The sequence below is a fragment of the Chlorocebus sabaeus genome, chromosome 12 (genome assembly GCF_047675955.1).
Source record: "Chlorocebus sabaeus isolate Y175 chromosome 12, mChlSab1.0.hap1, whole genome shotgun sequence".
Taxonomy (NCBI): Eukaryota; Metazoa; Chordata; class Mammalia; order Primates; family Cercopithecidae; genus Chlorocebus; species Chlorocebus sabaeus.
In genome coordinates this window covers 42,139,932-42,212,020 of record NC_132915.1, presented here as the reverse complement: position 1 = coordinate 42,212,020, position 72,089 = coordinate 42,139,932, and the positions used below count along the sequence as shown (strand labels likewise).

General features: G+C 36.0%; 1 protein-coding gene and 1 pseudogene across 1 annotated transcript; one reads left to right on the top strand and one right to left on the bottom strand.

The window, feature by feature from the left end:
- The first annotated feature begins 14,804 nt into the window (after positions 1–14,804).
- Positions 14,805–16,146, top strand: LOC140713046 (histone-lysine N-methyltransferase SETMAR-like; annotated as a pseudogene).
- Positions 16,147–23,671: 7,525 nt separating this feature from the next.
- LURAP1L (leucine rich adaptor protein 1 like) lies at positions 23,672–71,306 on the bottom strand. The gene is made up of 2 exons (XM_007969242.3): positions 70,266–71,306; positions 23,672–24,419 (listed from the first exon to the last, which is right to left on the bottom strand). The coding sequence occupies exons 1-2, from the start codon at positions 70,572–70,574 to the stop codon at positions 24,045–24,047; spliced, it is 684 nt and encodes a 227-aa protein (XP_007967433.2). The 5' UTR covers positions 70,575–71,306; the 3' UTR covers positions 23,672–24,044.
- Between the last annotated feature and the right edge of the window lie 783 nt (positions 71,307–72,089).

Here is a 72,089-nt window from a genome sequence, read left to right as displayed (position 1 = left end):
TCTCTATCTGACTGCTCACCTTTACAATGTAGGTGATAATCAAGGGTACTGAGAATAAAAAGGCAGGCACAAGAGGGGAACTTAATTCGGGAAAAGATTGCTGGACCAAATAACAGGTTTATTTTTGTTTGTTTTCTACTTACTTCATTAAGTGCATTTCTCAGTCTACGTGTAGGTCAAGTGGTAGATAGCTGAAGCTGTGCAAATTTGAGATGTCAAAGCACAGAGGCCAAGACTGGCTGAGAAGCTAAAAATATGAAAAAGATTTCTCAGAAAAAAATCCATAGAGAAGGTGAGCCCCCAAATCTAGGGTAAAATTTGCCCAAATACTTGACTGAGTGCTAGATTATGCAGACACAGGAGAAACCACCAGAGAACTAACATGAAAAGCAAACAGAAATTGAGGCAATTATGTCAGCTAGAGCTACAGTGCACAACAGAAGAGATAACATTTGAGTCTAGGCAAGTTAATTGCTTACTAGAAAAAAAAACAAAAAAAACAAACAAAAAAAAAAACGCCCAAAAAAGGCAAAAGATTCCGCAGTTGCTACAAAGCATTATCTAAATATCACTGAATACAGAAAGATACAGAAAATTGTGATCCAGACTCAGGAGAATTAAACAGCAGTGAATAGGAATAAAGTCAGAGTGGTAACAAATATTGTATTTAACAGAAAAAAATTTCAAAGCAGCTACTTTCAACACATCCAAAAAATTTGGACTATATTGAGAGAATTTTAAAGAAATTATGTTTAATTTTAAATAAGACTATGTTGAGAGAATTTAAAAAATAATCTTAATGAATACAATGTTAGAAAATCCCTCTGCGACACATTTAAAGCAGTGTGTAGAGGGAAATTTATAGCACTAAATGCCCACAAGAGAAAGCAGGAAAGATCTAAAATTGACACCCTAACATCACAATTAAAACAACTAGAAAAGCAAGAGCAAACACATTCAAAAGCTAGCAGAAAGCAAGAAATAACTAAGATCAGAGCAGAACTGAAGGAGATAGAGACACAAAAAACCCTCCAAAAAATCAATGAATCCAGGAGCTGGTTTTTTGAGAAGATCAGCAAAATTGATAGACCGCTACCAAGACTAATAAAGAAGAAAAGAGAGAAGAATCAAATAGACACAATAAAAATGATAAAGGGGATATTACCACTGACCCCACAGAAATACAAGCTACCATCAGAGAATACTATAAACACCTTTACGCAAATAAACTAGAAAACCTAGAAGAAATGGATAATTTCCTGGATACTTACACTCTCCCAAGACTAAACCAGGAAGAAGTTGAATCCCTGAATAGACCAATAGCAGGCTCTGAAATTGAGGCAATAATTAATAGCCTACCAACCAAAAAAAGTCCAGGAACAGACGTATTCACAGCCGAATTCTACCAGAGGTACAAGGAGGAGTTGGTAGCATTCCTTCTGAAACTATTCCAATCAATAGAAAAAGAGGGAATCCTCCCTAACTCATGTTACGAGGCCAACATCATCCTGATACCAAAGCCTGACAGAGATACAACAAAAAAAGAGAATTTTAGACTAATATCCCTGATGAACATCGATGCAAAAATCCTCAATAAAATACTGGCAAACTGAATCCAGCAGGACATCAAAAACTTATCCACCATGATATAGTGGGCTTCATCCTTGGGATGCAAGTCTGGTTCAACATACGCAAATCAATAAACGTAATCCAGCATATAAACAGAACCAAAGACAAAAATCACATGATTATCTCAATAGATGCAGAAAAGGCCTTTGACAAAATTCAACAGCCCTTCATGCTAAAAACTCTCAATAAATTCAGTATTGATGGAACATATCTCAAAATAATAAGAGCTATTTATGACAGACCCACAGCCAATATCATACTGAATGGGCAAAAACTGGAAAAATTCCCTTTGAAAACTGGCACAAGACAGGGATGCCCTCTCTCACCACTCCTATTCAACATAGAGTTGGAAGTTCTGGCTAGGGCAATCAGGCAAGAGAAAGAAATAAAGGGTATTCAGTTAGGAAAAGAAGAAGTCAAATTGTCCCTGTTTGCAGATGACATGATTGTATATTTAGAAAACCCCATTATCTCAGCCCAAAATCTCCTTAAGCTGATAAGCAACTTCAGCAAAGTCTCAGGATACAAAATCAATGGTCAAAAATCACAAGCATTCTTATACACCAGTAACAGACAAAAAGAGAGCCAAATCATGAACGAACTCCCATTCACAATAGCTTCAAAGAGAATAAAATACCTAGGAATCCAACTTACCAGGGATGTAAAGGACCTCTTCAAGGAGAACTACAAACCACTGCTCAGTGAAATAAAAGAGGACACAAACAAATGGAAGGACATACCATGCTCATGGATAGGAAGAATCAATATTGTAAAAATGGCGATACTGCCCAAAGTAATTTATAGATTCAGTGCCATCCCCATTAAGCTACCAGTGACATTCTTCACAGAATTGGAAAAACCTATTTTAAAGTTCATATGGAACCAAAAAAGACCCCACATTGCCAAGACAATCCTAAGCCAAAAGAACAAAGCTGGAGGCATCACGCTACCTGACTTCAGACTATACTACAAGGCTACAGTAACCAAAACAGTATGGTACTGGTACCAAAACAGAGATATAGACGAATGGAACAGAACAGAGCCCTCCGAAATAATACCACACATCTACAGCCATCTGATCTTTGACAAACTTGACAAAAACAAGAAATGGGGAAAGGATTCCCTATTTAATAAATAGTGCTGGGAAAATTGGCTAGCCATAAGTAGAAAGCTGAAACTGGATCCTTTCCTTACTCCTTATATGAAAATTAATTCAAGATGGATTAGAGACTTAAATGTTACACCTAAAATCATAAAAACCCTAGAAGAAAACCTAGGCAATACCATTCAGGACATAGGCATGGGCAATGACTTCATGTCTAAAACACCAAAAGCAAAGGCAACAGAAGCCAAAATTGACAAATGGGATCTAATTAAACTAAAGAGCTTCTGCACAGCAAAAGAAACTACCATCAGAGTGAACAGGCAACCTACAGAATGGGAGAACATTTTTGCAATCTACTCATCTGACAAAGGGCTAATATCCAGAACCTATAAAGAACTCTATCAAATTTACGGGAAAAAAACAACCCCATCAAAAAGTGGGCAAAGGATATGAACAGACACTTCTTAAAAGAAGACATTCATACAGCCAACAGACACATGAAAAAATGCTCATCATCACTGGCCATCAGAGAAATGCAAATCAAAACCACAATGAGATACCATCTCACACCAGTTAGAATGGCAATCATTAAAAAGTCAGTAAACAACAGATGCTAGAGAGAATGTGAAGTAGGAACACTTTTCCACGTTGGTGGGACTATAAACTAGTTCAACCATTGTGGAAAACAGTGTGGCAATTCCTCAAGGATCTAGAACTAGAAATACCATTTGACCCAGCCATCCCATTACTGGGGATACACCCAAAGGATTATAAGTCATGCTGCTATAAAGACACATGCACACGAATGTTTTTTGTGGCACTATTCACAATAGCAAAGACTTGGAATCAACTCAAATGTCCATCATTAACAGACTGTATTAAGAAAATGTGACACATATATACCATGGAATACTGTGCAGCCATAAAAAAGGATGAGTTCGTGTCCTTTGTAAGGACATGGATGCAGCTGGAAACCATCATTCTCAGCAAACTATTGCAAGAACAGAAAACCAAATACCACATGTTCTCACTCATAGTTGGGAATTGAACAAAAAGATCACTTGGACACAGGAAGGGGATCATCACACACCGGGTCCTATTGTGGGCAGGGGGCAGGGGAGGGATAGCATTAGGAGATATGCCTAATGTAAATGACGAGTTAATGGGTGCAGCACACCAACATGGCACATGTGTACATATGTAACAAACCTGCATGTTGTGCACATGTACCCTAGAACTTAAAGTATAATAATAAAAAAAAAAAAAGAAAAGAAAACGTGACACATATACACCATGGAATACTGTGCAGCTACAAAAAAGGATGAGTTCATGTCCTTTGTAGGGACATGGATGCAGCTGGAAACCATCATTCTCAGCAAACTATTGCAAGAACAGAAAACCAAATACCACATGTTCTCGCTCATAGGTGGGAATTGAACAATGAGATCACTTGGACACAGGAAGAGGATCATCACACACCGGGTCCTATTGTGGGCAGGGGGCGGGGGAGGGATAGCATTAGGAGATATACCTAATGTAAATGACGAGTTAATAGGTGCAGGACACCAACATGGCACATGTGTACATATGTAACAAACCTGCACGTTTGCACTTGTACCCTAGAACTTAAAGTATAATAATAAATAAAAATCCCAATGGATAAAATGAAAATTATTAAAACTGGAGATCCTGAAACAAAAAAGTATAATACCTGAAATGATAGGATCAAAAGTGAATTAGATATACAAGTTATAAGAATCAGTGAGCATGAAAGTATTCCAATAGCAGTTATTCAATTCAAAACACAGAGAGATAAAGGATTGATGGAAAATGAACAGAGCCATGGAGACTTATGTGACAATATCAGACAGTTCAACATGCATGTAATTGCAGTGTCTTTAGGACAGGGAAAACAGAAAGTGACAAAAGTTATCTGAATAATAGCTGAAAACCTCTCATATATGACTGAAAATATTAACCTACAGATTAAGTAATACCAGCAAACATCAATCAGTATAGCCAATCATACACACATCAAAGTCAAATTGCTGAAAGCAAGATAAGAAAATTTTGGAAACAGGTCAAGGAAAAAAGGCAACACATTACAATTATTGTTTGATTTCTTATTGAAAACAATTGAAGACATGGGACAGTGAAAGAATGTATTTTAAGTGATAAAAAATATATGTATATATACATACACATATGTAATATATATCTCAAGAGTTTTGCATCTGGCAAAATAATTTCTCAAAAATTAAAAAAATAAAACTTTTGAATTGAAACGTTTGAGAAAATTCATCATCAGCAAATCTCCTGAACTACATAACATTCTTTTTTCTTTTTTTGTTTTGTTTTTTATTTTTGAGATCGGGTCTGGCTCCATTGCCCAGGCTGAATGGAAGTGGCACAATCTTGGCTCATTCAACCTTCACCTCCCAGGCTCAAGTGGCTCTCCAACCTCAGCCTCCTGAGTAGCTGGGAATGCAGATGTATGCCACCACGCATGGCTAATTTTTATTGTTTCTCATTTTTTTTGTAGAGACAGGGTTTCTCCATGTTGCCAAGGCTGGTCTGAAACTCCAGAGCTCAAGCAATCCTCCTGCCTTGATCTCCCAAAGTGTTGGGATTACAGGCGTGAGCCACCACATCGGCCAGTACATAAAATTCTGTAAGAATGTCTTTGAGGAGAAAGCCCCCAGCTATATTATAATGAGTGTGTGTTTGTGTGTGTGATGTAATAAAAATGGAAAAATAATGAATGGAGTAAAAATTAATATACTGTTTTAAGCTTCCTATACACCACCTTATATTATTAAATATTAGTTATAAGATTGTGATATTAAAGATATTTTCTTAGTCCATTCAGGCCACTGTAATAAAATTTTATAGACTGGGTGGCTTGTAACAACAAAAATTTACTTCTCACAGTTCTGTAGACTGGGAACTCCACGATCCAAGTGTAGGCGTATTTGGTGTCTCATCAGGGTCTATTTTCTCATAGATAGTGTCTTCTTGCAGTATCGTCACATGATGGGAGCAAACAAGCTGCCTCATGCCTCTTTTGTATGGGTGCTATTACCATTTATCAGGACTCTGCTCTCATGATCGAATCATCTTCCTGTTGCCCCACCACTTAATACCATCTCCTTGGGGGTTAGAATTTCATCATGTGAATTTTGAGGGGACACAAACATTTAGACCACAGCAGATACATATTGTAATTCGCTCAACAGAGATGTAGCTGGAAAGCCAATAAAGGAACTGAAATGATAGATTTTTTAAAAAGTTGATTAACACAGAGAATACAGGAAAGAAGTTGCAGAGAAAACTGATAAATATAATATAATAAAATATCATATCTGCAACAATCATATCAATAACTACATCAAATAGAAATCAAGTAAATACTTCAATTATAAGGCAGAAATTTTAAAACTTTATAATATATAGCAAGAAGCAATTTTATGCTACCTACAAGAGACACTTTAAACACACATACTGAAATCACTTGAAACTAAAAGGATGGGCAAAGATGTACCTTACAAGTACTAGACATAATAAAGCTAAAGTGTTCTATTCATATCAGAAAACATAGAAATTGAGAAAAAGGAGTAGTGATAGTGACAAAGGAATGACATTTTGTAGTGGTAAAAGGGTTAATACTTCAGGAACATAAGACGGTTGTAAACACAGATACCTAATAAGAGTACTTCAAATTACATGAAGCAAGAGCTAATAGAACTGAAGGAAGACATAGACAATGCCACAACTTTAGCTGGAAATTTTTTTTAACTCTATCTATAATCAGTACAAAGCCTAGATAAAAATTTTAAAAGGTAGAGAAGATCTGAATAACACTATCAAACTGTAACCCAATTTTTATGTAGAGAACACTGTATCCAGCCACTATAGGATTCACATTATTTTGAAGGACACATGAAAAAGTCACCAAAAGAAACCACCTCTGGGCCATAAAATAAGTCCTCATAGTTCTCTGACCATAGCTGAATTAAATTAGAAATTAACAGCACTAAAAAAGTAGAAAAAGCCTAAATATTAGGAAACTTAATAGCGTACTTCTAGATAACTAATGGGTCAAAAAGAAATCATAAGATCAATGAGAAAATATGTGTAACTGAATTACAATAAAAGTATAATATATTAAAATGTGTGTGATGCAGCTAAAGCTAAAGAAGAAATATATAATATTAATGATCTAAATTTTCTTGTTAGAACACAAATTTAAAAAGAGCAAATCAAATTGAAACTAAGTAGAAAAAATGAATAATAAATGTAAGGAAGAAATCAGTGGAATAGAAAATGTATAAATAATAGAGAAAATCAATGAAACCAAACGTTGGTTTGTTGAAAGAATAAATTAAATTAATAATCCTCTAAGTAAAATGACCAATATAAAATTGGTCCCTTTTTTCTTTCCAATCATTTATGGAATGCCTACTTGTTCTGTGGGAGGATGTTTGCAGCCCACTGTTGCTATAGCAATTCCAAAACTATTAATATCTTAAGAAAGTCATACTTGTAATATCTAAGTAACATTTAGTTTTATTTTTAAAATGAGCAAAGTTTCTTTCTTACAAAAATGGCAATTTATTCTCAGGCTTACTCTTGATAGATGGGACCAATGTGTTAGGGATGCATTCTTTTTCTTTGCTTAAAAAAAAAGAAAAAACATGGAACATGAAACAGTAACTTTTGAATTGTCTGCAAAAATTTATTAATTTGCTTTGCAATATAAATTTCACTTTCTGTTTCTATTTACATTTCATAATTTAAAATTACATAATTTTTGAGGCCTCTGCAAATATTCTCCCAAGGAACTCTAATTATGTTAATAGTTTTTTTCCATTGCCTATTGGGCTCCTTATCTTTCGATAAGAAAAAATTTCAGATACCAGCATATCACATGAAACTCATCAAAATTTGATACCAACACATTTTATCAAATTTATCTTCAACTATTCTACAACATTCCTGTCCACTAATTCATATATTTATTAGCACCCATAAAATATTGACTGCATTATTTTTAGCACTAATGTCATATCTATAACAAATGGGAACTTTTGTATATTTACCTTTCTTTTCACATTCATATTTTTGCCGTTACCATGATCTTTCAGTTTATTTTGTTTTCTTATTCTTCTATTCTACTCATATTTTTAAATATTCTTATGCTTCTACTGTTTGATTTTTGTGTGTAGTATACCAAGTAATGTTCTGACCAAACCCAACCTTCCCAAGAACCACAAGAATTATATTATCCAAAATAAATTGTGGATAAAAACATTTAAAATGATGTGAAGAACTGGAGAGTAAATAAAAACAGGTAGATTTTAGAGGTAAGTTGACATTAGGGAGAAGGAAATGGCATATGATGATTTTGCTGTTTTTATAACATTTAGTCTAAAAGCCCACTGAAGTTGATTCCTTGAATTAGCTATGACTCTACCTGCAGACTTTCAGGACTGAAGAGCCAGAGAACAGAGTTTAAGGCAACCACAGTTACTAACAATGAGATAGGATTCTAAGAAGGAGAGAGAATCAGAGAGGAGGACTTCCAAATACTGTCTAAAATTTTGCCCATGACTTTGTCTGTACCAGATATAGGGCAAAATCCAGTTAAGAATAAAAGACTAAATAAAATGACATTTGAACAGCCCAAAGGCAAAGTTTACTTTTGGAATCCAACTATATTAATTGTCTGGTAAAACTAAGAAATCAGCATTCTTCAGAGGAATATAACAGAATCTAGAATCTTTACAACGTAACATTGACAAAATCCAGCATCAAATTCAAAATGACTTGGCATATAAAGAATTAGAAAATGTGAACTAATTTCTAGAAAAAAGACCAAATTATGGAAGCAAATTCTGAGATAACCCAGATGTTGGAATTGTCAAAGAATTTTAAAGCAGATACTCCTTTGGTGTTCAAAAATGTAAAAGATAATATGTTCACAGTAAATGAAAAGATAGAAAATATTAGCAGAGAAATGGAACACATGAAGAAGAACCAAATGGAAATTCTAGAACTGTGATTCCAGAGAAGTAAAAAAGAGCCGGGAAACTTTCTCCATTTTCTTTAGTTTTCACTTTTTATTATAAAAAATTTAAAAACCATACAAAAGGGACAAAGTGTACAGTAAGCAGCTGTAAACCTATTCATTACCCAATTTTAAAAATGATCGAGATTGACTAATTCTATTTTAATGTTCACCTCCTACATTTTTAACCATGGTATTTTAAAGTAAATTGTAGCCATGTTATTTCATGCATAAGTACTACAGAATGTATTTCTGATAAATATCAAAATTCTCTCTATGTTTACACCTAACTGAATTAACATTAATGCTTTAATAGTATCTGATACCCCAGAGTGTATTTGTATATTCAAATTTTTAAATTTTCTCAAAGAAAGCTATTTTCCAGTTGATTTGCTTCAATTTAGCTCCAACAAGGTCTACATATTGTATTTAGCTATGGTGTCTTAACTTTTTTTTTTTTTTTATTTGACAGTTCCCTCATCTTTCCTTGTTTGGAGAACCTGCACATTTGTCCTATGGAATGTATTTATCTTGGTTTTGAGTGTTTGCATTTTCTTGTACCTTAACTTGCCCTTTTATCTCTCATATGTTTTTAAAAAACACAGTAGTTAGCTCAGATGTTTGATGAGAATACAATGTTTCCTACTTCTGTAGGTACCAAAATTTAGGTGATATCGTTCACTTCCTATTGAATCTCATCATTAGACTCATAATGTCTGATGTCCCCAGTTTTGTTTAGTAGCTTTAAACAGGAAACTCTTGCCTTTACACATATTCTTCCCTTTTTTTGGTATCTTTAAGTTTTGTGGACTCTCTTTCTGTATATACACACACACACCCCCCACACCACACAGGGTCTTGTTCTGTAGCCCAGCCTGAAGTGCAGTGGCACAATCTTGGCTCACTGTAACATCCACTTCCTCGGTTCAAGTGATTCTCATGCCTCAGCCACCTGAGTACCTGGGACTACAAGCGTGCACCACACGCCCAGCTAATTTTTGTATTTTTAGTAGAGGCGAATTTTCATCATGTTGGCCAGGCTGATCTCAAACTCCTGGCCTCAAGTGATCTACCTGCCTTGGCCTCCCTAAGTGCTAGAATTACAGGTGTGAGCCACCACACCCAGCCGAATGTCTACATTTGAAGTATTTTCTTCATTCCACGTATCCATTTACTGAATAAGCAACTGTTTTCTCTCTTTTCTCGTAACACTTCAAACATAACTTCCAAACAAGTGTGGTCCATCTTGATCCACTCAGCTAACCTTAGGTTCAATCTCAAATGCAGATGCATCTGGAAAAACACACAAATCATTCTAAAGAAGCATTGAAGAGCAACCTTCATCTTTACTGAAAGATTCTTAATATCCCAGTGGAGGTACTGCACTATAGAGAGAGAGATATATATATATCCCTACCATTTTTTGGAGTAGTTTGACTTAAATTTTCTCTTTGCTTTACCAACTAATGATGCATTGTTCATAACAGCTTGTTCATCTCTCAGTCTTTCTCCACATTTTCTCTATTGTGTTGCAATTTGGTTTTTCTTTTCTAACTCTTCCCTTCCATCATTGCCCTAAGTCCTCCAACCTTCTTGCCAATTCTTATGTATTTTAGAGGTAAGATAATGTATTTGTATCTTAACCTTAAAGCTAGTCAATGCCTCTTTGGGTTTACTGATTATGAACAGCCAGTCATGATTTTTCTTAGAAAAACAGTAACCCACTTAATCAGACTTTGCTTACAAATGATACTTCTTAGAAGATTGGGAGAAAGTCAAATACCTGGTTTAAAAAAAAATTATTGTGATTTCTGCCACAGTCACTATTGCACTTACTTTGCTTGTTTGTGCAACTATGAAAAACTTAAAATCAGATTCTGCCATCCACCTCTGTTACAGCTCATCATAAATATGTTTGTTGAGTGAATAATTATAGATCCCATGTTTTGTCAGAAATCTTAAAATAGGGTAACATTTTAATTCACAAAACCACACCACTTCATAAAACCACCTACAGCCTCATTTATCTATATATAAATATATCTTCTCTTTCTTATTCAAAGGATTCTACCAAACTCTTCGTGTTAAAATGAAGTTTTTATTTCTTTTGTAAGAATTTAATTCAGATTAAATTCAAACATAAATAACAAGTGGCAGTCAATTTGGTAAGTCAAGCTAAGAGAAGAAAGCCAGTATCCGTAAACGCATAGACATGTGCATTCTCAAATGAGTGCAATTTCAGTGAGAGCCATTTACTCATAGTTTATTTATAAAAACAAGCAGAGCTACACGTGGATAATGCACAAATCAAAAAGTAATTCGGCAAGTCTGAGATGCAAGAAGCATTATTCCAAAATCAAGTTATACAAAATCAAATTATGAATTTGATTTAAAACTAGTCAAACAACATTGAAAGGTTTTCTAGAAATTGACTAGTTGGAATATTTTTCTGGTATTGATCGTATAGTATGTACTTGTTTAGTATCTACAGTGTATTCAGCACTAGGTTAAATAAATTCAATCATTCTTAGTGCTGATAGCTTTTAACTAGTTTTTAAACAGTTTGTTTATGGGTAGAGATCAGATATTCTTAGTGACAAGCTCAGAGCATGATATCAAATCACATCGAGCTTAGTTTCAATAACAGCTGATTTTCTTATCCAACTTTTCTGAAACTATGGCATTTTCAAGGTTGTCTTGCTTTATGGAGTATTTCATTTGCAAGTCTTTCAGATGAATTGTGAAAAAAAAAATCACAATCATGAAACAATAATACATAATTGATAAGCACTTCCCTGTAAAGCTGCCTTCTGGGGAGGACTGCAGAACCATTTCATAAGTAAGGCAGGAGATATGTTCCCTAATATTTGTGGAACATTTTATAGTAATGTTGTCTGCTGTACCACTCATACAACCTTGAAAGATAAATTTTCAGTTTGATGCACGAGAAAACATGCTGGCAGATAATCATGTAGCTCATAATTGGAATCTTTACATTTAAACCCAGTACAGGAGACCATGAGTCTGAAGAAATTCTCACTAGAGCATATGAACTTCACACTTATAATAAGGGAAATCTGGTATTTCCAATAATAAACAATCTAAAACTTAATCCATCAAATCCAATCCACAAAAATAAAATTAAATAACATACAGACAGTACCCAACTTACCAATAGTTTGACATTAATTTTGAGTTTATGATGATGTGAAAGTGGTGCACATTCAGTTGAAAGCATATATCTAGTACCCATATCCATTCTGTGCTTCACTTTCAGTATAGTATTTAATAAGTTACATGAGAGACTCAATACATGATTGTAAAACAGACTTTGTTAGCCAGGCACAGTGGCTCATCCCTGTAATCCCAGCACTTTGATTATTTCTTACCAATTACATTCATTATAATATTCTATTTGCTGCAATTATTTTCCTCAACATACTCGTCTTTTTTCCTAAATTTCATAGTTTTAACTTTTTTACATATAAAAATTTTCATTGTGTTAATAACTGATTTTTATCTCAGTATGTTTAAAACTAAATGTCTTCTCTAGTTTTCTTATAGTTATTTTAAAAAGTAACAATTTAATACACATGGGATTTATTTTGGTTTATCATGTAAATTGTGAGTCTAAAACAGATTTCCAGCTGGGCTTGGTGGCTCACGCCTGTAATCCCAACACTTTGGGAGGCCAAGGCGGGCAAATCACAACGTCAAGAGATTGAGATCATCCTGGCCAACATGGTGAAACCCCGTCTCTATTAAAAATACAAAAATTACTTGGGCATGGTAGTGCATGCCTGTAGTCCCAGCTACTCAGGGGGCTGAGGCAGGAAAATTGCTTGAACCTGGGAGGCAGAGGTTGCAGTGAGCTGAGATTGCACCACTACACTGCAGCCTGGTGACAGTGAGACTCTGTCTCAAAATAAAAAACAACAACGACAACAAAAATACATATTTTGTCTTTAGATTTCTAACACATTGTGTCAATACTGTTGAATAAACTATTTTCCTTATTGTTTTCAGGCACTTATTTTATAAACATTAAATATTTATATATAATCTTTATATATAATATAAAAATATAATCTATTCTATTCTAAGAGATCTATTTTTGTTCCAACAACACATTGTTTTAATTACTATAGGTCTAAAAGGGTTTATTATCACATAGGAAATTTTTCTTTATTCTTCCTTTGCTGAATAGATACTCTCATATTTTTGCTTGGTCTTCTAGCCAGGTGAAATTGAAAACTGATTTATTTATTCCTTTTTTCTTCTACAACAATCTATTTTACTTTCTTTCTTTCATTAAATATAAATTAATGAGAAAAATTTAACTTCTTACAATATATTTGATTTTTTCCAAATTGTATATTTTGTATTTTGGAAAGGTCTATTGCTTTTTTCAGGTAGGTAAAATTCATTTATTGTTGCAATTACTCTTAAATATTTTATGTATTTTTTCTTATTGTGAATGGGATCCTGTCATGTCTCTCAAATGACGATGACATATAACAAAACTACAGATTTTTAAAAATATTCATCTATTCATTTGATTAATGCTTTTATTAATCTAAAAATTTTAATTTGGTAGTTGGCTTTTCTAGTCAAAATATTATATAACTTCCTAATGTTTTTGTTTGCTACCTTTTATTTTTGCTCTCATATTTTTTACCATATAGCAAAAGCAATTTAAATAATAGTTTTTGTGATAATTTAAACATTTTAAATAATGGCAATATATAAAATAATACAATTTAAATAATAGTAATAAATAAATAGCAATAATAATAATATGGTATGAATACTTTTTTCTATTGTTTTTGATGGCAGGGAAGTTACTTTTATTTTTTGGTAGGTCTTAAAAAATAAATTCAATTAATTTAATTCTAGAAATATCTGTTGGACATATACTGACAGTGAATATTATGAGATATAGACAATGAGAAACTAAAATTTATGTGTAAGCAATTTGAGAGTAAACACACACACACATTCTCACATCATAATAGAGCAAATTCTTAAGTACCAAAGCATATGGTACAATCAATGAATATTATAGGTTTAGAGAAAAGCCGACTGCTACCTGGAGAAGATAGATCTTCAAAGATAAATGGATTTGGATGATAGAGAACTGAGAGAAGGACATTCTTGAGCATGGAGAAGAAAAAGTGATGACATCAATGTAGTATTCTGAGAACATACTCAGAAAATAGGGAGATTAACATTCGTGGTGGGAACAGTGGATATTTGCCTTTCCCTGGCTCATTAATCTAGCTTGACCTGCTCATGAGCCATGCCTCTGCTGGTCTTTAGAACTGTCTGACGTTAGTAGATAAGAGTTTACTCTTTGTCTCCGTTTGAACTTAGACTTCTTTCCCTGTGTTCCTTTATCAAGATTACTCACTTTTATCTTTGTATCCTCATGTCCTCACCAATGTGACCTTTTTCTGATCTTTCTGGTCTCTGGTTACTGGCTGTTGAGCATGATTTGTAGTTTTGCATAACTTTTTGTATCATTGCCCTTATTATTGATGTTTGTTACTAATAAAATCTTTAGTAAAAGTTTGGTTATCTGTTTCATTTCTTAAATCTTTATGACATTTTGAGTCTTTTTGCCCCTCTCATTGAGAAGGAAGAATGATCTTACATTGCAAAAAGCTGATACTGGGCAGATGAAGTTGTAGGATTGACCTCCAAGGTAAGAAGATGATTCTGCAACAGAAAGTCCTTAAAGGGATTACATTAGAGTATAGAACTACAGAATAAATGTGACTAAAGAAACATTTTACATTAAAAATATTTTGAGGTCCTTGCTTCCAAATGAATCTATTAGGTGTGTGGGAAAGTAATTGCTGTTTTTACATTGTTGGAATTTGCCATTTGATATTGGAATACATTCTTAAATAAATGTGATTATCTTATACATAATTTTAATGGGCGTTTCTCAGTTTTTGTTTGTTTTGATAATTACTTATTACTTGCTGTTTATTTTAGACTATGGAAATGATGTTAGACAAAAAGCAAATTTGAGCGATTTTCTTATTTGAGTTCAAAATGGGTCATAAAGTAGCAGAGATATCTTGCAACATCAACAATGCATTTGGCCCAGAAACTGCTAATGAACTTACAGTGCAGTGGTGGTTCAAGAAGTTTCGCAAAGGAGACGAGGGTCTTGAAGATGAGGAGCACAGTGGCCGGCCATCAGAAGTTGACAACGACCCATTGAAAGCAATCATGGAAGCTGATCCTCTTACAACTACGCAAGAAGTTGCCAAAGAACTTAACATCGGCCACTCTATGGTCATGTGCCTTTTGAAGTGAATTGGAAAGGTGAAAAAGCTCAAAGAGTGGGGTGCTTCATGAGCTGAGTGAAAATCCAAAGAATCATCGTTTTGAAGTGTCTTCTTTTCTTATTCTATGCAACAAGGATGAATCATTTCTTGACCTGATTGTGATGTGCAGTGATTTTAATGGATTTTATACAACAACCAGCAATGACCAGCTCAGTGGCTGGACTGAAAAGAAGCTCTAAAGCACTTCCCAAAGCCAAACTTGCACCCCCAAAAAGTCATGGTTACTGTTTGGTGGTCTGCTGCCAGTCTGATCCACTGCAGCTTTCTGAATCCTGGTGAAACCATTACATCTGAGATGTATACTCAGCAAATCAATGAGCTTCACCAACAACTGCAATACCTGCAGCTGGCATTGGTCAACAAAAAAGGCCCAGTTCTTCTTAATGACAACACCCAACCACAAGTCACACAACCAACCCTTCAAAAGTGGAAGGAATTGAGCTATGAGGTTTTGACATACATGCCCAACCTCTCACCAACTGACTACCACTTCTCAAACACCTAGACAACTTTTTGCAGGGAAAATGCTTCCACAACCAGAAGGGTACAGAAAATGCTTTCCAAGAGTTTGTCGAATCCCAAAGCATGGATTTTTATGCTACAGGAATAAACAAACTTATTTCTCATTGGCAAAAATCTGTTGATTGTAATGGTTCCTATTTTGATTAACAAATATGTGTTTGAGCCTAGTTATAATAATGATTTCAGATTCACGGCCCGAAAACACAATTACTTTTGCACTAACCTAATATGTGAAATATGAAGTAGGGTAGACTATCATAATTAGAAACACAAGGGTGGAATGGAAGAATGTGGAAGTATTTGCATCACTACAAGAAATAATGGATTACAGTGTTAATATAAAATTGAATTGTTCAACTCAAAACCAAGTAATTCCCAGGTACCAAATAATGGCGACACCAGCAATTGGCAATTTGGATTTCTTCATAGTACTCTTAAGATAACAGTGGATCACATATCAGTGGATCAGGTATCAGATGTAGTGATAAAAATTATGAAAAACTTGTGGTGAAAACTGTATGTCATTTGTTTTTCTGGTCCCCGTTCCAGAGCAAAACCTCAAACTTGAATTCTTAAGACCTTCAAGACCTGTGAGTCCATATATGTTCCTCATCAAAATAGAAAACTAAATAGAAAAAGAATAACATTTTTACTGTAATATTTTCATTTTTTCAAAATAGTGTTTAATGGACCCATCTTGTCTAACTTTGCAAATTCTCTGAAAGGCTCAAAGTTTTCACTTTTTCTAATTAGTCAGCCATCTTGGGACACACTACATTAGATTGCAGTCATTTTCGTAGATCTACTGGTCTTGGAATTTGGGAGTATTCACATTGTGCCTGTCATGAACTCAAGAGGGAGACTTAGCCCTCAATTTGATGAAGACCTTCACTCTGAATGCTGGCAGATATTTTTGCCTAGAACCATGCCAATGAAATCTACAAGGATTTTAGTATTTTAAAGTTTTATCAGTAGTACAAATTTGGAATAAGATAGAATCATGACAGATTTTTGATAAATTATTTTGAACATCTATTCAATCAAAATAATCTCTATGGTAAGTGATATGTATACTATAAATAGTATCACCAGCCATCATTTTGTCACCTATTATTGTCTCACTGATTGATTTGACAAACCTAGTAGGAAAAAGTAGGTCAGGTATAGCTCCATTTAAAACTCTACTCCTATTAATATTGGCTTTGTTTTTGTATCTATAATAAATCTATCAAAGTAAGACATTATCATTTAACTGGTGGTATATTTGTAAGTTATCTAAAAGAAGAAAGTGACACATTATATAAATATTTCTTTCCTCTTTTTAAAACATAGCTCCAAGTGAAATTTGAGACAGCAAATTAACAATGCTTTACAAAGTCATCATGTCTAAAGAATTCTCTATGCACTTTTGTAGGTGTCCAGAAAGTAAATTAAAGAAAACAAGCTGAATTTAGCATAGTGTCATCATTCTGAAGACCTATTATTCTAAAGCATGTACTGTAAAGGTGAAAGCTTGTTTTGCTTTTTTAAAAAAGTCTCCATATCAATTAGCTGTGTTATGGTAACATTGAGGATGGAATAAAAACAACTGTATTTCGTTTGTTTAATTCACTGCTAGCACTGTGTATTAACAGTACTAAAATGCAAGTTGCACTTTAAACATTTTTTTCCTGCAAGAGTTTACAACTGCCATAGGAAATAAGGATGTGAAAATCTCAAAATATTGTTAGCTCAAGAATGGCTTATATAGACAGCTCAAAGTCAGCAAACGTTTTCCAGAAACCTCTCTCAGAGTTCTGCTTATAGTTTATTGGGCAAAACTTTGTCCTATGGCCATGGTTAGCAACTAAGGGGCTGAAAATGTAACTATTTTATTTCTGCAGGCTTTATGGAAGATATTTTCCAGAGAGATTGACAAGTTATTGGATTGGTCACACAACAGTATGTATACTTAAATTATATGCACTATGATGAGCTAGTCTTAATTTCTTCCTTCTTAGATATAAAACAGATTACTTGATTGTTTATTATAATGATAATAACATAAGGTATTAAGTGTTTCTGTGTACTAGGTTACATTTCAAGCACTTTCTAAATATTAATTCTCCATCAATTTTATGAGGCAGATATCATTATGTCCGTTTTACAAATGAGGAAACTGAGGCACAAATAAGCAAAGTTACTTATTCCAGAATTACTTAACTCAAACATAATCATGAGTGGTAAAACAGGGATACCCTGAACCCTAAGCCTTGATAGTTTATATTATCCCTTAATTGCAAGTTAATGATTATGCCATTTTACTTCTTAAATGTCATTCTTTTTCCTTTAATATTACATCAATTGTATTTTAAATAAAATAAATTATTTTTGTTTTGCATTAAAACATCTTGAGCCACTCATTCTATGCTGCAAGTGTGGATCTGATGATTTTCTGAAGCTTAATTTACTGAAGCTTAATTTAGACACACAATATGGCCATATTGTCTATCAAAGGTACAAGTTGCCCAAGAATGCCTCATTTTCCTTATTTGTACTATTCCACGTGTCCTGTAGCAGCCCTTTCCACACCTAACACCATGCAATCTTTGAATTAAAAAAAAACTAGATTTTTGAGGGTTTAGCAGAATATGTATATATAATAATTTCAGTCCATTATTTTGTGATGAACAAAATTTTCAGGGATTGATTGAGGGAGTCTTCACTAATACTTTTGTATAAAAATCACAGAGAAATTGCTTTCAGCGGAAGGCCAAGTGACAAGAAGCTGGAATGCATCAGCAATAAAAGAGTAAGGAATATTCCTTTGCATGAGAGTGAAAAAATGCAGAGTTGCTAGCTGGAAGTATGTTTGATTTATAGGTGCATTTGGCTGATGTCAAAATAATTGTAGTAAATTACTCTGAGAATAATCTAAAACTTCAAGAAAGCATACATTTTCCTATTGGTACAGGATCCTTCATTAGTAAAGAGTGAAATAATGCAGCCTCTGACAGTTCTTCCTCCCATATTGGAAAACAGACCCTGCACACAGTGTTGATGACTTGAAAGAATGCAAACTTGGACCATATTTGTAATGTCACTAGCACTCAAATACAGGTAGATGTGAAACAATCCCAGAGCTCTGATTTGACCCAACCAGGCCTTGGGTTACATAAAAACAATGATAGGTGAGAATATTTGAGTTTTAGTGTTTAATGGGAATTCTCTACTAAATATTTGAACAATGATAACAGTGATTACATAGAAATAGCATAAGATTGATACAGCAGTTCAGGCTGAGAAATAGAAACTGTACCCTGCTTGCATTCCTTGGCTCTGGCCTCTTCTTCTACCCTCATAGCCAGCAATATATCATTTTGCATGTCTTCACTTCTCTCTTCCATTGTCTCTCACTTTTTTACTCTGACTCTCCTACTTCTCTCTCATAGGGCCCATCCAGATAATCCAGCGTCATCTTTCTATCTCAAGATCCTTAACTCCATCACATCTGCAATGTCCCTTTTGCCATTTAACAGGTTCAAGAGTTTAGGAAATGGACATATTTGGGGTGAGAGTGGAGACCGTTATTCTTCCAATCAGAGAAACGTACTAAACAGATGAACTCTCAGAGGCAGGTTTCATACCTTCTTCATCTTCCTAACACCAGGACTTAGCACAGTTATTGCCTGGCACCTAAAAGGCACTCAGGAAATGTGTAATAATTGCTTTAGTCAAAGAAGATTTACTTGGTATCTACTATGTGACAGATACTTTTCTGGGTTCCGAGGGATATGGCGGTGAACAAAATAAAGTTATTCCTCTCACAGACCTTTCATTCTAGTGTGGGGAGGCAGAAAGTGCACCCCAAAATGTTAGATGCTGATAAGGGTTAGGAAGAAAAATAAGCCAGGGTAAGGACGATAAACAGTGCCAGGAGACTCTGGGAGAAGTCCTTTCAGGCAAGTGGCCACTTGATTGGAGACCACAAAGAACTAGGGAATCAAGACTTACGTGTATTTAGGGGAATATTTCAGAAAGAAGAAACGAGAAATGCAAAGATTCTGAGATAGGAACATGCTTGGGTTTTGAGATTTGTAAGAACTAACAAGGATGCAAATGAGGGTTCACAATGAGAGAGGAGGGGAGTTGTACTAGATGAGGTCAGGCAGAAGGATGGCAGATTCCACGGGGTTTTGTAGTCCACAATAAAGATTTGGACTAGACTCTGAAGAGGATAGAAATTCATTACAGGGTTGAATAGGGGCTGGTAAAATCTGACTTGTGTCTTAGAAGATTACTCTGCTGTGCTGAACACTGACGGTAGGAAGGTGGGGATGGGAGGAAGGAAACAAGACAAGGCTATTGCAGTAGTTTCAGAGAGAAGCAATGGTGCTTGAATTAGAGTGATAGTGGTGATGATGATGAGAATCTGTAGCATTCTGGATATATTTCTAACGTAACTCATACGATATGGATGTTGTATAATGGAAAGAGAATAGTTAAGAATGACCTCAAGGTTTTGAACTGAGCAATTGATGAGTGGAAGCACCATTTACTACACTGGGAAGGATTTCAAAATGAGCAAAATTTCCATTTTGGATACGTTCAGATTGAGATGCTTATCAGACACCAAATAGAGATGCTGCAGGGGTAGGTGGACATGGGAGACTGGAGTGTAGAGGAGAGATTGGGGCTAGACACATACATTTAGAAATCTCAGCACATATATGACATTCAAAACTACGAAACTGAATAGATTCTCCAGGGGAGCAATTTTGGAAGAGAATTGAGCCCAAGTACACTCTTGCCTTTGGAGGTCAGAAAAGATGAAGAGAAACCAGCAGGGGAGTCTGCAAACATGCAGGCATTGGGGGATGGGGGAAAGTCTTGTCCTGGAAGAAAAATGAAGACATTCTTTCAAAAAGGAGTGATCAAATATGTCAACTATTGTGAGATCAGTAAGATGAGGAGCTTCAAATAACCATTTATTTTGTTTTCTTTTATTTGATCTATATTTATTTTTATTAGAAATAGGGTCTTGCTTTGTTGCTCAGGGTGGACTCAGACTCCTGGGCTCAAGCAGTCCTTCCATCTCAGCTTCCTGAGTAGCTGGAACAACAGACATGTGCCACTATGCTAGGCTTAATAATCATTTGTTGGTTGGGCAGGATGGCTCATGCCTGTAATCCCAGCAGTTTGGGAGCCAGAGGTGAAAGGATCACTTGAGTCCAGGAGGTCGAGACCAGCCTCAGCAATGTAGTGAAACTCCATCTTTACAAAAAATGAAAAATTAGCCAGATATGCTGGTCCATACTTGTGGTTCCAGCTACTCTAGAGGCTAACTTGGGAGGATTGCTTGAACCCAGGAGTTGGAGGCTGTAGTGAGCCATGATGGTGCCACTGTATTCTTCCTGGGTCACACAGTGATACCTTGTCTCAACAAAACAAAATTTTAAAAAAAGTTTATTTTGTCCTCATGGAGGTGATTGTGTTTTTATGAAGTTGGGGGAACAAATGCCTGAATGCAATTATATGTGGGGCTCCAAGTACCTTTACAGTCCACCCACTGTAAATAATATTTTTTGCATTTCCAAACGTTGATGAATACTTAAAACTTTATACTATGTACTTTGGGACTGACTGGTAGTATAAACATTGTTTCCTTGAAGTTTAGTTAAGACTCCTAGGGGTCTTCCAGAGTTCCTTTATTTGCAAAACTCCAAAAATGTACTAGTTTTAGCTTGTCTAAATTCCTTACATCTAATTATTTTCCATCCATTAAAAGACTAACAAGTCCATAAAAATTGAGAGATTAATGTAACTGAGGAAAATTCCATCTTCTCTGGGAAAACACCACTCAGTGTAGGTAGAATAGTTTGAAAGATACTACAACTTTTTACTCCTTTTCCTTCTGGTGCTGACAGAGATCAAATATCAAATGGTCTGGGTCAGAGATTAGTTACGGGGATTCTTCAGTTAAAAGTGAGGCACTCGTATGTACTCACTCTCTTGACACCAATGAATATGTTAATGGTTAGTGTTGCTTAATTGTTTATTGCCTTCCTTTCGGTAGAATCAATTATTAAAAAATTGTTGGCTTCCATGTGGTTCCATGTAAGCCAGGTCAGAGATTAGTTACGGGGATTCTTCAGTTAAAAATGAGGCACTCCTATGCGCTCACTCTCTTGAGACCAATGAATATGTTAATAGTTAGTGTTGCTTAATTGTTTATTGACTTCCTTTTAGTAAAATCAATTATTAAAAAACTTGTTGGCTTACATGTGATTCCATATTTTTAAATGATGGACTCTATATTTGCTGTCTTGCAAAAAATATTGGAATTAATATAAAGCATATAAAATATTGAAACTTATAAAACCAAAAACGTTCTCAAGTGTTCTGCCAATGTTCATTATAGGTTCCTTAAAATACAATATATAAATTAAACCTATTCCAGACACTTCTTCCACATTATGCTCTTGTGCTTTTTGCATTTCCTTTCTCCAGAGGGAAAATTTATAGAGGGCATGGGGTGGACATATAGCAGGGCAAGTGGGTTGCATGAGAAGAGTGTAACAGAAATTTACCAGATTGTATTCACGATCTGAAACTGATCTGAGAACAGAAATAGCCTTTCATGTGCATGGCTTGTTCAAGGCAAAGGGCGGGTTTTAAAGAAGTTAGAATTTACCCTTGATGGCTCATACTCTTGCTGCCTGCCACTTCTCTGTAGTTGAGGATATTCTCCTTGGAAGGCTATAGACATATGGTTACATATTTCATTATCTTCTGTTTGAAATTGGTTGGTTACATTTTTAATTTTTGTTATAGACTTACATTTGCTTTCTCATTCCGATTTTGTTATTTAACATCAATAATTACCAAAGAGGTTATTGAGTTTTACTGTTAGGAATAGGACAGATGCAAGTTAAATCCTAGCTTTGACACTTACCGGGAGACTTGTCTCAGTAGCCTGCCTTCTATTTGCCTCAATTTCCTCAAACATAGGATGGTGACAATCCTCACATTATGAGACTGTTGTGATGAGGATTATATCAAGCAATTTATGGGAAAAGATCAGTGCAAAATATAAGCCCTGATATATTTTAATTAGAAATTGAATAATATATGCCTTGGAAACAAACAATAAATTTGACATGTGTAGTAAGCATATAATAATAAAGGAAATTTGGGTGAAATATTTTTCGGGTATGGACATTTCTCACTTATAAGAAGGAAGACTTTTTGATTTGTATTGTAGAGGGTTTAGTCCAGAAACATTTATCATTACAAAGAACAGCATGAAATCTTAATTAGATTCCTTCACTAGGAGTTATCAAGATAAAAGAAATGCAGAGGATTAATAACATTATATCAAAACTAAATGTCCACTCTCTATGTGAGTTAAAATATTCTATTTCAGAAAACTAAGAGATTATTTATTTATACTAGGATGAACAAATATCATACTGGACTTCTTAAATGAATAACAATTCTGCTTCCCTACTATCGGGATATTTATCTGTCTTTCTATCCATCTGCTTGTATGCATCTAAGTATTTGTACATCCTATCAAAATTGCAAAATGCATACAAGTAAATGCCAACAAAATCTCAAAATACAATTAATTTTAGGACATTTTTGCCTTGAATGGGCTCCATACTTAATCTCAATTATTCTTTGAAATTTGGAAGAATAATATGTATTATAACACAAATAAACATATGATTTGAGTTAGAATCACTGATGACAAAATGTTAATCGAAAGTACCAACACAAGGGTGAGTTGGTTGAACAGACTGTGTATAGTTGGGGACTTCCAAATGATTGTCATGTGGGCGTGTGTGACTAACAGTATTGTTGATTATACACTAGAATGTTGTGGCCTAGAAATAATGCTTAATTTTGTTCCAAGCATTTTGTTCAACCTGATATGCAAACAGTAATATATCTCAATGTCTCCTAGAAGATGAAACCTTAAATCATTTAAGAACACAAGCAACAAAATTAACTGTTATCAGACTTCGGTTTATTGTAAAATTTAGCAAAGTTTTTCTTGTAATCCCTGACCCGTTGCTCTGAAAACAAAAGCAAAAACATAATTATTGCTTATACTTTTCCCCCTACTTTGTTTGTGCTACTGTAAAAGAAGGGAGAAAATCATTGTAATAAATAAAAAAATAGAGATATAACAGAGGAAAATAAATCAGTTCAGATGAGAAGTATTAGGAGCAACAGAAATACCATTAAGCAGTTTCAAAATCAGCTTCTTTTAAAAAAGTCATCTTATTAAAATAAAAATCACACCAAAAATATAGCAGCGGAGGAAGAAGGATAAATACAAGTTAATTGCACACCAGTCCCATGCAAAAAACTGTCACTAGCCAAAGCAGTAGTAGTCTGAATCCAATTTAGGACGCTTGTGTAGTGCCTGTGGGTCCTCTATTAGGGAGCTGTCACTGAACTGGTCCAAGTCTGAAGGGGTCTGATGGCCTGGGACATCATCTGCCAATGTGTCCAGATAACTTCCCACGGAAATGCCATCCAGCCCATCACTGCCATCGTGTAGGCTGTTGTAGCTGCCACGTAAGGAGGTGCTCTGACTCTCCAACAAACTGCACAGGCTACCACTGAGGCTGCTGCCTCTGCTGGTAATGGTGGCTTTCTCTTCAATCATCCACTTGATGGACTCGATGCTCTCATTGATTACAAGCAACTGGCGCATGAGCCTGACATCTGTGGCTCTGAGGTTAATCTATGGAGAAGGAGAGAAAAAAGACATTCCAGTTATTTTACATTCTTGAAAGACTTCAAATTCATTTGGGGACTTTCTGCTGCATTTCAGAATTTTAAATTCACAGAAAAAAATATAAGTGGACTGGATCTCAGGAACGTTTGAAAATTGCTGACTGATGGTAGGAGTTGTAATAAAAAAACTCACTTCCTGCCAGATGCATCAGGCTCCAAAAGGTACAACAAAACCCCTGCTGCATCCCTGACCCTGACCAAGTGACCTGAACATATCATATTGAATGGCAAGTTCTCTACTACAAAATTTATTTTCTCTTTGGCCAGATTAAGTTTATTAATGTTTACATTGTAGTATATATGTGAGTCCTGAGGGGCGGGGAGAAAATGAAGGTGAAGAAATTAAGGAGTCATCCTCAGCTCATGGAAGACTCTAAAAGCCTCTGATTATAGAGTGATAATGTGCCAAGTGTCATCATAAAAGTACCGCATTCACTAGCAAAATATAATAACACTATGTGACAGGTATTATTATTTTTGTCTTCATTTTACAGATGAAGAAGATAAATCTATAGAAAAGAGTTAAGAGTACAAAAAAAAGGCCTGTATTCTTAATGACTATATTAACACAGACAGTGCTGAATAATGCTTTTGCTTTTAAGAAACAAATTGCGGCCGGGCGCGGTGGCTCAAGCCTGTAATCCCAGCACTTTGGGAGGCCGAGACGGGTGGATCACGAGGTCAGGAGATCGAGACCATCCTGGCTAACCCGGTGAAACCCCGTCTCTACTAAAAAAATACAAAAAACTAGCCGGGCGAGATGGCGGGCGCCTGTAGTCCCGGCTACTCGGGAGGCTGAGGCAGGAGAATGGCGTAAACCCGGGAGGCGGAGCTTGCAGTGAGCTGAGATCCGGCCACTGCACTCCAGCCTGGGTGACAGAGCGAGACTCCGTCTCAAAAAAAAAAAAAAAAAAAAAAAAAAGAAACAAATTGCTCTAATATTCCCTGAATCCAAAGGATGGTCATACACTAGGCTGATCCAATTTATGAGATGAAGTGAACAAATATTTCTGTAGATCTGACTATTTGTTTCAGATATATCAAGGGCACCCCAATCAGAAGTGGGATATCAGATGTTGGGAAGGTCTGAGATCTCCCTTATGTGCCTTCTAGGTGTTTGGTCCTTCTGATAGATCTAAGTTACTTCCAGGATATCTATCTCCACAGCCACACAGCAGAGTCTCTTCATAGGTCCCACAGTTTACTCTAAACATTTGGTAATATCAAGAGGTGGTGTTTGGGGAGGTGGTGCTGTAAGAACTCCCATGATTGTTCTGTTGAAACAGAAGAGATAGGGCTCTTGAGTCCAGAGCCTGGCAGGGCCATGTTTGGCCACTAGAGGTCCTAGTCACATTCTCTATGGTTGGTTGGTTTGTTTTTTTGAGACAGAGTCTGGCTCTATTGCCCAAGCTGGAGTGCAGTGGCGCAATCTTGGCTCACTGCAACCTCCGCCTCCTGGGTTCAAATGATTCTCCTGCCTCAGCCTCCCAAGTAGCTGGGAATACAGGCACACACCACCATGCCCAGCTAATTTTTAGTATTTTTAGTGGAGACAGGGTTTCACCATACTGGCCTGGCTGGTCTCAAACTCCTGACCTCGTGATCTGCCCGCCTCAGCCTTCCAAAGTGCTGGGATTACAAGTGTGAGGCACCACACCTGGCCTTCTCTATGGTTTAAAAATTGATTTCTGTCCCTCCAGTTGGGTTATTGACCCAAAAGTGTCAGTCATACTAATTCTTTCGTAGGATCCAGAGCTAATTCAGATTTATGTCAGTTTCTGGAATTATCTGAATTAACATTCATTCTTGGATGACTCAAACTGTAAGGAAGAAAAGAGCGAATTGTCCTCAAAAGTATTCATTTGTATTGTAAAAATATTTCCGTATGAGGAGTTAATCCATAACTGAAGGATTGAGGGAACATGATGAACAAACATTAGGAGAGGTGGAAGTTCCATTAATAACTCCAAGAGATGCAAGATTGTGCAGGTTTCAAAAGAGTAAAAGTATATCTATGAATACAAAAAGCATAAAGTACAATTTAAAAATCCCTTAATTTTACTGGAATATTGAAGTGACTTGAGTGACTTCTTCGTCTTCTCTGAACAAAGCACTAAAAATAAATTGCACAGGGAGTAACAAAGAAAATTACTTTTCACTGAGACGTTCATGAACAGAAGGATGTGAACTTAGCCTTGAGATGCCCCTCTATTTGTTAGGGTGTCTCAATAACCTTGCAATGACTTTATGTTGAGGAAGGAGGCTTTCTGACAGTCTTTATGTTTATATTCATCCGTACACCCTATGAGCCAGGAAGACGATGGTCAAGTTACAAGTAATACAACAAATATTTATAAATCAACAACAATTTGCCTAGGTCCACTGAGCAGCCCAGAAAAATCAATATGAGTCAAACTTTTGCAAAATTATTCAGCAGTCCTCTGTAGCAGATAAAACATGCTGGCCCCTTATAAGGCATGGCACAGTATCAATCTGACCGTTTCCCAACAACTCCCTAAATGAATCACAGTTGCATTTATTCACATCTCCACCCTCTCCCATGAAAATGTTCCAGCCCATTCCCAGCTCTGGGCATGCTCCTCTGTCATTCCCCATTCTTGAAAAACTTCACTCTCTTCCTCTCCAAATACTCTCCATTCTCCAAGTCATACTTCTCTCATCAAGCACTACTTGAGGGCTCCAGCCTCCTCTGCTGGCCTGCTTCACGACTACAGTCCTATTAGCTTATCTCCCAACATAGCTTAACTTTGTACTATCATATACTGCCAATGATTGTCTTTCAGCATTTTCAACTAGGCTGTGAGCTCCTAAAAGAAAGAAGCCATGTCTCACATTTCTTCTATATCTTAAGGTCTGTCCTAAGCATTGGTTGATTTTTGGGAATAGTCATAATTAGTTGATTTTTGGAAATAGCCATAATTTTAGGAACTGTGAAAGTTTAGCTCTTAAGACAGTAGTAATATATGTTCATAACAACTATGCCACCAGGGGTTAAAACATACTTAGAATACAGTTTTTTTTGTCAGCAATTTTTTTCTGGCTTACACAGTGGCTACATCAAGTATAAGTTTTTCAGTTTTATTAAGCAATAAGAAGAAAAGAGGAGTGGACTATGAAGTAACAAAAGCTTCCTTTGACCATGAAATGACTTATTTAAATAGGAAAATCTTTTTTTTTTTTTTTTAACTGAAAGGAAAACATTCACAGGCCATTGAACCACTGTTGGGAAAAAAAACGACGAAAGCAAGTTGGTTAGAACGTGTTGAGCTGGTTGATAACGATTATAGATTTAACTGTGTCTAACCCTGTGTCCTCCCAGGAGAGAGTAAACAGCTTCCCACCGTGGGAGCGCTGGGCATGCAGGTTCACACGCTAGCAGGTCCATCACCAGGAGCTCCAGGCACAGAGAGCCCTGGGCTGGCCCAGCTGCTGCACTCTGCTTTCTCTAAGCACCAAGGTGCGGTTATGCTACCAATGACCCTTGAAAGTATGAGCAATGCACCAAAGAACTAAATCACAATGACTCTTCTGTCTCTAGTAACTGCTCCACCTTTCCTCACTGTTATTCATTTCAGTCTTTATGAAGTCTAGCCATCAATTAAAAACAGAGTAGCCTTGCGCTGGCAGCATGAAACTGTGTGTTTCCTTCTGTTGGAGTCTTACAAGGTCCCGCAACTTGACTTTGAGGATACTGAGAGTTGAGATCTCCTAAGGGTCTGAGTTTAAATGTCACCTCCTAGGAGAACCTGATTCCTGATCAATCATAATATGTAATACCCATGACTAGATTAATATTACATTTTCATGTCTGTTTCCTTCATAATATTTATGACTAGTTGAAATCATAATCTTTATCATGGATTTACCTATTATTTTCTGTTTCCCCCATGGGCATGGAAGCACCACAGAGTGCTTGGGTCTTGATCTGTCCTGGTCACCACTCTATGCCAATACCTAGAAGAGTATCTCACACAAAGTAGGTGCTAAATTAGTACCTGTCCAACACCTGAATAACAAACTTTGCTTCATATTGGATTATCTGTTGGAATCTGGGGTTTTGCTGTGGGTCAGTAATATGTGACTTGAGAGGGGAAACAACGTAGCCTCAGGAAAGAACATTTCAATATCGAAGCATTCCCAGCAGATAATCCCTTCTATTCCTTCTCCAGATTCAAACACTGAGTAACTGGTGTGAGGTTATTCCTAGCTTAAATTTACAGAGTATGAGATAGTATCTCTAAAAGGAAGTGGACTTCAAGGTGTGAGTCACACTCCAAACATTATTCTATTTGTTCAGGGGTGATAACCGGTACTAGCACAGTGTGGGTGTTCTGTAAACACTTGGCGAAATGAATTGAACAAAGGGAACAAACAACCAGGACATGTACCAAAAAACAACACAACAACAAAAAAATAAGGTTTGGACTGATTGGTCCAAAGGTCCAAAGATATATGGATGTCCTTTCTTCTTTTCCTCTTCATTTCCACTCCTCCACACTTGTCCTTACAGTTTATGTCATATGGTTCAGCTTCCTACTTAGTCTCTCAGGCTTCAGGATTGTGATGTCACAGGTCTCTGTATTTTAGGGAGAATGCAGAGATTTCATGTCTTTTTTTTGACAGGTGATGAACTGAGTCTATGGTAGAACTTGAAATGAGGAATCTTGAAGGAGAAAATATTCTTAACAGTAAACTTTCCCAGACACCTTTTTTTCTTCTAGGCTGCCATTTTAATACTGAAAGAATACAAAGGTTATACATTGGTGCAATGGAATCTAAGAATGCAGTCGGATTTTTGGTTGCTAATCAAGTTGACTTCTTTGTGATGTTGTATGAGAACCATGGTACTGACTCCAATCTGCTACTGCCACTATCTTCTTATTTGACCTCTGTAGAAAGTGGCTTGGCATACAAGACCTCAGTTTCCTTATACATGAAGAAAAATTAGGAGATTTCATTCCGAGCTGCAGTGAACCATAGGACTCAGTGAAGGTGGTAAGGTAGTTCTGTGAACAAAGACTAATCTTACCCAATAAGAAGACTGAATTCAACTGAGGCATCCACCTAACATACCTGCTTTTCATACTGAGATTTCCTTTCAGATGTTTAATAACGTCTTATAACATTTCAGGCATTTAATGTTTAATTTAGTAAGAAGATTCTACAGATCAGATAATCTCAGGATTTCCTTCCATTTGACATATTCTCTGATATTTTGCATTCCTGTGACCATTTCATTACAAAATTGTCTCTACTATGAGAAAATTATGCAGGCTATAGAGAAGACAGAACAGTCAATTCTGCTGCTCAGTAACTCCAGCACAAGATGTAGCTGGTAAAAACTCATGGCTAAGGCCAGAAGTTTGGGCTTGATGTTAATTTTAGGTACTTTATCCGAAATTTTGTCATAATAATACTTTTTGCTCTCACCATTTGGGTTTGAATAAAAATTATTTTTTGTATTCCACTCCAAGACAAACATGCATATCATCTTTAATATGTCTATATATTAACTGAAGTGTGCACATGAGCTGCTGAATGTATCTTCCAAATAGGGACATTTTTTGCCTTTCTCGCCATACTGGAGACTTGGATAGCATCATATACTTATGTTTCTCATAAAGCACTCCTCCATTATTGTTACCCTTTTATTTATGAATGTCAACTAATCAGATAAAAGCAGGTCGCCTGCTAGTTAGGCATTTCTACTGCAAAATCCACAATATTCAAGATGTAAATCCCAACCATTCTGCAAGCTGTAATATGAATTAGAAGGAAGAAGAATTTCTTTGCAAGTCCATAGTCACATACATTGAAGGAAGAAAGATTAGACTTGCTTTTTAATGTGATGTTCTGATCCTAGTTTCTCATTAGGAGAAACCAATCATCATTCTCTCTGACTTGTAGTTCGTGGAAGAGAGTTTAGTTCTGTCAAAGCCTCTTTTCTACCCACATTTATTTTAGGATATATTTTTAAAAGTCTATATGAACTGAAGAGCTGTTGTAAAAGCACTTGGAATGTTGTTTTTCCAGCAATTTATTCCAGTTTGTTTGCTTGTTCCTTTTGCATAACCTTCTTGTGTCCAAATTTATCCTCTCTCCAAACTCAGCACATCCTCAATTTGATGATCACAGAAGATTTTCTGCCTACCTATCTTTAAAATTTCCAGCAGTTTTTTCAATATCTATACTTATAAAGCACTCCTCTGGTTTCTCAGAAGATCCATAAAATATTATCATCTTTTTGCAGTCTGAGAAGACACTGTACAACATTTCCACTCACTGTTTTTGGTTTGGAATGGTTCAGGTGAAAAGCCTACAATTACACAAAAGTCAGTGCTGTTCCTTCCGCCAAAGCTTTCCTTCACTTTCTCAGTCAGTTCAAAATTTATAACAAAATTTGTTTCTAACTGGGCAACAGAGAATTCCATTTTTATGTCAGTCAGCTTTGTCTTCCTCCATTTTTGTTGTTTATATGTGGAACTGAGCAATAACTAAAACACTTCACTCTTTTCCCAGAACCTTATAGAAGAGTAATTTCCCCAAGGATTAAATTACATACATAAAAATACTGTCATCAGCACAGCGGACTGATTGATGTTGTTTTGATAAAGTAGAAAGCTGTATGTGGTGTATTTGAAAGGGGCACATGTGACTCCTGTGAATCATAAGCATAAATTCCGGCCACCAGGCCTGCTCGTGAAATCTGTACAGTTTCTTCTGGTGAGTCATCTGATTGCCAAAGCAAGACATGCAGCTTTTCAGTATGATTTCATCAGATTCTAGGTCCAATTGATACTTAGATGCCTGTGATGTCAATTCCTTTTCCATATTCTAATACAGTGAAAACTGTTCCCCTGAATATTTTCAACATGAATGTGCAAAGTGTAATTTAGGCTGATGCAATAGGCTATAAATCACCTGAGCGAAGATTCATTTAGAATGATCTAACAAAAACATGGACTCCCCATATTCACAGCAGAGAAGCTTATTCACATTGAACACAGACCAGAGAAGTGTTTCCACTAATTTATAGTAAGTATTGTGCATGCATGTCTTTTCAATTTTAGAACTTAAAATATTCTTTTCACATGGAAGACCAGGGCATGTTAATGTGCTCCTCTGTGATCTGTAGTGGCCACAATTACATTGTAAGGGAAGGACACAGGGTAGTGTGCCAGTAAATGTTTAACAAGCAGCTTCCTGGGAAAAATAAACGTGCACATACACACATGCATGCGTATATACATACAATACAAATGTGCTGATATAGAAGATGTATAACACACATTTTACAGATAATAATAAAATATACAGCACTTTCTATTGTCAATTCCATATGACCAACTGATTTCAGAGAATGCTTTTATTTATTCTTGCTGGACTCTTGTATGTATAGCAAACTATGGATGCAGTTCAAACAAAATTTCACAAATACAGTTAATTGGTAATTCATTCCTCAATAATTGTTATCGTTACACCTGATATGTGATCCACTGTTAAATTATTTGTCACTTAGTGAAAAATACATTAATTAAACTGAAACCTGTTTTAGCCTCAGCACTGGTTATGTTGGAATTTTACTGGTTTATCAATGATGTGAGCAACTTCTTCACTGAATTGAATAACAGTTTTCAAATACATGGAGAATATTTCCCTTTTTTGACACTATTGGAAATGTAATAACTAGGGACATGCCCCATTTTTCAAGTTGAATCTGCGGTATTAACATTTTCTCTATTGCTTTCTTAAGTCTAGACAATCAATAAAATAAAAATCAAGTTCTGCTTTATAGTGTTTTTAAATGTATGTAGCATAAATACTCCTATATGGCCAATTTTAAGCTATCAATAGGATGTCCTTAAACATAAACATGGTATTGATAAGAGATACTCAGTACTGCAGCATATATGGTATTTTCACCCTATAAATACAATAGATGTTTTAAATGACCTCAAAAAATAATGAAAGTAAAACGTAGTAAAATAATTAGGAGGTGTGAATTTTGAGTCTTTATTACATTTGTTTTAAATTGCAGGTTTATATAAATACTTGTAAGTTTATATAAATACTTTAAATTTTAATAATGTCTGTAATTAGCAACTAGTTCACAAAACTCCTGAAAATTTAACAAAGAGCTCACACATATGAGTAGGTATTGGCCTCAGTATACCATTGAGAAGGTGCGGAATGAAGGCTTTACTTAATTGATTGCATTTTGTGATAAGCAGATCAGAGACTTGCATTTTACTTTATTTTTCTAGACATAATTAAAATCTGAATGTAATCTTATCCTTTACATTTAATAAAATTTGAGGTAGATGTAAAATATTTATACCAAAGTTTTTAGTGCCTTTTATGGAAAGATTCTAAATACTGAATATAAATGACTTGACATTGTTGAGACATGAAATATACTGAAAAAGGGAATAAGCCAGGTATCTGAACTCAGTTGAACATTTATGTTTTTGTATTATAATAATTTTTGATGGTTATATTTCTAAAATAAGAGGACACTGTTATAAACAGTAGGCTTTATAATGCAGAGTTGTTCTGCAATGCATTTAAAGATTGTTGAGGAGATAGGACTATAATCCCTATTTTTACATGATTCCTGACATCTTTTCTACCCAAATGCTTTATCTTCTCTTTTAGTAATTTTTTGATACTATAATTCAATCTGTTTGCCATGGATCTTATGCCCCATATTTCTTCTTCATTCTCCCAATTCTATTTCCTATCTGCTATGTGCAGCCCAGTAGTGCTTTAGTGAACTTACTTTGTAAAATTCTTTGTAGGAGAGAACTGAGTTGCAAAGAAAAGTGATCTCTGTATTTCTTTATAAAGCAACAGACAGTGAGTAAAATTAAGTGAGGAAGCAATCTCTGCAACAGAATAAAATGGATGGGCCCTGCTCCTAGAGCAGAGATCTGTAACCTTGAATGGACCTATGGATCAAATCTTGTTAAAATTTAAATTTTGCTCGCTGGTTTTATGATTCTGTACTTCTAACAAGTTCCCAGTTGTTACCAATTGTGGTAGGCAGTCTCAAAGATATCTCCCAATAACCACCCTCTTCTGGTATCTACATCCTCATGTAGTTTCCTGTTCTGGTATTGGATGGGCCTATTGACTTATTTCTAAATAATAGACTATGGCAAAAGTGATGGGATGTCATTTCTGAGAAAAGGTTACAAAAAGATTGTGGCTTCTGCCTTGTGCACACTCTCTCAAATGCTTGCTCTGAATGAAGCAATCTAACATGCTGTGAACTGTCCCTTGTGAGATGCATAAGGTAAGGAACTGAGATCTCTGGACAACAGCTAGCAAGGACATAGACCTGTCAACTGCTACTGGTCATGTGATTGAGCTGGGAAGTGGATCCTCCCTGGATCGAGCCTTGAGATGACTGCAGCCTCATCAAGGTACCTTGATGGCAGATTTGTGAGAGACACCGATCCAGGGGTCTTCACTTAATATGTGCCCAGACTCCTGAATATAGAACTGTGAGATAATACATGTTTGTTGTTTTAAGTTGTTAAGTTTTGGGATATTTGTTATGCAGCATGAATAACTAATACACCAATGCTGTTGGTATACAGACCACACTTTTTAGCAAGGTCCTAGAGATCTTTCCATTTGTGGATAATTTTGTTGATAGATGCTGAATCACCGTCCGTAGAAGGCCACTTTATCAATATATTGCTTTGTAGTTTGAAAAAAAAGGAACAAATAGAGTAAGCAGTTAAATATTTGTTAACAAAAACAAAAAATGTTCAAGGAAACTGAAGGTCATTATTGAAAGAGCCATTCGCATCTACCAGAGGACAGCTTTTCTTTCCCCTAAGAGAAATTGATTTCTTACCCTGAAGGAGAAATGACAGATGATTTATGTTTGATAATTAATGACAAAAATGATGCTTTCAGTACATTTCATTTATAAATTATATCCCCTATAATCTGAGGGTCATGAAAGTAGGGCATACATTGATAAGATAATAGACTAAACTTAATAACATTCAGATATAATTTAAAGAGTTTAAAATACAGTGAGATTAACTAAACTGAAATTACTGAATTTTCAATATTGACAACTTTATTAAGTTGCAGTCTTGCTTTTCAGAATCCCTCATTTATTTGAAAATGTGCTTTGACTTGGCCTCAGTAGGAGAAAAAGAGGAGGTGATTAGGGTGATAATAAAAGTTACTTATGTTTATTGAGTTTCCTTCTAGGAGTTAATTCTTTTTCATAGATTAACATTTTTTTTTTGGAAAGACCTGTACAATGGCCCTTTGCATAGGAAATATAATGAAGGCTCAGATATTTTACTGCAAATATTTATTTTCACCTGCCATTGATAATTTGGTAATATTTGGAATACTTTATGATGCTTAAGATCAGTTTTGTTTTGTTTTTCATGTAGTGTCTAAATACTGACTAAATATTTTCATTTGGAAACTTTTGGGTGTGACTGTCCAGATGGGAGAGTTTCACTAGCTGTAAGTGGTGATCTGAAGAGCATCCAATAAGAGACACCTGACATATTCCAACATTCACTGATAATACATTAACTTTCCAGTCTAGTGATTTATTCATTTTCAGCTTTTTAAAATGGCTTTAGGAATATTGCCATTTATCAAATGCTTCCTATGTACCGTGTACTTAGCTAGATGCCTTAAATATTAATTTATCTAATAAATGGAGTGCCATTCTTATAACAAATTGGTGAAGAAGCTGATTATTATTCTCATTATGGTTCCAGTCTGATATGTGAAGGGCTCAGAAGTCATCACTCCCATCTTCATAACAAGAAAAAAAGCTGAACAAACTGGAAATCAACAACTATTCTTAGGTTCATCAGAAAATTGAGGTTATTGGGTAAATTGCAGCCCCAGAAGACAGATAGATGGATACAGAGAATCATAGCTTAACAGGAACAGAAAACTGGACGCAGAAGGCCTTAGCTATCTGTAGGAACACTAACTGTAATTGGTGAATTGCTGGAAGGTTAGCGTGGACTAGCTTGTGAGTTAAAAAACCCAAGGGGTCCCAGTCTTAGGGGCACCCCACACTTTCATGAGTTTTACCTCCAGGAACCCTACCTGGTTCTCAATATCCCCTGTGTTTCTGGCAGGGAGAGGAAAGTGCTGAAATATATTCAGACCGCTCTGATCTCCTTAAAAAAGCTTGTCCCTAAGGGAACCTATTTTACTAGAACCTAACAGACTGGAGTTTTACCAAAGCTGAATCAACAAAATATCCAACTCAGTCTCGCTAAAAGACTGAGACCTAATTATGGACAGTAGAACACTTCCTCTTCTCCCACACCTTGACACATCAATAAGGCTACTGTATAATAACGGGATTACAGCAAAAAGAACTGCAGGCCTCTGACCGTATTTAAAGAGTGTCAAAGGAAACCCAAAGACAATAGAGTAGACGGAAGCAAGGATACTACAGGAAATTTTAGTCTCTGACACTGTAGCTACAGCAAATAGTAAGAAGAATCTAACTCCTAGTCACATAAATATAAAACCTTGCACTAAAGGCCGATCTATCACAGTTCCTTTTATATCATATCCAGCCTTCAACAAAGAATTATGAGCCACTCTAAAAGGCAAAAACAAAGTCTGAAGATACAAAGCATCAGAATCAGACTCAGGTGAGGCACAGATTTGGGAACCATCAGACAAGGAATTTAAAACACCTATGATTAATATGCTAATGGTTCTAATGGAAAAAGTGGGCACATGCAAGAACAAGTGAGTAATAAAAGCAGAAAGATGAAAGTGCAAAGAAAGAAAAGAAAATGCAAGGAATCAAAAACACTGTAACACAAATAATGCCTTTGATCGACTCATAAGTGGATTGGACATAGCTGAGGAAGGAATCAGTGAGCTTGAAGATGTGTCCATAGAAACTGCCCAAACTGAAGTGAAAAAAGAAAAAATAAATAAAAAGACAGAACAGAATATCTAAGATTTGTGGGCTATTAGAAAAGTTACATGATACAGTTTAGATGTTGTGCCACCTCCAAATTTCATGTTGAAATATGATCCCCAATGCTAGAGGTGGGGCCTGGTGGGAGGTGTTTGGGTCATGGGGGCAGATCCATCAGGAATGGCTCAGTGCCCTACTCACGACAACGAATGAGTTATTATTCTACATTAATGTGAGATCTGGTTGTTTAAAAGAATGTTGCATCTTGTCACTTTCCCTCTCTCAGCATGTGACCTGCTAGCTTCCCTTTCCTTCTGCCATGATTGTAAGCTTCCTGAGGACCCAACCAGAAGCGGATGGTGGCACCATGCTTCCTGTACAGCCTGCAGAACCATGGGCCAAAATGAATCTGTTTTCTTTATACATTAACCAGCTCGCTCTTTTAGCGAGCCTGAGTCCTTTATAGCAATGCAAATGGGCTGACACAGAATAACACATGTATAATGGGAATATTGGAAGGAGGAGAGAAAAAGGAACAGAAGCAACATTTAAAGCAACAATGACTGAGAATGTCCCAAAATGAATGACAGACATAAAGCCACAGATCTGCAAAACTCAGAGAACATCTAGGAGGATAAATACCAAAAAAACCCCTATATCTGGGCATATTATATTCAAATTATAGAAAATCTTTTTTAAAAGCTAGAGGAAAAAGAACACCTTACCGACAGTGGCACAAGTATAAGATTTACATCAAACTTCTACTCAGAAACCATATAAGCAAGAAGAGTGTGGAGTAAAATATTTAAAGTCTTAAAAAAAAAAGACTACTAACCTAAAATTCTGTGCCCAACAAATTATCCTCCAGGTATGAAGGAGAAGTTTGGGAAAATAAAAAAGTTCTGGAGATGGATGGTGGTGATAGTTGTACAACAATGTGAATGAACTTATATGCCATTGAACTATACACTTAAAAGTGGTTAAAATAGTGTATTTTGTGTTATATATATTTTGCCACAATTTTTTTAAAGTGAAGTAGTAAATACTAAAGACTTTCTGAGATCAACAAAAATGGAGGAAATTTGTCACTAGTAGACTTGCCTTGCAAGAAATGTTTTAAAAGTTCCTTAGAGAGAAGGAAAATACACAGGCAGAAACTCAGATCTATATTAAAAAAATGGAAGAGCATCAGGAAAGAAAAAAATGAAGAAAAAAATGAAGATTTTTCTTATTTATTGATCTAACAGAGAACAGTTTGTTCAAAATAACAATGACAATGTATTCAGTGATTATAGCTTATTTGTGAATAAAATGAATGGTAGTCATTTTATAAGAGACAAGAGAGAAGAATTGGGAATACTGTTTTATATAGTACTTGTACTATCATGAGGTGGCATAATATTACTTTAAAGTGCACTTAGATTGTTTGTAAACATATTCTAAAAACTCTAGGGCAACCACTAAAAATCATGTTTAAAAAAGAAGTATAATTAATATGCCAAGAGAAGAAAAAGTAGAATCATGTAAATTGCCTAATTAAAATCAGCGAAGTGGAAGACAAAAAAGTAAAGAGAGAAAGAAAAAAGTAAGAATGAATGAATAAACACAGGAAAGAAATAGAAAATATTTACAAATATGATCGCTATTAATCCAACTATATCAATCACTTTAAATGTGAATAGTCTAAATACATCAATTAAAAGAGTGTCAAAGTGGATAAACAAATAAGGCACGATTATATCTTGTCTGTCTATTAGAAACCCACCTTAAATATAAAGTCACAGATAGATTAATTCCATTATGCAAGTGAAGGAAAATGCGACTCAGAGGAGTAAGGCATCCTATTCTTGCAGATTTTAAGTGGCGGAGCCAGAATCAGACTGAAGTTTACTTAACTACATAGTCTCTAGTGTCTCCTTCAAATTGTGCTGCCTGGAAAGGGTTTTTATATTCCATGCTATGTGAAACAGATGATCTCTTCCTAAGCTTACTCATAATATATCAGATTACCCTAGCCAATTCTCTTTTTCGGTCTCATTTTATTTATTTATATATTTATTTATTTATTTATTTATTTATTTATTTATTTATTTATTTTTTGAGACGGAGTCTCACTTCTGTCGCCCAGGCTGGAGTGCAGTGGCTCGACCTCAGCTCACTGCAAGCTCCACCTCCCGGGTTCACAACATTGTCCTGCTTCAGCCTCCTGAGTAGCTGGGATTACAGGCGCCCACCACCAGGCCCGGCTAATATTTTTTTTGTGTTTTTAGTAGAGACGGGATTTCACTGTGTTAGCCAAGATGGTTTAGTCTCATTTTTAAAAGACTTTAGTTGTTCAGAAGAGTAGAGTGATATAGTTGAATAGTGGCAAAAGAACTAATTGAGGGGCAAAAAGAGGCACTTATTGAGAGACTGTATGTATATGACATTCTCCTAGACCCTAGTAGAGCATAGAGACAACACTGTCACCTCAACTGAAGAACACTGGAAATCTCAACACCTTATTTTTTTCTAGGCCTACTAGAAAAAATAGAAAAGTAAGTTAGTATAATCCACTTTTACCAAAAATTTTCAAAATTTTCAAAATTCCTTGAGAATATCTGTAGACTTCTAAAAGGATAACATAAAATTGTTTTAGAAAATTATCCAACATTTGAAAATAAAGCAAAGTTTGAATGTCTCTTCCATGATAAAATGGAGCATAGCCCAAGAGGCGCATCAAAGCATTATTTCATTATCTATGTGGTTATAGTTTTGTGTGACCTACTATTTACTACTGAATGGGCCCAGCATTATGAAGCTGTCAATTGACTTGTAGATTTGTGTCTTGAAGAAATGCAAATTACTTCTATCCAGAAAAAAAAGATAATCTCAAAGGTTATAGTTTTATTTTCCTACTGGATGTTTGATAATTTAATATGCATACTAGAAAACGAATTCATATGACTTTCCTGAGAAAATATACAACCTATTCCTCTAATATTCTTGAACCAGCTGTACCATCTTGCTGGTGCTCTCATTAAATTAGCTAAATCAATCTTTGACAAATGTTCCCTCTATATTTGTGTGAGAGTCATGTTTTCAACTTTTTTAAAAAATTGTATTTTGACAGATTTGAAGGTCGCCCTAAGGATTCATAGTGTGCTCGCGTGCTAGAGCTATTAAGCAGACTTGCCTAAGAAACTCCTGGAGTGAATCACAAATAGCAATAGAACTTTCCCTTTTGAACTGTCAGATGTGTCTTCTGATTCTGTTTTTCTTTTCTTTTTTACCGGTTTGTTTCATTGTTGCTCCTGATCTTGGCCAGGAAGTTCCACATTTGTTTAACTTATTGTCCAGGATTATGTCCATTTTCACAACTGATACTGGACCACAAGGTTGGGCTTAATTATGTAATCAAGAGAACCCTCATGTATAAAAGATGTGTATACAACAGCCAGTTCCAGAGACTAGTAGGTACTGAATAACTAGGTGAGTAGAGGTCACATAATCTATAAATTGTTCTCCCTTTGAGATGACAATAATTAGCAATCTGGTTTTATGACAAGATCACTTGGTAACCTATATTAGGATGATGAGAATATATTCTTTGTTGAGTGGTAGAAGAAAGAATATGGTTAGTTGTTCTGTATTTTTGTGTGTCTATTTGTCTGCTTAAATCCATAAAGAAAACGTTCATTTTCCACTGAAAAGGAGAATAACCATTGACACTGTGTGTCTTTTGCTTGAGGTCGTGGAACTGAATTTCAAGTCCTGTAGCTGGTTGTGTATTTAACTGAGAAAAACCTTTTACCACTATTTAGCATATTTACTATTTATATGGGCATATAACTATTTATCATAATAAGAATATGAAGTATTTTCTTCTAGGATATACCAGTAAATTTAATTACAATGTATCTTCAGTAAAAACAGCTTTTTCTAATTTGAGAGACTATTAAACACTTGTACAAATTTAATAGTCCCAGAATTCTCAGAAAATAAAGAAACTGAACTCTAATATACTGAATGTTCTAGTCTTTTAAGGAAAAATAAATTTCCCCATAAAAATGCTACCTCAGAAGCATCATTAGTATGTAAGAATCAAGATGAATCTTTAGGCATATATTGGTTTGCTAATTTTAGTTTATAAAATTTTCCTTGTTTTGTCATTATGAAAAATAAACATCATTTAACTTAATTTTTATAATTTATATTTATTTTCTAATGAAGACACTAGTTAAATTTGGTTACAATTTTTGGCTTATATAGGTGGTCATGGTAAATGAATGAGCATGTTTGTGTTCCAATAAAAGTATTTACAAAAACAGGTGGGCTGGATTTAGGCAGTGAGTTGCCAGGGTCCCAACCTGACAAGTCTTAAAAAAGAAAACAAGGCACTCACTTCCTGGTTAATTTAACTCGGAATACCTTTCCTAATGAATTATTTGACTTCTGTTTCTTCCTTTAACCATCTTTCCATCTTGATGATTTCCCTCATTGAGCCAAATAAATGTTAAGCATATGCTTGTTTTATGTTTGTATATTTTTACTATTTTTTTTAAAAAAAATTTGATAGAATCAAATTAACAGAGGATCAGGCATGGTGGCTCACACCTGTAATTCCAATGCTTGTGGAGGCTGAGGCAAGCAGATCACCTCAGGTCAGGAATTCGAGACCAGCCTGGCAAACATGGTGAAACCCCATTTCTACTAAAAATACAAAAATTAGCCAGGCGTGGTGGTGCATACCTATAATCCCACCTACTCGGAAGGCTTAGGTAAGAGAATTACAAACCTGGGAGGCAGAGGTTGCAGTGAGCCGAGACCATGCCACTGCACTCCAGCCTGGGTGACAGAGCAACTCTTTGTCTCAGTCATCATCATCATCATCATCATCATCATCATCAGATAACAAAATAACAGAGCCACAGACAAAAATCTTATTAGAACTGATGCAAATGTAGATGGGGCCAATACGGTATAGACTATGCAGACAATACAAAAGAATTTAAAACTATGATTCTGCTGTGACAAAAGTTCCCATCAAATATCTGTCCCCAAACCTTCAATTCCTTTTTAGTCATTATTTAGCCACTTCTTGTCATTGATTTATTAGAATAAAAGACACCCTATCACACAGGAAAAATTCATACCCTGAACTTATTAAATACATAATTTAATACAAATATGACTAAGTAAGCCTTGTCTTTTCAGTGTGAATCACAATGAATTCTATGAGGAAATAATAGATTTGCTCTTTATTTCTAATAAGTTTCTGTCTCAGATGACATGCGATTCAGCATATACCAAGTATTGAATATTGTGATGATGCAGTGCTAATAATTTCATGTAGCTGTTTACATTTTATTTTCCACAAATACCTTAATGATATCTCTGGCACCACAGGATATCAATGACTAAATTTTTATGCTTTATCTCTAGTCTCTGGAAATTAAAGTGTTTAAGTTGTCCTTTGGCATGCTACCGTTTTGAACAATTAAAGTGTCTGAGTTAGTTTAAATGATGTTACATTTATTGAAAGAAACTTGCCTAAAATATCAATTTCCTTTTCTAATTTAGTATTCTCCTAGAATTTTAGTCTAATTAATGTAAACAGTTTTACCTGGACATGTGAGAGTTTGTTCTCCTTTGAAGGTGACATAATGTATCATGTTTATATGTACACTGATCCATTTCCAGCAGAAACAACTTACAACGAAATTTAAAACAGAGATAACAGGTGTTTTGTATTTATTTACACCTATGATGCCCATGACTCAACTACGCATTGGCAGTATCATTTAGTGGCAATAGCAAAGAAAGCTAAAACATTGGTTTTAGTCTTGGTTCCACCAGTAACTTAACCTGTAATATAACAAGTATCCAATCTTCCCATGTCTCCATTCTCCTGTTACATAAGAATATTGGGGATCATCTTTCAAAATTCCTTTCAGCCTGAAAATGTCTTGGTTCTCTGATACAGCATGTTAGAAGTGATAGGAAATTTTTCAAGATATAGGAAAAACAAACACATTGGTGACAATGAAATATAAAGACAAGTGACAAAGAGGTGGTAAGCATGAACACTTCCAGTGCAGTGGTTGTATCCTACCCAATAAGCCCAGTTTCTAAAGTGGCACATGGAAAAGCAATAAACACGCTGAATGAAGAAATGGATGACAGAGGAAGAACAGGTACAGACAGCAGAGAGTAAGCATGGATTCATTTTTGTTAGGAAAAGAAGACATCTGTCAGTCAGATGGGTGTGGGTGATCCATGCCAAGAAGGACATTTCAATTTGAATCTGGAATGATAGAAATAAACAAAGGCTCAGAGATGAAAATGTTCATTTTGTGCTAATAAAGTGACAAGACAACCAGGGGAACAGGTGGTGGTAGAGGAAAAGTGGAAAGGTAATTTGGAGGCATTCATGGAGGATCTGGAATATTGAGCAAAGATAACCCTGAGAGATGCTGTGACAGTTCATTCCATAGAAAAGCTCAACACATTATCCCAAACAGAGGCACTTGACAGGAGTTTTAACCCACTTCTGTGCTGCAGGTTACTGAGTGCATTAATCTGCTCTCATGTTGCTATAAAGAAATACTGGGGACTGGGTAATTTGTAAAGAAAAGGAGTTTAATTGGATCATGATTCTGAAAGCTGCACAGGAAGCTGATGCTGGCATCTGCTCAGCTTCTGGAGAGGCCTCAGGAAAGTTTCTGTCATGGAGGAAGGCAAAAGGAGAGCTAGCATTTCACATGGCCAGAGCAGAAGGAAGAGGGTTGGGGATGTGCCACATACTTTTAAATGACCAGATCTCAGGAGACCTCACTAATCCAGTGACAGCATCAAGGAGAGTGATGTTAAACCATGAGGAACCACCCCCATGATTCTATCACCTCCCACCAGGCCCAACCTCCACCACTGGGGATTAATACAGAACATGAGACTTGGCTGGGGACACAGATCCAAACAATATCACTGACTTTGAGCTGCCCTCAAAATAGCTTAGAGGCTTTATTAGCATCTCAGGCCAATTCTTTAGTGTGGGTAAAATGTACTAATAAAAACAAAGGAAGTTAAAGAAAAAATAATTTGGCTGTGTAGGGAAATTTTATAAAACTACAGCTTAGACTGACATCAGGACAACTTTATCATGTGTGTATCTTTCTGGAATGGAGGCTAACTCTTCCAGTACTCAAACTACTTCATTCTCCTGAATCCAGAGTGACAGATTCACTCTCAGAAGGAAATGGGCTGGGAATTCACAAAGAGTTAATTTGTATATGTGAATCATGGATGCTTTCCATGTTTCAATCAGAGGCAATGAAGTGCTTTTCAAATATATGACCCAGAAAAACTCAGAGGGCTTGATCTCCTATTTCCTCCCTATAAATCCAGTATTACAGTTATTAAAATTCCCATGACAAATATGTTCTTCCTCTTGTGTTTTGACTTATTCTCCCTTTTTGGAACATTCTTAAATTTCCCTGAAGTCTATGTTTATGCCCTTTAAAAAGAATTAACATAAAAGAAGTTTGTCACATGACTTTCAGATGCAATAAAACTCATTCTCGTTTAATTCCTCAACATACTGTTTTAAATTTATCCACTTGTCCATTTAACAATATTAATAAAGCAATATTTCCTTTTTAAATTATAGTCTTACAGCAGTTTAATGAAATTGATCTAATAAAAACTTATTAAAGTAATAGATGGTTTGAGAAATCATGTTTCCCTTTAGAAAATACACACATACATGCATACATATACATGCTACATATATACATAGCCTGGAGCTCCATAATAAGGAACTGGGGTATGGATTCCTAAGATGTATTTCTCTAATTCCTCATTCACAGTCTTCACTGTGAGCAAGTTTCTTAACAGCTTTAGCCATCCTTAATATACTTAACCACATTTAACATAATATCCTAATGCTAGGCTTCTTTGGAGAGATGTAGCTAGGCTCCGTTAGTTATAGCTTGCAGAGTGGTTGGATGTTCTTGGATGAATGGTGCCATGTGAAATTGCAATATAATTGCTACAATTAAGAGACCACATTCTCTGCTTATACAACTCACTGGGAAATTATTTTTGCACCAAAGGTAATAATTTTGATTTTTATCATTATGTAAAAGCCCTAAATATTTTCAGTTGCTTTTACACCTAGGTATCATAATTAACATTATGCCTAGTCAAAATTAGATAGGTCTTTCAGTTAAGCAAATATAACCCTGAGAAATGCTGTGACCGTTCATTCCATAAAAAAACTTGCCACATTATCCTAAACAGAAGCACTTGACAGGAGCTTTAGCTCACTGCTGTGCTGCAGGTTACTAAGTGTATTAGTCAGTTCTCACATTGGTATAAAGAAATACCTGAGACGGGGTAATTTATTTAAAAAAAAAAAAAAAAAAAAAAAAAAGAGTCCTGTTCAGCTTATGGTTCTGAAGGCTGTATAGGAAGCATGATGCTGGCATCTGCTCAGCTTGTGGGGAGCCCTCAGGAAACTTACAATCATGGCAGAAGGTGATGATTTGAGCTCATTAAGAGATACTATCATACAGTCATTATTTCTTTTCTATTGTGGAAATTACTAGATTATCAAATACTCAGATACTCTTGAATGATTCTTGCTCAGAAATTTAAATTCAACAAATGAGTAATAGATTTTTTCTTTTTGATTCAATATGTTTTTTGTTTTGTTTTGTTTTGTTGTTTTGCTAAACTCCTATGAAGTTCCCAATGTAATGAAGACAGTTTAGTAAATGGTATTCCAGTCAGTTGGACACCCTATAAAAAGACATGATTTGGATCTTGGATCTCAGATGACTGGGGTTGATATGTTATTCTTATATTAATTAGCTCTTGGATTTTTGTCAGTTGGTTAAGTTACTTAACATTTTCTCTATACCAATTTTCTAATCCAAAAAGTGGTATATGTTATGTACATGACAAGGCAATGCAGTTGGGAAAACTGCACAAGATAACATATGCATGTAGCATAAAGCCTCACTAGACAGTGCTTAATAAAATTTAGTTATCTCCTCTACTTTTAAATTGACATAATATAGGTCAAAGGGTACAAAGTTGCAGCTCTGTTGGATGAATAGGTCTAGGAATCTAATGCACAGCATGAGGACTATAGTTAATAATACTGTATTGCATTCTGAAAATTTACTGAGAGTAGGTTTTAGGCGCTACTACCCCAAAAAGAGAATGTAAAAGTTAACTATATAAGATAATAGACAGGTTAATTCATTCGACGGTAGTAACCAGTAACCATTTCCCTATGTATACCAAAAGATTATGCTGTATAAATAAATACATAGAGTATATACCATAAAATAAAATGGAATTTTTTTTTTTTTTTTTTTTTTTTTTGAGACAGAGTCTCACTCTGTCACTCAGGCTGGAGTGCAGTGGCGTGATCTCAGCTCAATGCAAGCTCCAACTCCCAGGTTCACACCATTCTCCTGCCTCAGCCTCCCAAGTAGCTGGAGCTACAGATGCCTGCCACCATGCCTGGCTAATTTTTTGTATTTTTAGTAGAGATGGGGTTTCACTGTGTTAGCCAGGATGGTCTCGATCTCCTGACCTCGTGATCTGCCCACCTCGGCCTCCCAAAGTGCTGGGATTACAGGCGTGAGCCACTGCATCCAGCCTAATTTTTTAAAATGTCTTCCACATTCAAGGATGTAGAAATATAATGTAATTAAGTAGGTTAATTAAGCTGACAATTTGTTTTCAGTAATGTTCTGGTTGTTCTCTTTTTCAAAATGATTATTTATATATGGTTTTAGAGTACAAAACCTGTCCAATACACATTAATTTAATTTTTATTTTTAAAAATGTTATTTAAATCTAAATATCACTGATATTACATGTATTGTTCTGAAAAATTACATGTGTGCATTGAAAAACTGGGTTGATAAATGCGTAAGTTATGATTTCCATGCCACAATGAAAATATACCCTAAATACAGACAGAGGAATTGCAGATTTCTAGTGCTAAAAGAAACCATAGTTAATTTTGGAGTCAGAGTACCGCATTCTATGATACATAAGTGGACACAAGCTCGATGACTTGGCCAAAATTGTATCACCACTTAGTGCTAGAAATGGGACAAATATCTTGATCTTCTGATTCTAATTCCCTTTTTTCCACAATACTAAAGAATAGAAAAATATTTTTATTATGGTCTGTTCAGTGTAGTATTGGCCTTTCATATTCTGTGAACATTTTCTAATGACAGTTTAGGACTGGATTTTAAAAAAGAATAATCTTTTTCAAGAAAGAAGCAATTCTGCAACTGAAGTTAAAGAGGCACTAACCTGCATGAGCATTCATAAATGATTCTATCCTATTATATTTGATATCATAGTCACTTGGATGTAAAATCAACAAATATTTGCAAGCAAGGGTCACGTGCACATTTTGCTGATACAGAAATATAACCATGAAGGTGCTACAATTACCTAAAAGTCATGTACTAATTCACAAAAGTATTTCTGATTTCTATTCTTATTCTCCTGTATTCCTTATATCTGATAATGACTATGGCCAGATTAAATAGTTTACAAAAAGCTGTTCTCTCCTACCACAAATTAGCATAAATTTGATGTTAATTCATCACTTCTAGCTTTGAAGGACCACAAATGAGGGTGATAAAAGCACTTGCCTAGCATATGGCAACAGATGGGTCACCACATTTAAGAAAAGCTACTGGGAATAGCTTGGTTTACTTTTCTCAGTTCTTACTACAAAAGGTGAAAAGAATGGAGAAGGAAACAATCTAGGCAATGCAGACTTAATTGACTCCTAATTGTCCTTCAGTTTTAAAATGTCCTATTAAAATACATAACTTGTAGTTTGCTAATATGTTTCATGTCATAGTGTTGTCTATAGCCAGGTAGAAATATTCATAAAAAAGGATTCTACCAACTATAGGTAGGATTGTACAATACTCACTGGCAAAATATGTCTGCTGGTGGCCAGAATTATTGAAGCAGATGAGATGATGAATTCATCGGGACATGTCCAGATGCCCAGCTTTATAATATCAAGTTTTATTATTCTTGCTCAGATGCTGCCCTATCCTAATATTACACCTAAAATTTTACCTATGAAGCAGTTACAATTTTATATCAAATTATACATGCTTTTATTGTAAACTAGAAATAAAAATGATGCTTATGTTAAAACTTTGATTCAATACCCATAAAACCCTGCTGAGATATCTTAAGATCCAATGCTTGCCCCATGAACTAGCACCTAAATTACTGTTCATTTTTAGGGAATATTTCATTATCTATTTGAAGTTGGTTCCATAAATATAATTCATAAACTCAGAAGATAAAAAAGAAAACAAACAAAAAGAATTTATATTCAAATACACGTGAAACTAAGTAATAGCTGGATTTTATTGGACATAACTGTTTGCCCTACAATTAGCAAAGATAATGTCAAATTATATGTTTTCCCTTGGATATGAATTTGTTAAAAAAAAAAACCTGTTGGGTTTATTTGATATTTCTCTATTAAAGCAAATATGTAATTCTTACATAAAATCCTTAGAGAACTTTCTGAAGTTAAAATCCAAAAGCTTTTCCTAGGTTTTAACACAGATAAAAAAACAAAGTTACAATAATAAAAGCTCAAACTTTTGCTCAAACTATTACTAGAATTTGAGATACTTTTCTACTAATAATGAAAATCCTGGTGGATGCAGGTTAAAAAATACAGTCCATATTTTATAATACCTATCCCACACCCAAAGTTGTAAAAAGGTCTTTTTTTTTCTTCTCCAGTGTCTATCATCTGATTCAGAAATATAATTTTTTAGCTAGATAAAACTTGGCATTGGTACCTCTTAACGTTTTGTATGTGCTGCTTTTATAAAGTAATCGCTGTGTGATTCCTTTTGTCACTCTTCAATCATAGCAGTAGTGTCTTTCTAGGCTGGTTTTGTAGTTATCAGAGTTCCCTGCTCAGGAAGTAGGATAAGGAGCAGTGGGTGGTGATGTATTGCATTCTAGGAAATAAGTATAGTTTCCATAAGTAAAGCTCTTGGTGGATCACATAAATAGAAAGAGTCCTGGTAGCAATGCATTTCAGAGGCAGTGGGGGTTTTGGCTGTTGATAATATGTATGATGTTTCTCTTATTGCTTTTGTTTGATAATCCCATGCAGAAATTTTTAACCCATGTTGACTTTCACAGTGACAAAAAAAGAACCCCAATGATAATAATAATAGCATAAACAATAACTTCTAGCCTTTAATAAAGCACAAGTGCCAGGTACAATGACAGATACTTTAAATACTTCCACCCACCCCACCTAATCTTACTCAAACCTTAAATGGTAGAAATAATTATCTTCAAACTGCAATTTGAAGATAACTTACTCAAGCAAGTTACTCAAGTAACTTACTAAAGTCATACAACTAGAAAGTGAAGGGGCTGGGATTCAGGCCTAGATTTACTTGGCTCTGAAGTTCACATGCTTAACCTGCTTCCTCACCCCTATGTGAGAGCTCAGTAAATACAGCATTATGCACTCTTTTTAAAAAACTACTAGACTATTCAGTTGACAAAAGAAAAATATATCAAGAGTTGCAAAATTATATCGTAAAAGGAACGAGGTATATTCCCCCAGCTTATAAATTATTACAGAAATAACCTGAAATGTGGAAAAGCACATCACAACAAAAGCATGAAAAACAAGTTAAATATCCAGTATTAGAGAAATGCACATAAAATAGAATATTTTCCAGGAAATACAAGTGAAGTTTAGAAAAATAACACAGGAAAGGGTTTATAACACAATGTCAAGCAAAGAAGGAGGCACTAAAAAAGATACAAGTTATAAATTATAATTTCAACAATGCAGAAAATTACAGAAGATAAACACTTCAATAAAATTTTAAAAATGGCAACAAAAATGGCCTCTGGATAACTCAGTGGTGTTTTTGTCACTCTTCTTTATGTTTTATGTACTAAAATATTTATCAGGAGTGTACATTACATTTCAATAGAAAAGATCTTTAATTATAAAATGAAACCATCATGAACATACAGAATTATATAAATGGGAAATCATAGATAAATGTTTTTTGGATGATTAAAACATTTAAATATTTGTTTAGAAAACTTCAACATAGTTACAAAGGTCACGGGCATCCATGATTAATTTATTGAGAAGACACTATGAAATCATAAAAATCTGTGTAATTGTTGAACTGTATCTGATAGGAAGAAAACAAACTTTTAAAAATATTTATTTATCTTATACTAGTATAATCTTTTCACTTTCTTTCTATTCTTGTTCCAAAAATATTTTTGTCATTTTTAATTTTACTGCATATTTTCATTCCTCAGTAATCAACAGTGTGCTTTCTTGTTTGTGACTATTCCAAAAGCACAGCATCCCTTAATGATCCCATAATACAAAAAACACATGGAGACTATTTGGATCTCAAGAAGAGAATTGTAAGAAAAAAATAGAGTAAGTGTGCAAAAATACAAGACAACTTTCATTGTATCACTTCCCTAACATAACAACTACAAGTGGTCATGTTGCCTTTCAAACCATATTCAAACTTCTTAGCTTGGCATTCAGTACTCTTTATTAATTAGGCTTATTTTACCTTTTCAATCTTGTTTTTATTAACTCCAACATAACCATCACAACTGTCTCAATCTCACCGTGGTTTCCTAGACAATCCATGCTTATCACTACCTTATTACCACCACCTACAGCTATCCTATTTCTCTAATCACTTCCTTGAAGGAAGATTTTTCTAGAAGGAATTTCTCAAAGAAATTTCTAGATCATTAATTAATTTATTATTAATACATTTTTAATTTGTTCCTCCAATACTGACCTCTTACACTCAGCTAAACTTTAAAGATGGAATGAACTGGACTTGGTTCTAGCCATGAAAGAACTGATAGTCTAGTAAGATATATACAGTAATCAGTGGTGTGACCTGAAGGATAACAAGTTAAAGTTAACTACAAGAAGTATAGGAAATAGGAGTGGGACAGGAAGAAAGACCCAGGCAAAAGCAACATCATCTATAAATGTTAAGGGGCAAAAGTGCATAGGGCAAGTCTGAGAAACTGAGATGGGGCTTAGGTTGTAAATTGAGAAGCAATTGACCAGCTTCCCCAGCATAGCATTAAATGACTAGGTTATAATTTATTTCATATCAAAATCATTTGTTTTTACAGACCATGGGACCTCTGAGATTAAACAAGAGTTTTCCATACCATGGAGGTTAAATTCCTTTAGTAGCAACCTCATACTTTACTTAATTGATTGATAAGTAAGTAACCTGAAATACATATCTTCCACATCATCTGTATTACTGCTGGGGCTTATCACAAGAATGGAATATAGCTGATGTCTAAAAATATATCTTTAGTTACTTCATGCCTGTCACACAAACACTTCTGGAAGCAGAGATGGGGAGTAATATCCAAAGTGTGGACATTTACGTAGCTAAATGGTGTGCAGCTGAGTTTCCATCTGTCTCAATTGCTCAACAAGGAGTGAGGATTTGGAAATGTGTATATTTACTATAGATTTGCATCATCGGTGTTTAATTGTAGCAAACAAGATTTTTGGCTGAGGCAAAAGTAATTTCATGTGTAAGGTCACAGAGATGGCAAATGATTCTTGTTAGATTCATTTCCAAGTGTATGAACCGATCTGACATTCTCAGCATATACTTAACTTATTTTATTTGTTCTCAGAAGAGTTAATACACTTGAGTAGTTCCAAGTTTTGTTTACAAAAGGACATTGGGGAATTTACATGTAGAGGGTACGTTTTTCAAGTTACTTGATCTTGTTGACACAAAATCAACTTGATGTTAAAAAAAAAAAAAAAAAGTAACAGAATTGGGTGAAATCCAAATAGAATCCATTTGTCTTAAGACCGAAAGCAAACAAAAGTGACCCAACATTTAATGTTATGAAATTACTGAGCATTCTCAGTAATGATGTTTGGACTTTTGGAATTAAAGTATACATGGAAATACATTTTCTCTATTTATATTGGCTGCTGCATGGCACCCAGAACAACCAGTTTAGGAAGTGGGAAAGCTGCCTTTGTTTTTGTCCACTGTGAATCACTCAGTCTCTGTATCTCCATTTTAAACTCAACAATGTGGACATTTGATATTGCTCCTAGGAGGCTTAATTAATGGTTAATGGTTTTGACTCTAACAATAATCATTTCAACAGACTTGTTTATTAATGCCAATAACAAGTTTGTGCTATAATTATTTAAAAGCCTCTAACACAGAAAGCGGCATCCATTTTTTGAATTAAGCCTCATTATTTATTTATTGACTACTAATGACCATATTTTGAGCTCATTTTATTTATTAATTAAATCAAAATGTTTGAGCAGTTCCATTTTGTGCAGGCACCACTCTTCAAAGCATGGTGGTTTTCCATCTTTGGTACTAAGTAAAGCTACCATTCGCTAAAGAGATTTCTTTGTACTATGACTAGATGGGATACCGTTTGAAGCAGCTTTTCATTGTCTTTAGCGTAATGCACAATGTTCATTAAGATCTTCTCAAAATTTTTGAACATACCATGTATGAATCCCCATTAAGATTTCAACTTCGAGTGGAAATAGTCAATTGCTTCACTGAATATGTTTTCCACCTTTTACAAAATTAGTCTCTTATAATCCCACTTGTATATGTAAACTGTGACATTGTTGGAAAGGAGGGCAATAAGAAAAGATAACACGGCTGTTGAGTAACCAAACAAGTCCAAAAAATGCCTGGCAAATTAGGAAAGACAGGACATGCATCAGTCTAATTCTATAAGGTTAAGTCATGGACAACAAATAGAAGTACACTGATAAGTATCAACTTCATTAAGTGATAACCTAAATCATATCAAAACAGACAGATATCTAAGAAAATAGTTGTTGTATATTAAACATATTGGTATAGAAAAATCTAGATTTCATTTCCCTGTGGTGTAAGATTACCCTGAAGCAGAATGCATATTGGTAAGACGGAATGGAAACTTTATTTTATAATTTCTCAGACTACTGAAGGATGATAATTGGAGGGAGGGGGATGAGACAGAGTAGGGGAAATTTCAAGATCTACTTCTAAATCCTTATAAGTTTGACCCATACTAAGGTAACATGCAATATGGGTTAATCAGCATGAGCCCAGTGACTACTAAAATAGTCCTTGCCATATTCTAGTTCATTTTTCCCCACGGACAAAAACACATATATAGAGAAGACCATAAATCTCTTAGTTATTCTAAGTTTCTTCTCGCATAATTATACTGGCATCTTTAAACTAATTTTTAGAAACTTCCAAATAAGGAATAATTGGAACTAGTACTACATTACAAAGCAAACACAAAAGCAAATTTAAAAAGAAGCACAAATATAAATGGTAAAATTCTGTTTCATTTCTCAGGGTTGTCAGGGTCAGGATTCCTGAAAAACACGAATCATAGCCAGATTCAAGAAAAAACAAGTGGATATTTTTCAATAGTCAATTTAATATGTGGATTTCACTACTAAATAAAATCTCCAAAAAGAGTTTGTATGAGTTTTAAAAAATTAAATCCGATGTACTTTATGGTAACAGTGATAGCATAGTTTGATTCTTTACTTCCTTGACCAAGCAACTGTAACATCAGGGAGAAGGCCATTATTAATAGACACATTTATTGGACAAATACTCTATCCTAGCAAATATATGCTGCAAATGTTGTATTTAAATGTATGCTGCAAATGTTACATTCATTATTTAATCATTGTACCCTCATAACTTCAGGACTGAGGAAAAAAGATGGCACACATCAAAGTGCTTTGTACACTATGCAAAATATGTGCAATGCAAAATAAAGTCTCACAGGAGAAATCTTTTTTTTTTAGACAAAAGTGCTAAGAAATTATTTCTTTTTCCTGTGTCTTTCATTCTCATTTTCCTCTACTAACAAAACTGGTTCTCAGAATTCTTGCTTCCATACAGCTTTTGCAAGGCAATTGTTGTGTTACTTCATCTAACATTCAAAATATACTTACTAAATACGACATATGGTCCCAAACCTCCCAGCTACTATTTTATATTTTCATATGGATCAGAAGCTCTGGTTGAAAAGATGACTTTGTGAGAACTGAATTTCTGGCATTAAGCCAATAATAGAAAGGTGAGAAATTAATAGCATGTTCTTCTAATCAACCCTCCTATGCTTCAGGCAGACCCACTTGTATTATCTAAGTGAATGCTGGCCTCAGGTATGTTTCTGATTTATAGGAGGTGACCACTTGCAGAGCCTGTTGAAAAATATTCCTAGGATGGGTCTGAAGTCAGCAGGAAAAAAGTGACATAAGTCATTAATTGTTTCATTAATTGTGTGACAACAATGTACACAGGATGGAAGAAGGACATTTATACCCCACAACTGTTCTTTTGGAGAAGGAGAATGCTCACTGAAGTATTTTGAGGAAGAGTGATATCATGTGCAAAATTCTTAAAGTTGAAAAATGTTTAAGAAAACTGTGTGTGTGTTTGTGTGTGTCTGTGTCTGTGTGCATAAAAAGAAGGGAGGAGGGCAGGAGAGAGAGAGAGGAGAGAGGAGGGAGGGGGAGAGTGAGAAGGGGAAATGTAAAATGTTTACATTTGGGGGAATCTGGATAAGGGATACATCGTGATTTTTGGTACTCTTTTGCAATTTTTACATAAAATCTGGAATTATTTCAAAACAGAAAATTTAAAATGTCTGCCACATAGTAGGAAATCCTTCTCTGGATGATATAAATAAAAAATACTGAGATTAAACCAGCAATATTGTATGTACTGTAGCTTCTTGCAAGGTGGTGAAACGGATGCCTTTGGGAAAATGTGTATTTAAAAAGTTCATGTAGAGACAAAAAATTCTAGGGGGAAACCCACACAGCTTCTGGTTTGGTTGCAACATTAGAATATGTGGTAGCCATTTTTCGTATTTTGGATCTGTTTTCAAATCACAAAGAGAAAAACAGGTTGATTCCTTGAAATTCATTCTAATTTTAGAATCCTATAATGAACACTCAAGAAACCTAATCTTCCTCATTCCATTCATCCATCTTACCTATGTGAACACTACTGATGTGATGCTCACTATAAGCTTGCTAACAACTGCTTCAAACACCGCAGGTACAATGTGCCCAAGTCACATTTCAATCAAAAGTTGCCAAGTCTATACTGAGGGCTGTGCCAAGGATAGTCAAGGAATTAATGCCCTAGTGATTAATGCTACTTAGGTAATAAATCAGGCTACCAAATTAAATGTCTATTTATTTTCAGTTAAAACCACACAAACTTTACTGTTTGTCAATATGTGTAATATACAATGCTACAAATAATGTTTTGTTGTTGCTGTTGTAAGTTCTTCTGATCCTAAAACTTCAAAACCTCATTTAGAATAGTAAAAGAAGATGCCAAAAACTAACATGTGCATATTCTTTGTGGACATAGGGATGAAAAAAAAATACTACCTTTCATTTCTATATCCTGCTAGCAGCTCTGAGAACAACGGTTCCTGAGAGTGACAATGTCTGAGGAAAGAGCAGGTCCTGCAACCAATGAGAAATTCTCCTGCAGCGTTTCAAAGCAGGCAGTAAATTCTTTTCTTTTCTTTTCTCTCTCCTTCCTTTTCTTTTCTTCTTTACTGTCTTTTTTCTTTTTAGTGAATTGTTACAGTAATAGGGGAAAGATATTTTAGTCTTTCTGTAACCAGGAACGTAAGTTCCAGATGACTGAGTTTAGCTGGTGAGATGCAGAGGAGGCATTGAATTTCTATGATCCACTACAGAAAAAGCAAATGTTGCTAGTGTAGTCTAAACACAAAAATTAGAAGCAGAATGAAGTAATACTTTCATTCAGAAATTAAATAAATGTGTAGTCCCTAAATAATTGGCCAGGCATTAAGGACATACAAGCATTGATTAGTCACAGTTCTGCCCTAAGGTGATTATGGTACAGGAGAAAAAGATAGTGAGCAATATTATTAACCAAGATAAGAGAGAGAGCGTAAAATTTGGCACAATAGGAAAATGACAGATGAAGTCATGTATAGAGAATTTTGTCCACAGACTTTCACTCTTTGGAAATCTTTAGCCCCAGAGACTTATAAATATTTTTTTAAAATAACATGACTTAACCACAGAAAGATTTTTGTCAATGCATAAAATTTACTTTATCGTAAGTCACTAAGTTTTACAATGTGACTAAAATCACAAATCTAAGTGATAAAATTAAGCCACTTGGTGGCTTCTCATGGATTATTATTTATTTGCAATATAATTTTATCACCCATTAAAAAATTGTATAAGACTAAAGTATGGTCTCAGATTCTTGTCCATGGTTCCTGCATAATCCTAAAAAGGGCTTTATCTGTAGTCCTAATTTATTTGTAATCTTTTCTGCTCTCTGGGCAAGGACTACTCTTTTTTTCTAAAAACCTATATGAACACCTATCTGAGTCCTGTTTTATTCACCTGTTTCTGGTAAGAAGCCTCAGGCTCCCATATGCCCTATGAAGAAACTGTAGAATGGTTTGTAAATATTTCTTAAAGTCGTTGTCAACTCCCTTGCCTTCCAATAGACCTGTCCATACAGCATTAGCCAATATGACTAAAATCATAAAGAGCCAGTTGGGTTATTAATTCACCTGATTCTATAGAGAGAGGACACTCCAAACCTTAAATGGCCAATTCTTACTTGGGCACTAATCACTCCAGGTGCTGCATCTGTGCAAGGGCACTCAATACCAAATTTAGGGACTCCGATGTAGCATGTTCAGGAAAACAAGTTATTTGTATATTGTCATTCACCCTTCTATGAAATAAGATAAAAGGAAGAAAGAGAAAGGGTAGAAAAAATCTAGACTCATCTTTTCCTGAGGCAAAGAGATAAACCACTAATCAAATAGGAAGAGCAAAAACACTAATGCTTAATAAGTAGTTACTATTTAGCAGACAGAATCTCAGCTACTTTACATATATCATCTCATTATTTAAATTAAGTGCTTAAAATCACATTGCTAGAACAACACAGAGCTGGCCGGGCGCCTGTAGTCCCAGCTACTCGGGAGACTGAGGCAGGAGAATGGCATAAACCCGGGAGGCGGAGCTTGCAGTGAGCTGAGATCCGGCAACTGCACTCCAGCCTGGGCGACAGAGAGAGACTCCGTCTCAAAAAAAAAAAAAAAAGAAAGAAAAAGAAAAATACAGAGCTGTGATTCCTTGAATTATACTCTACCTTATTCCAAAGCCCCAATTTTTTATTTTTATTGTATCTATTTATCTATCAATAATTTTTCTTTTCTTTTCTTTTTTTTGGGGGGGGGGAGTGGATGGGGAAGGCAGGATCTCACCCTCACTCTGCTGTCATCCAGCCTGGAATGCAATGGTGCAATCATGGCTCACTGTGATCTTGGCTCCCTGGCTCCAGAGATCCTCCTGCCTCTGCCTCCTGAGAAGCTGGGAGTAAGGCAAATGCCACTGCACCCAGCTAATTTAAAAAAAAAATTATAGATATAGGGTCTTGCTTTGTTGCCCGGCCTGGTCTTGAAATCCTGACCTCAAAATAGTTTTTCTTACCTAAGCATAATATGTACTTAGTGTAGAGAAGCTGGAAAAAATAAAGGAGCTTAAGAAAAAGAAAGTAACCTATAACCCTAACCTTATCATTCAATGATATCACTGTTAACATTACAGGGTATTTCATTTGAGCTTTTTGTTCTATGCTTTATACATCCATAACCATTCTCTCTGTTCCATAAATAATTTTTACAACATAATTTTAATAGCTACAAAAATTTCTATCATATTCACATAAATAACATATTTGCCATTATTGGCCATTTAGGTCATTCCGGTTTTCTTAATTATACATTTTACCAAATGTATACACTAACTACATTTTTGTACCAGTTCATTATCATTTCTGTAGGATAAATTTCTACATTGTTACTGGCACCAGAATTGCGAAATTAAGGAGTATATTTTTTATTTTTCTTTTTTAAAAATGTGGTGTCAGTTTACCTTTAAAGGTGCTTTTCAACGTACACTTCTAGCAGTAGTGCAGAAGAGTGCTTGTTTTTCTCCATCCTTGCCAATGCAAGGTATCGTCATTCTTTTCTCATTTTGCAACAAACGCATGAAAGTCTTTTATTTTAGTCATATACATACAAACCTATAAGAAACACATTGAGCTTTTCTTTTCTTTCTTTCTCTCTTTCCTTCCTTCCTTCCTTCTTCCTTCCTTCCCTCCTTCCTTCCTTCCTTCCCTCCTTCCTTCCTCCTTCCTCCTCCCACCCTCCCTCCCTCCTTCCTCCTCCCACCCTCCCTCCCTCTCTCCCTTTCTCCCTCTCTTTCTCTCTTTCTTTCTCTCTCTCTTTCTCTCTTTCTCTCTCTCTTTCTCACTTTCTCTCTTTCTGTCTCTCTCTTTCTTTCTCTCTTTCCTTCCTTTCTTTCTTTCTTTCTTTCTTTCTTTCTTTCTTTCTTTCTTTCTTTCTTTCTTTCTTTCTCTCTCTCTCTCTCTCTCTCTCTCTCTCTCTCTCTCTCTCTCTTTCTTTCTTTCTTTCTTTCTCTTTCTTTCTCCTCTTAGTTTTGCTCTGTCACCAAGGCTGGAAAGCATTGGCGCCATGTTGGGTCACTGCAGCCTCTGCCTCCTGGGTTCATGCAATTCTCCTGCTTCAGCCTCCTGAGTAGCTTAGATTACAGGCACCCGCCACCACACCCAGCTAATTTTTGCATTTTTAGTAGAGATGGGATTTTACCATGTTGGCCAGGCTGGTCTCGAATTCCTCACTTCTAGTGACCTACCTGCCTCAACCCCCAGAGTGCTGGGATTACAGGCATAAGCCACTACCCCTGGCTGAGCTTTCTATGTTTTTAATACCCAACAAAGCTTCCATCGTGAATTATGAACTATGACTTTCAGGCACACATGCTGAAGCATTTTTTGTCCCATGGTGAATGATTATGGAATTGTCTTTTGAGGAACAACTGGAATGCCAATTAACAAATATACTGAATAGAAGTATCTGAAAATGAAATGGTGTGCCTTAGGAGCCAGAGAAGTGCTCATTGCTGAAGAAGTTCAACCAAAAGTTGATGATCAACTGGCTAGGATGACAGTAGAGAATTTGTCTGGATAACCTCTAAAGTTTCTTTCCATGCTATGGTCCTGTGATGCTTTTGTCTGTTTCTGGAGATTACTGATTCTGTCTCTTTGCCTCATCAGCTGCAACTTTTTATACTAATAGACTAACTCTCTCTGAATTGTGTCTTTTGCCAACAATATATTCAAAGTCACAGCATTTTAAGTTGTGCTTTGAAGCCGTGTGTGTGTGTGTGTGTGTGTGTGTGTGTGTGTGTGTGTATAAAATCAATAGCAGAGTATTTGCTGAACCTAGTAAAATGGCTGCATCATGAACTTCTCAGAATCTCAATTTTAAAAATTAAACATACACAATTATATGTCTACAATTACAGCTAAGTTATAGATAAAACCAGATATGGTTGTATGCATTTAGAACATTTCCAGGAAGGTACACAAGACATCACAGAATCATCTCTACGGAATGGGAATTGGAAAGAGGAATGTCAAGAACTTTTATCTTCTACTTTAAATACTTTTGTACTCTTTGCCTATTTTAGTAATAGTATGTATCATTTTAATAATGTGCCTATTTTAGTAATAGTATCTATCATTTTAATAATGAGCTGTAATAGTTCACTGTTACAGATGCTTGTGTTAAAACCTTTTTATGAAATTACTAAGGTGGGCATAAACATAGCAATTTTATTCTGCTCACCAAAAATAGAGAAAAATCTGAACCTGCCAAATGAAATGATAGGTCTAATTGTAACAGTAGACAAGTAAATTCTTACCTCACTCTTGCCCTGATTCTATGTTTTCCTAGTCATTTAACTTTCCATGGTGTGGGCCAGCAAAGAGAGGTGACATTAGTTAGTTATATATTATAGTTCTAGTTTACACATCACTCTCTCATAAGAGCCTATTTGAGAGATGTTATGTCTTTACTTGAGGAATCAAATATTCTGATGATGTCTGATCTCTAAGAACAGAATCTGTTTTGTTATCATGAGCATCCCAGATGAGCAAATCTAAGAAGATTTTTATCATGAGTAAATCTAAGATGATTTTGAGCCATAAAGACTTAAGGCTCAAGGTTTTATACACACACACACACACACACACACACACACACACACACACACATATCTCATATATATACATGTTAGCCATTTAGTCCAATTTTTAGAGGGTTCATTAATATTATTACCAGAAAAAGAATCACTGAATTACATTAAAAAATGATGTATAATTTAAGTACAGTCCAGTTTGAAGGCTTTTAATTTTTTTTTATATTGAGGAATGCAGTGTTCTGATTAAGTCAGATCTCTGTAAACAGAATCTGCTTTAGAAAACAGCTATTAAATGTTTGAATAATCACTTATAAAAATGAAGTAATTACCTTTTCTATATAATTAGTAACCAGTTTGGGTTTGTATAGGAGAAGTGACAGAATAATATAAAATCTGACTAGATAAGGATTTCTTAAGCTCTGTCAGTAATTTGTTTATATTATCTAACACTCCGTAGTGTCTACCTCATAAGTGGGCGAGGCATGAGAATGAAATGACATAATACTTGAAAAGTGTTTGAAATACTATGTGTCATATTGTAATCATCTAATAAACACCAGGCAATATAAAAAATATTATGTAAAATAAGAAAAATGATATCCAAATATACCAACATTAAGTCTGTATATAAAATGCAAATATATGCAGGCAAAGACATGAAAAAAGATCTGAGACAGGTGGAGCAAGATGGCTGAATAGATCCCTCCAGCAATTGTCACCCCCAGAGAAACATCAAATTGAACAACTATCTAAACAAGAAAGTACCTTCATAGAAACCAAGTATCAGGTGAATGATCAGAGGTCACAGTACCCAGTTTTAATATCGTATCAAGGAAGAAGGCACTGAAGAGGGTAGAAAAGACTCTTGTATTGCTTACACAGCCTCTCCCCCATCGCCTAGCAGTGCAGCACTGCAGAGAGAGAATATCTGTGTGCTTGAGGGAGGGAGAATACAGTGATTATGGGACTTTGCATTGGAACTCAGTGCTAACTGTCACAGTGCAAAGTCATACAGGGCAGAATTTAGCTAGCTCCCACACTGGAAGCATTCAGACTGGATGTAGCTAGAGGGGAATTTTCTATGCCAGCAGTCAGAATTTGAGTTCTGGCTAGCATCAACACTGCAGGCCAAAGTGCTCTGGGGTCATAAATAAACTTGAAAGGTAACCTAGGCCTTTCAAGAAGTAAAGTTCCCAGGCAAGTTCTGGTGCTGTGCTGGGCTCAGAGCCAGTAGACTTAGGATGTACAGGACCTAGTGAGACATCAGCTGGGGCAGCCAAGGGAATGCTTGTGTCACCCCCTCCCCCAGCCCCAGACAGTGCAGCTCACAGTTTTGGCAGAGACACCTTCTGTTTGAAAAGAGGATACAGTAAAGAGGACTTTGTCTTGTAACTTAAATACTAGCTCAGCCACAGTAAAATAAAACACCAAGCAGAGTCCTGAAGCCCCCATGCCAGGCCCTAGCTCCCGGACAACAGACGTTTCTAGACACACCCTGGGCCAGAAGGGAACCCACTGCCCTTAAGGGAGATAACCAGGCCTGGCAAGATTTGCCATAAGCTGAATAAGAGCCTTTGGGCCTTGAGTAAACGTGAGTGGTAGCCAGGCAGTACTTGCCATGGGCCTAGGGCAGTGGTGGCCATGAGGAGAAACTCCTGCTTGAGGAAGTAAGAGAGGAGAGTAAAAAAGACTTTGTCTCAGAATTTGGTTATCAGCTCAGCCACAGTAAAATAAAGTACCAAGTAGATTCTAGATTCCTAAAGTTCCCGACTCCAGACCCTTGCTCCTGGACAGCATTTCTACACCCTCTCCCTGGGCCAGAAGGGAACTCACCACCTTGAAGGGAAAAACACACGTTTAGAATGATTCACCACCTGCTGACTAAAGAGCCCTTGGGCCTTAAATAAACATCAGTAGTGACCAGGCAATAGTTGTCACAGGCCTTGGGTGAGACCAAGTACTGTGGTGGCTTCAGGTCTGACTCAGCACAGTCGTAGTAGTGGTGGCCACAGAGGTACTTGTGTCACCCCTCCCCCAACTCTAGGAAGCTCAACACAGAGAGAAACTTCTTCATTTGGGGTAAAGTAAGAGAACAAGAGTCTCTACTTGGTAATCCAGGGAATTATCTCATCTAGTACCCCAAACCACCAAAGTGCTACCTCTGTTAGTCTGCAAGAGTCATATTATTAGTGGGCTTGGGTTCCCCCTAATGCAGATATGGCTGCAATAGGCAAATACTTAGATCTGAACACTCAATTTTCTTTCTGTACTTCTTTAAAGCCTTCCCAAGAAGGACAGGTACAAGCAAGCCCAGACTATGAAGACTACAATAAATACCTCACTTGTCAATGCCTAGACATTGATGAACACTCACAAGCATCAAGATCATTTAGGAAAACACGACCTCACCAAATGAACTAAATAAGGGCACCAGTAACCAATCCCAGAGTGACAGAGATCTGTGACCTTTCAGACAGATAACTCAATATAGCTGGTTTCAAAAACTAAACAAATCAAGATAACATAGAGAAAGATGAGTTTGTATCGTTTGTAGGGACATGGATGCAGCTGGAAACCATCATTCTCAGCAAACTATCGCAAGAACAGAAAACCAATGTTCTCACTCATAGGTGGGAAATGAACAATGAGATCACTTGGACTCGGGAAGGGGAACATCACACACCGGGGCCTATTATGGGGAGGGTGGAGCGGGGAGGGATGGCTTTGGGAGTTATACCTGATGTAAATGACAAGTTGATGGGTGCTGACGAGTTGATAGGTGCAGCACACCAACATGGCACAAATATACATATGTAACAAACCTGCACATTGTGCACATGTACCCTAGAACTTAAAGTATAATTAAAAAAAAAAAAAGAAAGATAAAAATATAACCACAAAAAAAAAAGAATTCAGAATCCTATCCAACAAATAGGATAATGAAAATGTAAAATGAAATGTAAGTGAGATTGAAATAATTTTTAAAAATCAAGTTGAAATTCTGGAGCTAAACAATTGAATTGACATACTGAAAAATGCATCTGAGTCTCTCAACAGCAGAATTGATCAAGCAGAATAAAGAATTAGTGAGCCTGAAGACATGCTAATTGAAAATATACAGTGAGGGGAGACAAAATAAAATAATAAAAAAGAATGAAGCTTGCAAAATTATTTTTTATAAAAAGCCCAAGACCTCATGGCTTCACTGCTGAATTTTACCAAACATTTTAAAAAGAATAATCCTACTCAAACTATTCCAAAAAACAGAGGAGGGAATACTTCTAAACTCATTCTATGAGACCAGTATTACCCTGATATCAAAATCAAACAAAGACATATCAAAAAAAAAGTAAGTATAGGCCAATATCACTGAAAAACATTGATGCAAAAATCCACAACAAAATAGTAGTGAACCTAATTCAACAACACATTAAGATAATCATTCATCATGGCTAAGTGGAATTTATCCCAGGGATGCAAGGACTGTTCAACATATGCAAATTCACCCAATATGATACATCATATCAACAGAATGAAGGAATAAACCATATGATAATTTCAGTTGATACTGGAAAAACATTTGACAAAATTTGGCATCTCTTTATGATAAAAACCCTCAAAAAATTGGGTATAGAAAGAATGTACCACTACACAATAAAAGACATATAAGACAGACCTACAGCTAGTATCATCCTGAATGAGGAAAAACTGAAAACCTTTCCTCTAAAGTCTGGAAATAATGAGGATGCCCACTTTCATCACTGTTTATCAGCATAGTACTGGAAGTCCTAGACAGAGCAATCAGACAAGAAAAAGAAATAAAGGGCAACCAGATTGGAAAGAAAAAAGTCAAATTATTCTTACTTTCAAATAATATAATCTTATATATGGAAAAACCTAAAGACTCCACTAAGAAATTATTAGAACTGATAAGTTGAGTAAGGTTGTAGGATAAAAAATTAACATAAAAATCAGTAGCATTTCTATATGCCAACAGCAAACAATCTGAAAAAGCAATCAAGAAAGTAATCCCATTTAAAATAACTGCAAATAAAATTAAATGCCTAGGATTTAACTAAAGACGTGAAAGATCTCTACAACAAATACTATAAAATATTGATGCAAGAAATTGAATAAGACACAAAAAGATGAAAAGATATTCCATGTTCATGGATTGGAAGATAGACATTTTTTACATGTTCATACTACTCAAAACAGTTTCCATATTCAATGCAATCCTTATCAAAATACCAATAACATTCTTCACAGAAATAGAAGAAAATCCTAAAATTTATATGGGATCAAAAAAGAACCTGAATAGCCAAAGTCATCCCAAGCAAAAAGAACAAAACTGGAGAAATACCTGACTTCAAATTATACCACAGAGTTATAGTAACCAAAACAGCATGATACTGGCATAAAAACAGACACATTGGCAATGGAATGAAATGGAGAACTGATAAACAAATTCACATACCTACAGTGAACTCATTTTTCACAAAGATGCCAAGCACATACACTGGAGAAAAGATAATCTCTTCAATAAATGGTACTGGTAAAACTACATATCCATATGCAGAAGAATGAAACTAGACCCTTATCTCTTGCCATATACAAAATCTAATCAAAGACTTATATCAAAAACATAAAAGCACTGAAAGAAGACATTAGGGAAACTATAACATTGCTCTGGACAAGGACTTCTTGAGGAATATCCCATAAGCATAGGCAACCAAAGCAAAAATGGAAAAACTGGGTCACATCAAGTTAAAAACTTCTGCACAGCAAAGGAAACAATCAACAGTGTGGAGAGACAATCCACGAAATGGGAGAAAATATTTGCAAACTACCCATCTGACAAGGAATTAATTGCCAGAATATATAAGGAGCTCAAACAACTCAGTAGGAAAAATGTCTAATAATCTTATTAATAAATGGACAAAAGATCTGAATAGACATTTCTCAAAAGACATCCAAATGACAAACAGGTATATTCAAAAGTGCTCAACATCACTGATCACCGGAGAAATGCAAATCAAAACTACAATGAGATACTATATCACCCCAGTTAAAATGACTTTTATCCAAACCACAAACAATAATTAATGACGGTGAAGATATGAACAAAAGGGAACCCTTGTACACTGTTGGTGGGAATGTAAATTAGCATAGCCACTGTGGAGAAGAGTTTGGATATTCCTCAAAAAAATAAAAACAGAACTAGTACTTAATCCAGCAATCCCACTACTAGGTATATATTCAAGAGAAAGGAAATCGATACATCAAATAGATATATTCACTCCTATGTCCATTGCAGCACTATTCACAATAGCTAAGATTTACAAGCAACCTGTGTCCATCAACAGACAAATGGATAAAGAAAATGTTGTATGGACACACAATAGAGCACTAATCAGTCACAAAAAAAGAATGAGAACCTGTCATTTCATCAACATGGATGGAACTGGAGGATTTCATGTCAAGTGAAATAAGTCAGGCACAGAAAGACAGACTTGGCATGTTCTCACTTATTTGTGGGAGCTAAAAATGAAAACATTTGAACTCAAGGAGCTAGGGAGTAGAATGATGGTTACTAGAGCTGGGGGAAGTGGAATGGTTAATGGATATATTAATATAATTAGATACAATGAATAAGATCTAATGTTTGATAGTACAACAGGGCGACTACAGTCAACAATAATTTATTGTACATTTAAAAATAACTAAAAGGGGCCTGGCACGGTGGCTCATGCCTGTAATCCCAGCACTTTGGGAGGTTGAGGGGGGCAGATCACCTGAGGTCAGGAGTTCCAGACCAGCCTGACCAACATGGAGAAAAACCGTCTCTACTAAAAATACAAAATTAGTCGGGCATGGTGGCACATGCCTTTAATCCCAGCTACTCGGGAGGCTGAGGCAGGAGAATCACTTGAACCCAGGAGGCAGCAGTTGCAGTGAGCTGAGATCGTACCATTGCACTCCAGCCTGGGCAACAAGAGGGAAACTCCATCTCAAATGATAATAATAATAATAACTAAAAGAGTATAATTGAAATGTTTGTAACACAAAGAAATGATAAATGGCTGAGCTCATGGATTAAACAAACAAACAAAATGTCAGCGGCATTTCCTCTGGAGTACAGAGTAAAATGGGGAGGAGTAAGATTAAGTGAACTTTTCTTTTTATTTATACAATTTATTACTGTGTTATTGGAAATTTTATGAGAAACATTTATTTTTTTAAGAAAGAATATTGTTAAGGGAATGCCAAAAGATCCATTGGTAGATATGTGATGAAATTACTATAAGAATGTTCATTCACAGTAAATGGGCACATTTGATAGTGCGTTGATACAGTACAATTTAGGATCCCTTTGGATCAAGCAGATAGCCAGGCTAACAGTGGTTCTTGTTTGAATGACGGGCTGGGAATCATAGTTAATTAATCTCTGTAAGCCATAGTTACTGTATCTGTAAAATGAAATAATACTATCCTAGTTATATCTCAACATCCACCACAGTGTTTAGCCCCTTTGTAAGAAAATGAATAATTCAGGTTTAATTTAGAGGTCTAAGATCGAGACCTTTGAAATGTACGCTTGAAAATATAACCTTGATTTTTTTCCTTGTGAATTCTATGAGTACAGTTTACATGAGCACAATTCAGATGGATGTGTTTTCAACAGCACACCTGGGAAGTCACCACACAGTGCTGTGCAATTGATATCATTTGAAAAGAAGAGGATAACTGAGTTCCTGTTGGAAGAACAGCAATTTGAAAGTACTGCTTAAATGAACACAAGATGGTGTCAGGATTCCAAGTTTCTAGTTCTTTCCAGTGAGTTACCTAAGGTCTAAGTTTTATCATGAACAGAATCTCTTGCGGAACTAAAATACTACCAATGAAAAGCTCTTGACACTCCTACATCATGAATATTACAGAGCTCTAAAACTTGAACTGGTCATGTCAGGAGAACCTGGAACTGCTCATGGCAGTTCTTGTGGACTGAGAAGAAGTGCTACCAGAGATCTTGGTGATAGTGGCCAAAAGGAAAGGGTATGATTGTGATTGCTGGGAAGCAGAGGGCTTTTGAATATGTTCATCCAAATCCTAAGCCAGAGACTGATTAGTGCTTGTTCCTCCTGGGAAGGCTAATGGTAAACAAAAATACAGTTTAACATGTTTAATGTTTTGAAATTCTGGAAGAAGAACAGAAGTATTCATTTATTCCTGGGTGTCCACATGAGCATGGAGGTATTCTAAAGTGTAAGAAGTGACAGCATAGGCATGGTTAAAATCTCAGGTTCTGACTTCATTCTAGCTCCTCCCCTTACTATCTTGAGCATTAGCTCAATAAACCTCAATGCTTTATAAAATTGTGGTGACAATTACATTTAGTTAAAAGATTATAGGTTCCAACGGGAAAATACATATAAAATGTTTAACTATCACAGTGGCTTACCCATAGAAAAGTCTCACCAAAGTAACCAAATACAGTAGTACACCCTAATCTATGGCTTTGCTTTAATGGTTTTAGTTACCTAAAGTCAACTGCAGTCTGAAAATATTATAGTATTTTGAGACAGAGAGAGAGAGAGAGAGAGAGAGAGATTCACATAACAATATACTGTTTTGTTCTATTTTATTCATAGTTATTATTAATCTCTTACTGTGACTGATTTATAAATTAAATTGTGTAATAGGTATGTCTTTATAGGACTAAACAGTCTTTATATAGGTTTTGGTACTATCCACAGTTTGAAGCATCCATTGGAGGTCTTGGAACATATCTCCCATCGATAAGGTGGGCTACTGTACTAGTTTAAGTTCCTCAGATTTCCTGGGCTATCTGACATTAGGCTCCACAATTCTTTAATACATGCTACTTCAATCAGCAGCATGCTTAGCACATAGCATATGTTTAATAAATATTAAATCTAAAATAAAAATCAAGATTTCCAGTTGAATTGAAGCTAGGGAAGCCTACACATATTTTCTTTGTTAGTTTGGAAACATCGTCTCTACAGAGAGTATCTAATTACATGGGAGACGCCATGATAGCATCAGTCTGGTGGAGAAAATATCTAGCCCTTCATCAGTCCCAAAGCCACATTGAACATCTAGGGCTGCTTTTGTAAGATCAACAGAACCCATGTCATTGACGTAATGCTTATTACTGCCAGCATCCTTACTGTTTTTGAATGCCTATGTAATCGTTGTTTTTCTTACATTATTTCACTGAATTCTTAAAATGCTTTAATGGAGATGCTTTCATTCCTATGTTAACAAGAAAGCTGAGTCTCAGAGTGGTTATATAACTTGTTCAATGCCACACACTAGTGAGTGAAAAAGCCATGACTAGAATGAGGACCACAGAGAGTGGGCCCAGCCTTTTTGCCAGGGAAGATAAATACATAGACTGGCAGCCCTGACATCCTATTAGGTCTTATTGATATCCTGACTTGCTTTAGACTTGCCTGAAACCCTGGCTTATCTGACTCCAAAGCCTATGAAGCTTCCACTAAACCAGAGAACCATCATTTGAGTAGTGACGAAATATTCTCCAAAAAACAACAACAAACGCGACAAATTATCAGGGACCTTAGAGACTCTCATCATGAATCCCAGTTTCAGAAATTGTGTCTCATAAAGGCTTAATAAATATTAGGTTGGTGCAAAAGTAGCTGTGGTTGCCATTAAAACCAATGGCAAAACAGCAATTGCTTTCCCACCAACCTATAAAAAAGACTAATTGCGATTCATCACATAGAAGGTAAAATGTATACTCTTACGTTATCATGGAAATAAACGTCATCAGTTTAAAAATTCTCACAAAACTTGTAATTTCTCTACAGGACAGCATGGTTGTGCATCCTAAGTGGAACGTAATTATTTTTGTCAGAAAATGATCTTCACATACATACCAGTCATTCCTTGGGACAGGGTGGGGTTCATCGGTTTTTAGAAATGTTACTGTTTTCAAGTTATACATAAATACTCTAAATTGTGTCTGAGTGTCCAGCAAAATGACAGTATTGTCTTTGATGTGCTATCAGTGAGCTACTGAGTAAGAAAATGTGTTTCAACAAGATTTATTTATTAGATTAAGTGAATATATTAACATTCCATGGGCAAAATTACAGAAGACATGGTTAGGAATAAAATGTCCTCATCTCCTTGACATCTTCATCCCTCATATTAAGTCCTTAATTTGCAGAGTCAGCAACATTCTTAATTCCTTGTACAAGGAATTTTCCTGTGGAAAATAGTTTTACCTGTTTGTCTCCACACGTATGTCTGATCTTTGTGATATGGTATCAGGCATCCCCTGACCTGGTTTGTCTTCTATCCCATTTTATCTTTTCATCTATTTTGCAAACTCATCAAGATGCCTTCCACTTTCCAGCTTCTCCATTATGTACCTAAGGGTTTTCCTTAAATTTTTGTCCAACCTAAAAAATAATAATCACTAAATGACAGAACTCTATAATAACTAAATGATAGAATGATAGAAATCATTTCCAGCATCCTGTCGGCGTGACAGAAATCTCCTAGCCTACTTTGAAGCAAATCAAAACAACTGTGAAGTTAACTTAATGAAATTATCCTCTCTTTGAGGCCCACTGTTGCAACTTTCCTCATCTTCAAGCTGGTAGAAAATGCTGTTGCTTTGTGGTCATATTCTGCAAAGGTCTTAGGGAGGGATCATTTTCTCTAACCAGCTCATCAAATTCACGGAGGTCTACAGAAGTGAAGTGACGTGCCCAAGAGCTCATGACAAGTAAATAGTGTCTTAGTCTAAATATATCCAGAATGAGTATTCTTAGACCATGTACTTGTTTCATTGTCCTATGCTCTGGCAAACATTTGCAAACAGCAGGGAAAACAACTGCAGATCTTGAGACTTGAGGGAGAAGGGTGGGAGATGGTCTTTAGCAGATCCCTGGACTTGGGGATCACCTGCTCGCAGAGATCAAAACAGTGAAAAAAGCTATTCATAAGTACATCAAGGACGAGTGGGCCATTGTTTTTCAGAACCAGCTGTGGAGAATCTGCTCAACAGTGGCCTTGGAACAGCTGCGGCTGCTGCACCAAGAAGGGAGGGTAGGAGGGCGGAGCGGTACTGGTGGAAGGGTGAGCTAGGAGGGAGGGCTGCAAGGACCCTGCCACGCCACCTCCCGGCAAACCAGGAAGTATTTTTGCAGTAAGTGCATTGGGCCGAGCCACCTTTTGAACCTACCCAAAGTGTTAACAGCACGCAGCAGGCCTTAGATGGGTGCAGTAACTGCAAACTCTCAACGGGCTGGTGCCTAAGAGGCTATGGGGCTGGCAGCTACATAGAGCCCGGCGCAGTGAGTCGGCGCTGTCCGAAAGTACACACATTGGAGCCAGCCGACTGTGCTGTCTTTGCAAGCCGTGACCGAGCAAAGTCCGTGATAAACAAGCCTCGCAGCAGCTGCCTTCGGATGAGCGCCCCCTGCGCGTTCCTCCACCCAGCGTTTCCCACGCGCCCAGCGCTCCGCTCTGCAGCCCCTGCCTTCCTATCTCCCAGCCCCACTCTCAGATCCCCCCATCTTTTGGCCCAGCCCAGGTCCCAGCCCCCGCGGCTGGCGCACCACACTCACCATCTCTTGCCTGAGGAGGTGAAGCTTGGTTTCTAGCCTCTCCAGAGCGCTAGAGTGGCTACCTCGTGGGGAGCCAGAGGTTGGGGAGGACGAAGAGGAGGACGACAAGGAGGGAGGGAAGCTGCAGCAGCTGCTGCTGCTACTGCAGCCGCCGCCGCCGCCGCCACCACCGCTCCCCCCGCAGGGGTCCCTGTCCCTTTCCCTGGGAACCGGCTCCTCCCCACGGAGCGAGCGCACTAGGCTCTCGGGTACTTTGCGCCCCAGCTTCAGCTCGATGTCTCTGAGGTCTGGCAGCGGGTTGTCTTCCATGACTTTTCGGGAACGGCGATAATGGTAATAAAACGCAGCAGATGAGAGGCAGCCTCGGCCTCGAAGGTTGCTGCGAGATCAGCAGACCTCTCCGGGCGCCAGGGTCTCTATCCTCCGCGGCTCCGGTGTACCATCCTTTCCATAACCGCCCTCGCGGTGTCAGCCCTGAAATCCGCACAGGACGCGGGGGGTCGCAGCTGCAGTTCCCTGGTCGCTGCGACTCCTCCGACACTAAGATGATCAAGATCGTTTCATTCTCTTTCTTTTTGGCCACCTCACTGCAAAGTTGAGTTCACTGATATTGCAGAGAGAGGGGGAATAAAGCAAATAGTGAAAGAAAAGAGAGGGAAATGAAACCTGTTTTAGCTTTACCAAGGGAAAATTTTCACATTATAAAACCGTCCGTTCACATCCCTGCGCCGCTCACTGACTGCCCATCTGGTCCTACGCGACACAAAATAATGATGCAGCCAGAAACGATGTCCTGGGTCGTTTCATTTTCCAGCCATATGTCTCCAAGCTTTCGGGATATCCTGGATTGTCAGAAATAATCTCTGGTCAGTGAAAGAGGAATTCAGTCTTGTGCATGAACGCATAAAAAAGAGCTAGTTAGCTTAGCAGGAGTTTAACGGCTTCCTTGATGCAGGAAAAATGTCCTTCTTCCCATTTAGGCTGTTTGATCCAAGTCATTGTGTTCCTCTTAGCCTCGGAAACTTTAAACTCCGCTGGCAGGTGGACCAAACCAGGGCCAACCCTTGTACCGTATATCACAGACAAGAAGAGCAAGAAGAATTTTCCCAACGCTGTCGCTGGTAGAAGAGTTTTAACGTCCTGCTTTAGTTAGGAGTACCAGTTGATTTTTTAGTTTTCCTGACTAAATCGCCTGGTGGCTACAACCTTTAAAAGAGGTTTTAAAATGAGAGATAGAGGAATGACTTCATATTTGGTGTCGTTCGTTTCCCATCTCTCTACAAACAAAAAACTTCTCTTCAGAAGACTTTCCTAGCAATTTTATACCAATAAAAAGAGTGAAACAATTTCATCAAGAGTTCAATGAAAATGTACAATCAAACTTAATTATCTTACCAACTGTTACCGTATGCAAACAAAAGCGAAGAATTAATTAGCCAGGATAACTTATATGACTCCTGAGATAGCAGCAGTTTTAAGATGGAACGGTTGCTGAGCTACTTACTTTTACTTTAATTATGAAAGAAAAAATATCGGGAATGACTCTTTAAAATGTTGTCTTCTTTAATAATTTGGCTATAAATTAATTTATAGATTTTTTTCAACCATACAAATTGTACAATTAATTGTATAGTTGAAAAATTGTACAATTTTTAAATTTGTACAATTGTGCAGTTCATTGATTGTGATACTTCTACCAAGTAAGTTATTATGAGCTACATGGATTACAGATTTGAATCAGCATTGAGTTTGTGTCAAAAATGTATTAGTAGAGGAGACTAATTTCAGTCCAGTAAACTACAATTTTTTATTTCCATTGAAATA

What these genes read in the sequence shown, in the direction of transcription:
- LURAP1L (XM_007969242.3), bottom strand. Translation starts at nt 70,574, where the DNA reads ATGGAAGACAACCCGCTGCCAGACCTCAGAGACATCGAGCTGAAGCTG. An exon ending in ACCTCCTCAGGCAAGAGATG is followed by an intron (nt 24,420 to 70,265) that starts GTGAGTGTGGTG and finishes CCTTCTCCATAG; the next exon opens with ATTAACCTCAGAGCCACAGA.